This window comes from Dermacentor silvarum, chromosome 3, assembly GCF_013339745.2.
Source record: "Dermacentor silvarum isolate Dsil-2018 chromosome 3, BIME_Dsil_1.4, whole genome shotgun sequence".
NCBI classification, from domain to species: Eukaryota; Metazoa; Arthropoda; class Arachnida; order Ixodida; family Ixodidae; genus Dermacentor; species Dermacentor silvarum.
The window spans coordinates 159,209,629-159,281,717 of NC_051156.1; the positions used below are offsets into that span (position 1 = coordinate 159,209,629).

Sequence of the window (72,089 nt, forward strand, 5' to 3'; positions counted from 1 at the left end):
AACATTCTGTGACCGTGGCGCGAGCGGGAGACCAGCGGCTCGCGCCTGCAGGCCCACGGTGCTCGCACAGTAGGAGTAAATCACGCAGAACCAGCGTCTGAGGCGAAACGCCCACGCTTTTCTGGAAACACAGATGGCGAACGCTTTACAAGAAGAGCCGACTACGGCGCGAATGGAGTTGACCGGGGCTAACTCTGATACCATACCACAGTGGACATACGTCGCCAATAGCGGCAAAACGACGGGTAAAGCCCACATCGAGTGGTTACAAGTTGGTCGCAAAGGCAGATCAGCCAAAGAAGACAATGAATCCACCGAAAAAAGAGCTATCGAAGTCCTGAACCCAGACCCCAAACCTCAAGCACAACAACCACTGCCACAGCGTCAACGCATACTGAGGATGCGACCCTTTCCTACTGACGACTTCAAAATCGTCTTCCGCCCTCAAGCAGGACTTGACCTCTCGAAACATACACTCATCGCAGTGACACATGCCATCGGAAGATCCAGTGGTTTGGTCCATCAAGACTTCCACGATAATGTCCGTATACAAGTGCAAACACTAGAGAATGTGATCATCGCGAGCACGGCAAGTACGGAACGAGCTTCCAAACTGCAGCATATCAACGCCATACAACTCGGCGGAACCGTCTATCAAGTAAATCCCCACATTCGACACCCAGACGATGTGCGCCGTGGAGTGATATACGGCCTTGAACCGGGTACAAGTCCCGCGGAGATTGTTACCGGCCTTCGAGTGGACTCAAGATACACGGTTCTCGGCGCACGCATGCTAGGATCTTCAACAGCCGCGGTTATCACCTTCGACGGACAGCACGTCCCTTATTACGTAACGTACCAGAGCGGTGACTACAGATGCAAGCCCTACCGAAAATCCGTCCAATACTGCAGAACCTGTGGCACCATCGGACACCGACAGGATATCTGTCCTCAGCCAAGGGCCAAGTTCTGCTACACATGCGGGCGCGATGGGGTCACGGAAGAACATGACTGTCACCCGAAGTGCAAGATTTGCGGCGGAGACCATGAAACGGCAGGCAAGGAATGCAAGAAGAAACTCCGTAACAACCCGCCCCCCTACCAAGTAAGAAGACAGCAGCTTGATAACGCTCGCGCCCGAGAGAATCACTGGAGCTCAAGCACCGAAGACTTCCCCGCGCTGGTTACCACCTCGGACAGCTCACAGGGGCCCTCGCCTCAACAAAGACCTGGCCGTAGACGCTCTCCATCCTAAGATCGCGCTCTACATCCCGCTCTTGGTCACGGTCTCGCTCCGTTAGGCGAATCACTTACGTCGCCGCGGCGAACGGAAGCAGTGCCTCGAATTCCTCACGCAACACTAGCAGTTCGGACGAGACAGCGACTATACGGACCCTCGAACATAAAGTACAGGATCTACAGAGGACGATACAACAACAACCGGTAGCCGAGTGCAACACGCCAGAACTCGAGGACAGAGTAGCGAAGAGAGTAGATGAAAGCATACTAAAACAGGTGGAAACCAGAATAATGAAGCGGGTAGACGAACGGCTGCAAGCATATGAAGCGAAGATTCTCGACCTTGTTGAACGACGCCTTCAAGTCTTCGAGGAAACCCTCACTACGAAGCTTCTCGCATCAGCAGACAGAACCATACAGACAGTGATAACTAAAATCATGGAAAAGGTAGAGCCACTAACCCGTACGGTCACCACACTCGACGCCAAACTGGATGACTTCATGGCACAACAACACAACTTCATGACCTATGCTTACAAGAATTTCGAGACTCATGAACAGCTGGCGGAGCAGTTCGGAACCAAACGCAAAGGACGGAAGACAGTGCGAGTGGAATCCGCAGAGGATTCTAGCTCGACACCACCAAACCACCTACTCCAGGTGGAGGACAACCACCAACATGGCGGCTCTCAAACGTAGACACACCGAGTCGCTTCCCACCCTCCGCATTTGGCACTGGAATTGCAGATCCTATAGACCCCGCTCGGCCAACCTGCAAGAATATCTCAAAACAAACAATCCTGATATAATCGCGTTACAGGAAACCAACACCAAGAAAATAAAGCTCCCCGGCTACACCACTATGGCACATACTTCCCGCACCACAATTCTTGTCAAGAAGACACTAACCGCACAGCCGCACGAAATTGAAGACACTGAAATCGAACACCATAGTGGAGGTGTTGCCGACAAGCAAGAATCAACAGAGCCTATACCTGGTCAACCTCTACAGCCCACCGCGAGAGCAGCTACTCCACTACGACCACTTCGTCCGGGAGCTTCGCAAGAGCGTTAACGGTAACCGGCTTGTTGTAGTAGGGGACTTTAACGCCCTACACGCGGCCTGGGGCTACCCCAATACCACCAAGAAAGGGGCACGGGTTCCACGGGTTCACGACACCGCACAACAGCACGGCCTTACGCTATGGAATGACCTGCTCCAACCAACACGAGTGGACAACAGCGTGTCGAGGGACACCAATCCTGATCTCACGTTCACCCGAGACGTGCGAAAGGCCACGTGTACCCGACTCCCAGACACGCTAGGGAGCGATCACCACATAATTCAAATCGAGGTTGAACATTCTCACCGCGCGCCCAAGACAGGAAAGGCGCGACTCACTGACTGGAACGCGTATAGGAATGAGCTTGACGACGTTTCGGGCATTGAAGACATTGAAGCTTGGCTAAACGGTATCATGGGTGCGGCTGACGGCCACACTAGGACGATTCATCTAGATGAGGACAATCCAGCGCTCGATAATAACCTACTGCACTTATGGGAGGCTCGGCGATCGCTTCTCAAACGATGGCGACGGCAAAAGCTCAACCGCAAGCTCCAGCGCCGAATTGCCCTACTAAGCACGCAGGCACAGGAGTACGCTGAACAGCTAGCGAGCCAGAACTGGCGATCCTTCTGCGACCAACTTCAAGGGACGCTCAGCACAAAGAAAACTTGGCATATACTTCGAGCCCTGGTCGACGACACCCACACCAAAACCCAACAAAGACGTACAATTCACCGGCTAATCCACAACTATGGCGGCACAGAGGATCAGCTTCTCCAAGAACTTTAGACGAAGCTACACGGCACAGCTAACCCGCACACCACTGCCACCAACCTTTCCACCACCAGGGAGTACGAAGGAGCGTCGAACGAAGAGCTAGATCGGCCTTTCACACAGGCAGAGTTACAGGCGGCCCTCTCTAGATTAACACGCAATACGAGCCCGGGCAAAGACAGAGTCACCAACAAGCACCTTCAACAGCTACCCCCTCAGGCGTTGGCGGCTCTCCTTCAGTACTATAACGACTGCTGGATTAAGGGCGAGCTACCAACAGCCTGGAAACACTCGGAGGTAACCATGGTACCCAAGCCGAACAAACCCATCTCCATCGCAAATATCCGCCCCATCTCCCTTACGCCCTGCGCCGGGAAACTATTTGAACACATGGTCAACGAGCGGCTCACCACACATCTCGAGGACAACGATCGCTATCCACACACCATGTTCGGCTTCCGCCAGATGCTCTCCACGCAGGACGTCCTCTTCCAGCTAAAGGAAGTTACTGTTGACCATTTGAGCAAACACAGCAAGTCATCCATTCTAGCTCTAGACGTAAAGGGCGCCTTCGATAACGTGAGCCATGAAGCCATTCTCCGTAACCTAGAAGATATCGGCTGCGGTGCCAAAACATACGCCTACATACGCGCTTTCCTCACCAACCGTACGGCCACGGTGGGAATTGCCAATCTCCGGAGCAAGACATTTCACCTACCTAACAGGGGTACGCCGCAGGGTTCGGTAATCTCGCCACTCCTCTTCAACGTGGCACTCCTCAAGCTTCCCCGCCTCCTAGATACCGTCCCAGGGATATTTCATGCTCTATATGCAGATGATATAACACTGTGGATGAGAGGCGCGAGCACGGGTGAACAGGAGGACCGTCTTCAGGAGGCGGTCAACATCATCGAACGGTACCTGAACACCTGCGGCCTCCCCTGTGCCCCGGATAAATCCGAGCTATTAGTACTCGCGGCACGCACCCGGGGCCGGCCCCCAAGCCACGACGCACCGGACCCACAAGTCCTTCTTCAGGGAGTCCCGATACCGATGGTCGACTGACTTCGAATCCTCGGACTCCATATACACAAGGACGGGTCCGGCTCCGCCACACTCCCTAGACTACAGAACACTGTCGCACAGCTGACTCATCTGATACGACGGGTGGCAAATCGCCGCAATGGCCTCAAAGAGCACGACACCTTGCGAATGGTACAAGCGCTCCTTTACAGCCGCATTACATACGGAACTCCTTACCTCAACCTGAAGACAGCCGAGAAACAAAAGCTAAACCTCCTAATACGCTCATCGAGGCCACGAAGCTCGCCCTCGGACTGCCAACAACCGCCTCCACTGACCGATTGCTTCGCATGGGAGTTCACAACTCCTGGGAAGAACTCGCGGAAGCGCACCTCATCAACCAGATCGAGAGACTCAAGCTCACAACCACAGGCCTAGCAGTCCTCCGACGCACAGGATACGCAAACAACCTAGAACTTGATGGCGAACGTAAGGAAAAGATCATGTCGAAGCTCCGAGATTGTCTACAAGTTCATCAGATCCCTCGGAACATGCATCCAGAACACCATCGAGGCAGACGGCTCGCCAGGCTAAACGCCATCAGACACAAGCACCGCAACGACCCGCAGGCGCGCTACGTGGACGCAGCCAAGTATCCGGGTCGAAACGCCTTCGCCATCAGCGTCACAGACTACAGGGGAACGACACTGGCGTTGGCGACAATTCTCGCCAAACGCGCGGACACAGCAGAGGAGGCCGCTATAGCACTCGCCACCCATACAAGCAAGGATGCCATAGCGGTCTTCACCGACTCTCAAACAGCGGCACGCAACTACATGAAGGGCAGGATCTCCGTCAAAGCGATAAACATACTGAAACGTGGCGACACTCCTCCCACCTACACCTGCATCATGTGGGTTCCGGGACATGAGGGACTCGAGGGGAATGAAGCGGCACACACCGCGGCCCACGCAAGCGTCAACCGGGCCTCCCCGCACGAGATTTTCGACATGTCCCACCCACCCAAATCAGCGGAGGAAACGGAAACAATACCGCTAACTTATCAAGCACTACTGCAGCACTATCGGCTTGGACGCAGGGTATACCCCCCACCACATTCAAAACTAACGAGAAACGAAGGCACCGACTACAGGCGACTCCAGAGCAATACCTTCACCCACGGAAGCTTACTGCATCATTTCCACCCGACGCTATACAGCTACACCTGTCCACACTGCAACGTGCCAGACAGTTCGCGCTGGTCGACCAGCGCGAATTCGTCGCCCGGGCCCGGAGGGCGACCCAAGCCAGAGGGTTCTTGGAATAAGTGACCCTCCCACCTCGACTGCCAACTAACTCACTGTTTCAAATAAAGGTTTATTCATTCATTCATTCATTCATTGATTCATTCATTCATTCATTCATTCATTCATTCATTCATTCATTCATTCATTCATTCACGTTCCCTGAGCCTTTCTTCAAAAAATAATCTTGCTCACCGCTTCTCTCACTTGAAAAGAGGCCCAACCCACGTCACCCTGCAATGCCTCATTTATGGTTTTACCGTGGGCCCCCAAAGCCAGCCGGCCTGGTTAACTTCCAACCCCTCCTACTTAAACCGGCGCCTCTGGTGCCACCTTGTGTCCCTACATGAAACGTTCGGAATTCTTCAGCTCTTGTAGGGGGCAGCCATCTTGTTCTGGGGACTGCGGGAACACGCAAACGCGCGAGAAAGATACCAACAGCGCATGCGTCAAGGGCATACAGAGTGGTATCCTTATCACTGGTTTGCCTGTAAACTGCAGTCCCCAGAACAAGATGGCTGTCCCCTATAAGAGCTGCAAAAATCTGGTCTATAGAAGGGCGCTGATATGTTTTAAAGAGAGAGGAACGATTATTTTTTGTTTTTGACTTTGCGTTTCATTTGCATGTCACACTTGCGTGTTTGCTTGTTAGGCGTAGGAATGGCTATACATGCCGTGTAGTCTAGATTTCCGATGTTTTGCGTTCTGGCCTGTGTAAAGGAACATTTCTGATGGCTCTTTCCGGTGTTGTGCACACCACCGCGAGACTATAGGTTGTTTACGGCAATAATTCCCAATACTTTGATATCTGATGCATTAGCAAAGTTAGTCATTTATTAACGTATTTGAAAACAAACCACCGTATACCTTGACTGTTAAAATGGATGTCAACATTTCTAGTGATGCATACATCATCGCTATATGCCGAACACACGAGGAACAGTCCCCACTCAAACAAGCTCAGACCCGCAAGAGCAGCGACGGCTCTCTCTCTTGCTTCAATTATGTAGCAACAGGACCAGCTTTCGACGTTTGCGGAATAGATCGTCGTTGCAGCTGAGCGCTGTCGAAATGTGAAAGCAAGCTGAAAGTCGGGCAGAGGACGCTCGCGAGATAAAGTGTCATACAAAGCTACCGCAGAGCTGAGGAACACGAGCAAATGAACGCGTTCAACTAGTACGGTGACCGCAGTCAGCCAAGCAGTTAAGCAGAAAACACGGAGGGGCTCTTGGCTCGGAAATGTTATTGCAGGTTCCACGTGCTACGTGTCCGGCGTCGTGTTACACGCAAAAAAAAACTGTATACGAGAAGTCAGAGCAAGACCGCTGAATTAATGCCGTGGAGAGGTACGATTGAATAAAGCACTACCAGTTGACTAGCTTTCCATCTCCTAGCGTTCCTGTTATTATGGCACGTATACGATTGTATACGTATACAATTTACGTATACAATTAGACGTATACGTAACCTCCTTGTATACGTATACGTATACAAGGAGGTTTAGAAGAATCCTTGGGCACGTATTACGATTTCCAATGGCGTGCCTACAGTCTTTGTACGTTCATATCGAGCAATGCGACAGCTTTGCATTTCGTGTTCAGCGCCACAGACGGTTGTCCTCGGAGATGGTGAAACACCAGCGCGTGAAATACACTGGACACAAAACGCTAGACAAGGGCGTTTAAAAATGAAAGCTCGTCCGTTTCGCATCCTTCCCACCCGGCGTCTTTCACGCAATGCTGCTTCGAAGCATCGAGCCAATCATCCCGTAATCTCGCGAGCGTACAGTGCAGATAGCGCACAGGTGATGCATCGAATGAAAATAGGGAGAGAAATGCTTGTACTCAAACGTTCTCTGACAAAATTATTGCTTTCATTACTAACGATTATCAATAATAATATACATAGCTAAACGCACTGTAAAGCGTCCGCGTCGCGGGCGTCTCATAATCGAAGACCATTGCGCAACAAATGGGCGCGTTCTCGCAGTCAGGGTTCCTCGATGCCTTCGGGACGCCCGGAAGTCTTGCGTCTCTCACGCGGCGACACACTAGATTGTGACGATCTCACGGGCGTCCTTCGACTTCCTGCGACCATGCCTGTCATGTGAGGGGGGAGTCATCGGCGCCATGGGTGACAGGGACGCCTGGATGACCGCCTTGCGTTCAGTCTCGCTCATCGATGCCCTCGGCTGCTGCTGTTTGCTCTTCTCCACGAAGGACTCCGGCAACGACTGAATGGCCATCACGCTCAGCAGCACGAAGAGCATCATTATGAGGCTGATGGCGGCGTCGCCTTCGCTGCCGGCCACTTGCGAGAGAGTGACGACCGCCAGCACTCCGAGGCGCCCGAACGCGTACGCGATGCACAGGCCCAGGCTCCGGCTGATTGTGGGAAACACGTCGGCCGTGTAGCCGTAGTTGAGGCTGAGTGCCGCCGAAGAGACGCTCTCCACGACCGCCTCCATCAAGGTGCCCTAGCGAGTCGGCGTCGAGCAGCAGCAGCACGCTAGCCTTGAGCGCCGTGAGGAGACAGAGTACGGCGAGCAAAACGGTGAGCGTCTCGCGCTGGCCGTGACTGTGCAGAATGCGCCACACAACGTAGTAGAGCCCGGCTTGCGTGGCGGCTTGCACGCAGTGCCACAGGTTGTTGCTGCTGACGGCGCGGAGTACGTGTCCGTAGTAAGTGAAGTTGACGCTGAACCACGACAGGAGCACGGCCACCATGCGCCGCCGAAACAGGACCGACTGGATGTAACCTTCGGCCATGGTCGTCATGGTGGTGGCGGCCGTCCGTTCGCTTTTCGATATCTGCTTCCTGAGGGCATTCAACGTGGCGCTCGCCTTGTCTAAGTCTACGCCGTTGACAGTGGCAGCCAGCAAGATTATCTGATCGGCGTACCGTGCCTTCCACGTCGCCAGGAGCCAGCTGGGCGACTCATCGATCAAGTAGCACCAGAAGGCCAACATGGCCGTGGGCAGGATCAGGATGGCGTGTGCTTGGTACCACTGCGGCTCCAGGGCGGACAGCAGGTGGATCGAAAGCCCGAGCAGCGTGGTTCCCACGGCCGTGTCCAACAGTCCGTAGAGGGCGCGCCGCTCGTTGCCGGTCACCTCGTAGAGCAGGATGAACACCAGCACCTGCACCGAGCAGCTGCAGGCCGACACGAAGAACCGACTGACGATGAAGATGACGAACCTCTCCGATATGAAGGCCCCCACGCTGAACACCAGGGCACCCACGGCGTTTCCCACGATGGCGGGCCGGCGTCCGAATCTGTCCGCGAGGAGTCCGGCCGCTGGCACGAACAGCACGGCGCCCACCACGTACACGGTCTTGGAGAGCTTAAGCAGCCACTCCCTGTCGCAGACCAAGTCCCACCGGCTCACGATGCTGTCGTCTGTGTCACTGGTGTCGTACGTCCATTTCTCACAACGGACCACGTGCCGTTGTTGGTCGGCGCCCTTCTGCGGTATTCAAAAAATGACTTCTTTAGCCGTATGGAACTTTTCTTAATGCAGTTTGGAAGGGGGGGGGGGGGGCATATTTGACAGTCACCGGTTTTCGTTCTTAGTACCATCGCAAAAGAAAGGCGACCGACCTCGAGGGCACTGCAATCAAAGGTGTCGGACGGAAGATCCTGATAGTGCTTACCGGATTACAATTGCTCAATGCAGCATGAGGCCATGCAAGTTTCTGTGTGTTTGTCTTCAACGCTCCAACAGCGCACGAGATCCTTTACTAATTCATACGAAAAAAGTGGTCGGTCAGAGAAATGACAAAGGAATAAGATTATTGCGACTCGTTATCTTATCGAAGTTTAGTTTAGCGAGTGAAGTTACATAAAACTGATTGCCTTGAGATTGAGTAAATATCCTGGAGCACTTCTAAAACCAAGAGCGCGGAAAAATATACAGGGTGTTTCCTTTTAGCTGCACCAAATTTTTAATGATTGCCTGTGGCAGATACCACAATTATAATCCTTGATCTAAACTACTGGATAAAGCGGCCATTACTTCCACGAGAAATTAAAACGCCTAATTGAATAATTAACATAATTACGCTAATGAACTTTTAAATTAATTATTGTACGGCACATCTTTCAATCTACGAATTATAGCCGCTGAGTTCGCCAAGCGTATCCACTTGGAACTAATTCTCAGGACTAGAATAGTTTCAAGATATGAATTTTCAAGGTGTCCGACAAAATGCATGGGCGTTCCAGCTAACTTTTTGAGGGAAACGCTGTTTTATCCATTGAAGCACAAAGTTAACTGTAACGCCCATGCATTTCGCCGGACACCTTGAAAATTAATATCTCGAAACTGGTTCAGTCCTGCGAATTCGTTCTAAGTGGATACGCCTTGCGAACTCAGCGGCTATAATTCGTAGATTGAAAGATGTGCCGTAAAATAATTAGTTAAAAAGTTAATTACCGTAATTATGTTAACTATTCAATTAGGCGTTTTGATTTCTCGGGGAGGTAATGGCCGCCTCATCGAGTAGTTTGGATCAACGATTATAATTGTGCTATCTGCCGCAGGCAATTTTTAAAATTTTGGTGCAGCTAAAATGAAACACCCTGTACATCGAGAAAGACCACAGCTCTGTCTGTTTTTTTTTTTTTTTTTTTTTTCGCGCTCCTTGTTTGAGCGATGCAATACCATCAGGCATCCACACTTGTGATCCTGGAACGTCTTTTCACTAAGTGCATGACGCGTATACAGGACTCAAACTTTCATCTGGTGACAAAATTTAAAAAGCTTCTACTGGAGTCATTCGAAAGCGCAGAAAGTAAGCTTTCTAATACAAATGGGCTCACATCTCCATAGTGCGTGCAGAAAGCACAGTCCACTTGCGAACATTGTCTACAATGAGGAGAGCACGCCATCGGAGTGGAACCGCCACCTTATATGTGAAACTGTAAACAATGGAACAATGCAGTAGAAGCTCCACAGAGTTCCATAACATTTAATGTAATTCATACTTACTTTGGAACTCTGATATTTTTGTACCTGCGGCAAACTGTGTTAATAAGGCGTGGTTCCATTGCGCTTTTTTAACGAATTCCTGCAAGAACATTACGCGGCGGTGTGCTCGAGCCGTGACGAAAAGAACTGAGTGGGGCAAAACAGTCGTCACAAAGTCTGACCCCCCCCCCCCCCCCCATGCTTTTTATGCATGTTGTCAGGTGTGAATCATTTCCGAACTCAGCTGCATGGCTGTGGTTTAACGTGCCCTTGCATCGCATTTAGGACTTGGCCAAAAATAATTAAATAATCTAATGGGTTTATGCTATTTATGTGTGGAAGTGAATCTCTCTTCATTCGGATTATCAATGAAAAATTCGATTCGGGAGGTTTACGAGTTGCTGGGTAGCCGGAACCGTCAACAGCTCTACCAAAGGGGATGGTGACGTCCTGGGGCGCTTTGCCCAACAATGCATTTGTTTCTGGTTATTGAAAGATACACACTGCCGACAATTTATAAGGCACTGAAAAAGCTATATTGACATTGTGTCGATCTGCGACCTTTTTCAAATTATGTGGAACGTTATGGAGGTATGAGATTACATGCGCAGGTCTTCTGTCGCAATGTTTGTTTGAGCACTTCCTTACCCCGCTTTAATTTTTTGAGTGACGTTTCACAGATATGTGAAAGGATATGTGAGGTTAGATACACTGGGAACTTATTGATTTGTACAATCTTTTGCATGATAATGCGTGCATGATGTACCTGATGTGCAGAGCATAAAGAGAGGTGACCGTTTGAAATAAACGCCAGTTGGAAGTTCAGCGCCCGTCCTGTCGTATGTGTTCCTTTCGTCTTCGTCTTTAGCGCGTTTTATGAAAACTGTCAAGATGAACCAACTCACCTAAACCAAGGTATATTGTACCACTTGGTACATTGTAATGCAATGCGATGGTGTCCACCTAACCAGACTTCCGAAGCGAGCCAGACTTCCACCAAGCGCTTAGGTATACAAAAGCTTTCGGGGGCGTCAACTGGTGAAAAGTGCATGAGATCACCAGGAAACGATTGAAATCGGTGAAAAAAAAAAAAAAAATACGGCCAAAAGGTGCAGAGGGGGTCGTCGCAGGCTTACGTAGCCTTAAACAATAATGCAAATTGCAATAGGTACAGTTAAAACCAATTAGCTCGTGCAGGTTAGATTACTGTCGCTAACCACATTCAAAAGGTGTGTGGGGGGGGGGGGGGTGCCATTAGCAAGCATCACTTATCATCCCCTAATTATCGACGTCGCGTCGACCACGTGTCCCCTCTTATACATCCTCGCTCGCACACCGCCATTTGTGGACGATTACCAAACTGTACAGAAGAAAATCCCAAATTCCTAACCAAATCCGCTGCGATGTGGTTCGCAGCCATAAATGACTCGATACTCACCGCGAATGGCGGGTCGTAGACGTCGCACTGGCTGGGCTCGCCGTCGGGACCTAGCGGGATGGCCGCGTTCTTCCAGGCATCCGCGGGCAGGTCGTGCTGCTCGTAAGGCGGAGCGCACCAGTGGCGGGATTCGCGCGCGACGAGCTGGTCGGCCAGCGCGTGCAGCAGTAGCACCACCGCGGACAGCATGCCGGTGAAGAGGACGCGACGCTGGAAGGCACCGTGACCCAGGATGACGTAGATGTTCTCCTGGATCGCCTTGTGCGTTTCGGCAGTCCCGAAGCCCGTCAGGAGGCTCCCTCCTTCGTGACGAGAAGTGTACACCTCGCGCTGGGGTCCCGAGGGCGCGATCTCGCTCATGTCGGAACACTGCGTCCACCAGACGCGAAGTAGAGAGCCTGCAAAGCTGAAGCATACGCTGCCTGCTGCCTCTTGTGCGGCGTCCCTGTGCTTCTCGGAGATCGGAAGCGATGAGCGCGAACCCTCATGGGATTGTGGAGCTCTTCTTCTTCTACTGCTCGAGGCGGCTTAATGCACGGGGACCCCCATCGTCACCTCCCACTTCTTCCCCGAAAGGCCTGTACTTCATGCGCACGAAAACGTAGACCAGAAATATACACACTGAAGAACAGGGCGCTACAAGCAACTGTTAATTTCTATTTCGTTATATGCCTGCTCACATCAGTTTCCTATTCTGCTGCGGATAATGTAACCGTGCACGCGACGATGCGCCGAGACCTTTTTCAGTACCCGCTTGTCGTAAGGAATGCTTTGGGATCGCCTTGTCGCTTTTAATTTGCGGGTAATCTTCGTCCTCAGACAAAAAGAAATTGCGTTGACGGTGCCACAAACAATAAATGCCGGAAAAAAATGACCGCTGAAACCTCAAAAACGGGGGCATTATAATTGGCCCCCTCCATTGCGGCTCCCTCCCGTGTTTCCCCTTGTTCCCCTCACGTATACCAGTCTGGCGGAGATGCTTTCGTGCTTGTGGATCCCTTTGTTTAAGTGTTAGTGGCCAAGCACCCATGGTCGGGGACAATGTTGCACTTGTAGATTCACCGGGCACAGGTTCATGGTACTACTCCGGACAATGCCAAATTCCTCCCCGCTTCGTGTTGCGCCAATCACGGAAGGCGCGTAGACGACCTCCGACATGCGTTTTATGCCGCAGAACTTCCCTATAGTAGCCCATGAAGACACGTTATTGCAACCGGGTTTTAATGGTATAACAAAACGCATTAGGTCCAGCGGTCACGGCAGCCCTGCGCTTTAGGTACGTGCAATGTCGAATTCAGCCCCTTGCTCCAACTACGGTCTCCGCATGTTGGTGCCTCATGCGTGTGACAGCGCAACCCCCTGTACTTGTTACACTAACAAAAACTGTCTGTAATAATCGAGTGTTTCTATTGGCTACAATGTAGCCGCTATGCAGCATCAACTCATTTTTAAAAATTCGGCTCCAATATCCAACAATTAATACTGTGACCCTCTCGTGATGACACGCCGCCCTGCGCAGCTCCCACCTCGACGACCAACTCTGGGGCTGTATTCTGAAACGTTCCCCTCCCAGGTAGCACACAGAGTCTTGAAAACGTCGTATTAATGGATTCAACGTCGAAAACATATTTTTGACCAAAATCGACGCTTTAAATACGTCGCAGGCACGACTGCTTAAAAACGAGGGGTCAAACGTCTTGAAAACGCTTTCATAAGATTAGCCGTATCTGTTCAATTACCTAGCGTACCGGGTTTTCGACCGCGCCGTTTTTGGAGGGAGAATTCGTCATATGTCCAACTTTACGCAAGGTGGCGATACCGTCGTCACATCGGTCACATGACCACGGTATACATGTCGAAGCTTGTGGCCGCGGCTGCCGCGTGAAACTGGCCTGTGCATAGTTCCGTAATTGCGCTTGGTTTGGGCTGTCGTGTGTTCTGCCTGTTTTCGGTTGTGCTGTCCTTTGTCATTGTGATGAGTGAAAGGAAGCGATGGGACGACGAAGTGCGCGCGGGTTCTTTCGCGATTTGACCACGCATGTGAGTGATCTCGCCAAATCAGCGATGGCCCAGTGGTATTGGGCCACGTATGGCGAGCACGTGGCGAAATGCTTCGTGGCGAGACACGCGGCTAGTCAGCGAGAGACGGAAGACAGCAGGCCGACGTGTCGGACGCCGACAATCAAGGCTCCAAGGAACGCGGCCGTCCATGCAGCTGCCGCCCGACCGTTGCCCTTCGCCAAGGCGTTCCCGCCAGCGCTAGTATACGGCAGCTCGGAGCGGGGCTTGGCCTGTTGTGCTACCACTTGCCGCGAGCATTGCGGATCGCGGGCAAGGAGTCTCCTTGGACAATTTTTCGGCGGAGCACCGTTCGTGGCCTAGCTAATGGCCGCATATGCACCGAGCACTGCGGCTCGCGCGCAAGCTGTCCGCTGGGCAGGCTGACCATTTCTGCAACGTGCACTGCGACTCGGATGCAGGCTTAAGGCGGCGGTCCCACTCCGGCGGCACGAGCCCCTCGTTTTCAGTACTTTTGGAGCAACCGTGGCGGCTCTTCTACTTAAGATATGAAGTTGTCGTATAAACCATCAAAAGCTTAATTCTTGTAGATTCCAACTATATATAATATAAAGAAATTTATTGGTGTGATTTAGAAGTAAATGTTCAAGAACAAGCATGAGATACATGGTTTTTGCGAACTGTGTCTCATTTGTGACCATATTTAGAAGAAACTACCGCACTTACTGCATTGCGGCTTGCTCTGTAGCTTTAGGACATATTTATCTAGTTCCTAGACGTAGCAAATTAATTTTTAATTTTTACTTTTTGGATAATTTGCTTTTGAAAATTGCCAAATATTGCAATCTTCTGTTGTAAACAGCCCGGCAACTACATGCTCAAGGAAGTTAAATTTTGGATAAAGTAGAGATCAAGGTATTTCCATTTAGGAGGCAAAATTTCATTCGTGTAACTTTATTATTTTTCCTAATAATGCGGCCGAAAATCAGCAATATTTAGAATTCTGGTTTTATTTTTGCCCAGTTTTGCGGGAAGGTAATAAAGCTGCGCTTTAAAACTAATAAAGTTACATGAATGAAATTTTGTGTCCTAAATGGAAATTACTTGAACTCTACTTTATCCAAAATTTAGCTTCCTTGAGCATGTAGTTGCCGGGCTGTTTACAACAGAAGATTGCAATATTTGGCAATTTTCAAGAGCAAATTATCCAAAAATTAAAAATTAATTTGCTACGTCTAGGAACTAGATAAATATGTCCTAAAGGTACAGAGCAAGCTGCAATGCAGTAAGTGCGGTAGTTTCTTCTAAATATGGTCACAACTGAGACACAGTTCGCAAAAACCATGTATCTCATGCTTGTTCTTGAACATTTATTTCTAAATCACATTAATCAATTTCCTTACATTATACATAGTTGGAATCTGCAAGAATTAAGCTTTTTATGGTATATACGACAACTTTATATCCTAAGTAAAAGAGCCGCCACGGTTACTCCAAAAGTACTGAAAACGGGGGGCTCGTGCCGCCGGAGTGGGACCTGCAGGCTGACCGATGAGCGCCATTGAGCGGTCCAGTTCGGTCGTCTCCGGCTCGGTCCGGTTCGGGCGCTCCGCATCGTCTCCAACATCGAAGCGTGTCCGACGTCGTCACGTCATCACCCCTCACTTCGGCAAGCCCTCGTCTCATGTACACCGTACCGTGAGCTTTCTTGACTGTTTCTTTGTCGGACTCCTATGAACCCTAGCTGTTCTAGCCTTGTATGTATGTCGTGTCATCTGGCGTAAGGTTCTGTGTGGTTGTAGTTTGATTTTATAGTTTGCGTAAGTGTAGTTTGGTTTTAGTTTTCATAAAGGTAGTTTGGATTTTCCCATCACGAGTTCGACTGCTTTTCTTGCGTCCTTTTCCTCATCGCGCGGCACGACAAACAAATGTGACGGATGTCCTCGTGATTTCCTTTACACTCTTGCAAATATTGCAGTGTTGTGCTGTCTTACTCGACACTGCGTGTGCAGTGATTTGTTTGTATGGTTTTAATTTGTTGAGCAGTTTAGTTTTGCATTAAAGAGCGCCGAGTGGAGGACACTTAATTTGCTCTTCAATTTCATTATCGTGTCGCTGTGTGAGGAGCCTTTTCAGTGATGTTGTATTTAAGGCGTTAAGCTCAGTATGAGGATAAAGGTCAGAAGAAATGTTGCTTTTGTGTGCCTGGCATCGGGATCCGCCGTCAGGAGTGAAACTATAAAGTTTGGCAGGATGCGAAGAAAGGCGGGAATTGCTGTCTCTGCGCACTTTGTCTATATCCTCTAGACAGCTGTGATCGCAGTATTTCAGTTTCCCGTTTCGCAACAATGTTGCAGACAAGAGAACTGACATACAGGCTCTTTGTTAATTATTCATTACGGGTATGGTAGCGCGAGAGATGAGGTCAACTGCCCGTCCTATTCTCTTGCCTTGTGATACAGCGCACCCATAGAATATTGCGTACCACACCGTGCTGTTATCGCTTGTGATTCAGGTTCTCTCGATTGTGTTTTGGCCCGTTTTGTCTTACGTTATTGGTATTTCATGGTCTTTAGAGGAACTTCGTTTTCAATGTGACACGGGCAAATTCAATTTTCTTTGGCACCTCGGTATGATTGCGATATATCGCGCTGCTTATTGGGCAGACTGACTTCCCGATAGTAGCCCATGAAGACACGTTATTGCAACCGGGTTTTAATGGTGTAACAAAACGCATTAGTCCAGCGGTCACGGCAGCCCTGTGCTTTAGGTACGTCCAATATCGGATCCAGCCACTTGCTCCAACTACAGTCTCTGCATGTTGGTGCCTCATGCGTGTGAAAGCGCAATCCCCTGTACTTGTTACACTAACAAAAACTGTCTGTAATAATCGAGTGTTTCTATTGGCTACAATGTAGCTGCTATGCAGCATCGACTCATTTTTAAAAATTCGGCTCCAATATCCAACAATTAATACTGTGACCCTCTCGTCGAGATGGCATGCCGCCCTGCGCAGCTCCCACCTCGACGACCAACTCTGGGGCTGTATTCTGAAATGTAGCTAGGCAAAATTGGTCAGCTTTGTGTACTAGTATAATGCTAGGTTCTGGCCGATAGCGTCCGCGGACAAAACGACGTGCTCAAAAACAAAGTGGGTCGATCCTTGCACGGTGATAGCGCTGAAAGGGTCCACACTCAATGGCACATACCCCTGTGCGCTCGGGGACCTGTAACGAGCCATTGAACTACCCTTGTCACACGTGGGACCCAAAGAGACAAAAACAATGCGCCGGGGCGATGAACGCTGTTGCCCAAACGCCAGTCTATGACGACGCATGTCGAAACGTCAGTGATAAAACGTAATAGTCTACCAACCAAGCACTGTGTCTCATTTTCTCTTGACATAGCCCTAGCAACGTCATCAGTTGCCCCTTGGACTCGGTATGGGTTTGGTGGTTATAGTAAACCACTCGCCATATACCGTAGTGATGGTAAGGCGATGGTTACCATGGTTACAAAATAACACCAGTATATTTGAGTGTATGTCTCTTAATTCGCTCAATATAGTCAATAATGATTATATATAAATTCACTATGGCAATATTCTCTATAGCAGACCTACCATAGTCACAGCTGCGTTGGCTTCCATCTTCACAGTAGTGGAAGGGCTCTGAAATTTTCTTTTATGATGTGTGGTGCTTTATGGCGCAAGGGCATGGTATGGCCAAAGAGCGCCATGACAAATGGTAATGCTATCGATGAATTGTGGATGGCGTGGACAATAAACGCCTCATGGTAGATGTGGCATGGCTGTAGAAGGGCCTAAAAAATGACGCTGTATATGGCGTAAAACATGTAGGTGGTCAAATAATGACACAAACTAGTTAGTTATGTGGGCTATGGCAAATGGGTTTCGCTAAAAACGTATGATGTAAGACATAACAGTGATACTAGGGCATGAAGAGAGCCCTTGGATACAAGGGCTGTTCATCACATGCTAAAATTTACCTGGCCAAATGATTTTCAGGGTGTTTACTTCATTTAAGAATTCTAAAACTGTTTTCAGGTTAAAAATCGGTTCATAACTAAGAAAATATGATGGGTGAAGAGGAATGCTTTCGCGATATGCAGAAGGGAAATACCTTTTCCTCTCTGTTTCTATTGCAGGGCACTGAATAAGAACATGGACAACAGTGAGAATATTGCCGCACTTACTACAAGTCGGAGGATCACTCCCAGTCAAGAGGTAAGAGTGAGTACTGTAAGTGTGTCCTATTCTTAATCGACAAACAAGTACATCCTTATATCGTGCCGTTTTCCCAGTTATCCAGTTCCCTAGTTTTGGTTTTATCATATGTGTAGTTTATTTAGTACCTGGGTATCCCACTCTCCTTGCCAATGCTTCCTCAGCTTACGGCGTAGAAAAGACTTTAGGTCTGTGACAGGGGATGGGGATATTTGCGTCTGTATCGCTAAAGGTTACGGACGTAGCATTTTCTTCAGCAGCTTCATTGCCTTTTATACCTTTGTGGCCAGGTACCCAGCATACGACAATCATTTGGTTGCACATATATGCGGAGCACAACAAGCTGTACAGTTCGTTAAAAACAGAGTTATTGTGCTTCCGTAGACTACTTAGGGCTCTGACTACACTTAGTGAGTCTGTGAAGACAATAGCCCTAGCGACATTGGTGAGCCTTATGTGTTGAATAGCCGAGAGTATAGCGTATGCTTCCACTGTAAAGATAGATGTGTGCGGGTTTAGTGCCCCAGATGTAGAAAATAAGTCTCCGAGAGCTGCGTAAGAAACGCCAGCAGAGGATTTCGGAGCATCTGTATGGTATTCTGCGCAGGAGTACTTCTCCTGGAGTTCAAGAAAATGGGAATATATATGTGCCTCCGGTGCTTGTTTGGATATTTCTATAAAAGACATGTCACATTGAATAGTCTGCCATTCCCAAGGCGGTGGAAGCAAAGTAGGGGCCATTATAGTCGGGTACAACTTTAGAAGACAGAAGAGGCCCCGCCCAGATGACCGAAGCGCAGCAGCCGATTTCCTCCGCGACTAAAGAAATAGTCCCGCTGACGCGACTCGCCCCGGCTTGAAGCACGGGTTGCCATGTTCTCCGTCGGCGGGGACACCGGCCGTCCGGCTCATGACACAAGTCTTTAGTGCGCGCCCATTGGTGGAGCCTCGTATGCATCCGCCTTTGAGGGGCCAAATGCCGCTGCCTTCTAATGTTGTACCCGACTATAGTATATTCTCTAGAGGAGGGACCTCTGTTTTTTCTGACAGTGCTTGCAACCGGAGAGACAGAGGAGGCCGGTTGGCTGGGTGGTTACGGAACAGCCTGACAGTGGACATGTCGTGAATAGTAGAATGACATGGATGCTGGATGTCTGATTTAACTTTCAGGGCGTAGGAGAGACTTAAATATGTCCTTTGGAGATCTAGAGACCACTCGTTGGACTCAACGTACAGGCTTTCAACAGGACTAGTCCTGAAGGCACCTGTAGCAAGATGAATACCCAAGTGGTGAACAGAATTTGGCATCTTCAAAGCACTAGGCGTAGCAGAGTTATAGACTATGGCTGCATAGTCAAGGCGCGACCGTATGAGACTTTTGTACAAGCTTAAGAGGCACCTCCTGTCACTTCCCCAAGATGTCCGGGACAAGATCTTCAGTAAATTCATTGTCTTCAGGCACTTCGCTTTCAGATATTTCAGGTGGGGGATAAATGTTAATCTATAGTCTAAAATGAGGCCCAAAAATTTATGTTCATGGCTCACAGGTAGCTGGTGTCGACTAAGATAAATAGTGGGGTCAGGTAATATACCTCGCTTCTTCGAGAAGAGAACACACGTGCTTTTTAGTGGGTTTAGTTTAAATCCATTCTCGTCAGCCCACTTAGATAATTTGTTTAGCCCAAGCTGTACATGTCGCTCGCAAGTAGAAATACTACATGATTTAAAACCTATTTGTACGTCATCCACATATACAGAATAAAACATTGTACGTGGTATGACAGTTTTGAGCGAGTTCATTTTGACAATAAATAATGTACAGCTCAACACACCACCTTGTGGTACACCAGCTTCCTGTGTGAATTGTCGAGAGAGGACGTTACCAACTCTGACACGGAACGTGCAATCAGAGAGGTAGCTCCCAATCACATTTAATAAGTTGCCTCGGACTCCCATTCCAGCCAGGTCACGGAGAATTCCAAAACGCCAAGTTGTGTCGTATGCCTTCTCCAAGTCTAAAAATACTGATAAGAAAAACTGTTTGTGTACAAAGGCATCACGGATATTTGTCTCGATGCGGACAAGGTGATCTGTTGTTGGCTCAAAACTGTCATACCACGTACAATGTTTTATTCTGTATATTTGGATGACGTACAAATAGGTTTTAAATCATGTAGTATTTCTATCTGCGAGCGACATGTACAGCTTGGGCTAAACAAATTATCTAAGTGGGCTGACGAGAATGGATTTAAACTAAACCCACTAAAAAGCATGTGTGTTCTCTTCCCTGAAACCGCACTGTAGGGGATCAAGTATTTTGTTGCTTTCAAGAAAATGGATGAGGCGCCAGTTAATCATTTTCTCAGAGAGTTTGCATATACAACTTGTCAGAGCTATAGGCCTATAGCTACCGTCTGAGGAAGGGTCCTTGTCTTCTTTGAGAATAGGAATGACGATTTCTTCTTTCCAGGTGGATGGAATGTAGCCGGCAGAGAATGCAGAAGAGTGATAGTAGTGTTTTGTGGGTTTCGGGGTTTAGGTGTTTGATCATCTCGACTGCCACTGTCACTTCCTGGAGCGGACTTGTTGCAACTATTGAAACTCATGAGAGTGGACAAGGCGAGAAAGAAGAAGACGGCGGGCTCCAAAGGCGCGCGCGCTAAGAAAAGCAATAAAGAAAAGAAAAAGAAGAATCTTGATTTCGTTCGCATCGAACGCAGCTGTCTCGTCTCGTTTCTGCGACATGGTGCCGTGACCAGGATTTAGCGGCTACTCCTCTTCCGACTGGCCACGGACTACCAGAACGACGGACTGGCCACAGAAGACGGACGAAGAGGAGGCCCGAGAGCGAACCAACGGCAGCGAGACGAGACATCGATGGCAAGGAGCGGCACGGACACAGAGGGCGACCAAGATTCGGATGACGTCTCGCCGCTAGAATCTGTAAGCGACCAGCAGTTACCTCAGTTATTCAAGATGAACAGAGAAGTGATTTTGAAGAAGCGAAAAACGCTGAGGACGCAAATAACAAATCTAGTGAGCGATGCTGAAAAGAAACTGGAGGAGAATCAAGATCCTACAGCGATGTCGCTGATAGCCAGCCAGATTAAAGGTATTGCAGACTCGCTAAAGAAAGCGGACGAGCAGATGGAGCAGTTCATAACGCCCGAAACAGCTGACTCGGAGTTTGCGAAAACAAATGAGTACGAGCTAAAGATAATAAGTGCTCTGCACAACATCAACGCGTACCTTTCTCGGCAAGAAGTACGGCAAACCAATTTCAATGGCGAAACTAGACAATCTCAGCAAGCAACAACAGTGAAGCTACCGAAGCTAGAACTAATGAAGTTTGACGGCGACAAAATGAAATGGCAGAGATTTTGGCGGCAATTTGAAACAGCTGTACACGAAAGAAACGACTTGAACGAAAATCAGAAATTTACATACCTTCTGTCATCACTAACCGGAGAAGCGGCAGCTGCCGTGGAGGGACTACAGTTTTGTGACAGTAACTATGGGAAAGCCATTGATCTACTCAAGCAGAAGTACGGAAGAGAGGACGTGCTGGTAGAAATGCATATGAAAGAACTAAATAACTTGAATACAGTAGCGAGCTGCAACGACCATGACGGTTTAAGAAAGCTGTCACAAAAGGTGCAAGTGCACATACGTGGACTGGAATCCTTAGGATTGAAAAGCGAGTCCTATGCATCGATGTTGCTTCCAATCCTGAAAAGAGCTTTGCCAGTGGATATGTACATTGGATTCCAGTTAAAACAAAGAGAAGCGATCAGTGGATCTTCATCACGAGATCACAATGTGGCTTTACGTCAAGAAGATATTCTTAGGCGCTTGATGAAATACATAGAAGATCAAGTAGAGTGCAGAGAGGAATTGTCAACAGAAAGGAGAGAAAGCTACAGCCACAGGACTGAGAGTAAGCAGCATACAAGGACTGTTAATTTTCAAAGTACAGCTACAAAGTTTTGCATATTTTGCGAGAATACCACTCATTACACTGATGATTGTAGGAAAACAATGCCTTATGAAGACAGGAAAATGAAGCTCAGAGAGGCAAACAGATGTTTCCGCTGTACCAGGCCTCGCCATACTGCTAAAATATGTAAGGCAAACATTAGGTGCAAGATATGTCGAAAATGGCATGCGACGTCTATGTGCCGAAGCAAAGAACTGACAGCACAGTGTACAACATCTACTCTTGGTGAAAGTGAAAATCAAGAAGAGAAAACATCTACATGCCAGTTTATGAACAACTCATCAAGTGTATTTTTGCAGACTGCAGTTGCATTAGCAGAAGGTAAAAGGCGGTCATGCTATTGTCGTGTTCTACTGGATACTGGCAGCCAAAGATCATTCATACTGAAAAGCCTATCTCAGAAACTTGGCTGTAAGGTTAAAGGAAAAGAAAGACTCACGATAGGCTCATTCGGAGGAGGTCAAAATGAAAGAGTCATGAATTCAGTTGAAGTTAAACTGAAAAGTATCTCCAGTAGTGGAGAAGTGGTACTGGACGCACTGGAGGTAGACATAATTTCAAAAGAAAGATTACCGTTCCTGCCTATTTCACTGCAAAAGAAGTATGAAGAGGACGGATTCAAGCTGGCTGACGGTTCATATAAAGGCACAACATGCATGGAAATCGGAATACTTATTGGATCAGACCAGTATTGGCAAGTAATGACAGGTGGGATCCGAAGACTAGAAGAAAGCTTGACAGCAGCAGAAACCATATTCGGCTGGACAATACAGGGTCACGCTAGGATATCAGCAACAATAATGGAGAAGTCAACCGTTATGGTACTTAACGTCAACGTGGATAACTCTGAGATACAGACAGAGCTCAGCCATTTCAAGGGTATTGAAACTCTAGACATAAAGTGCCCTGAGAAAGAAACCAAGACAGAGACACAAGAGGAAGTGATTCAAGAATTCAAGGGGCACCAGTGTCAACGATTTGACGTCAGACCGCTGCACCAAGAAACAGCTCCACTTACTGCTGACAGAGTCAACGAGCGAAAACCATTTGAAGAGATCGGTGTGGAATTCGCGGGTCCATTACTTATAAAGGACGCTATGAAAGGTACTACAACACAGTATGTTGCAATATTTGTATGTGCTACCACACGAGCTGTACATCTCGAAGTTGTGGACAACACGACAACAGAAGCATTCTTACATGCATTCCGAAGATTTACTGCGAGAAGAGGGCTATGTTGCATCAGTTATAGTGACAACACAAGGACGTTCAAGAAGGCCAACAGAGACATCAATCGTATGATAAAGGAACTACAGAAAGAAGTCTCCAAAAGAGCAAGCCAAGGGGATCAAATCAAATGGAAGTACATCGCAGAACAAGCGCCTTGGTGGGGAGGCTTTTATGAAAGAATGGTACGAAGCATGAAATCAACAATTAGGAAAGTTATTGGGAAAAGACTGTTATCAAGAGAAGAGATGCAAACACTAACAACTGAAGTTGAAGCTGCCCTTAATAACAGACCGTTGACCTATGTATACAGCGAACCAGATGAACCTCTACCTATTGTGCCGGCTGATATAATAGGTGGAAAGCATAGGATCAAAGACAGTACAGAAAGTGAAAAAAAGATCAGCATAGAAGAAATGTGGAGAAATAAGCAAAAAATTACGAAAGATTGGCGGAAGAGATGGAACAAGGAATATCTGAAAGAACTGACAGAGCAGTGTAACGCAAGAAAGCAAGAAATGACAGTGAACCAAGGAGATATCGTTTTGATCGGTGCACGTGCTCCTAGATCCTTCTGGAACCTGGCTAAGGTCATTGAAGTATATTCTGGAGTCGACGGGAAACCACGCTCCTGTCTCTTAAAATCCAAAGGAAAACTCGTTCGGAGACCTGTTCAACACCTATACACACTCGAAGGTTGCTTCCACTGATGAGAAGGAAACTTTTCGCGGCCGGAAGCTATTGAAACTCATGAGAGTGGACAAGGCGAGAAAGAAGAAGACGGCGGGCTCCAAAGGCGCGCGCGCTAAGAAAAGCAATAAAGAAAAGAAAAAGAAGAATCTTGATTTCGTTCGCATCGAACGCAGCTGTCTCGTCTCGTTTCTGCGACAGCAACCATTTAGTGCAGCCCGAAATTCCGCCATATTAAATGGATGGCTGCGGGGTTCATTTCTATTTGCTTTACGATCGAGAGGCAGTCGCTCCGCTTGTTTCTGATATCTCAGAAATGTATCTGAGTAGTGGGATGAACTTGAAATCTTTTCAAAATGTGCGCCTAGAGAATCAGCTTGGTGAATAAGTGTGTCTCCTTGTGTATTTACTAATGGTAGAGGATGAGTTTCGCAGCCTTTTATTTTATTTACCCTGTTCCAGGCTTTTCTTTCATCTGTATATGAATTAATGCTGGAGATGAATCTCTGCCAGCTTTCTCTTTTAGCACGGTGGTGCGTTCTTCTACCTTCGGACTTTATTTTCTTGAAGCTGATTAAGTTCTCGGCATTTGGAGAGTCGCGAAGGTGACTCCAAGCCTTATTTTGATTTTTGCGAGCTTCCTTACACTCCTCATTCCACCAGGGAATACGTCGTTTAGAAGGCGATCCGCTCGTTTGAACGCATTTTCTTTTGCATATGAAAGTGTGGTGACACTACTGCCTGCTTCGTATGCTACAGTTGCCGCTTCCCGGCAACTGCAACCTATACAACCGTAATTTTTACCAGGAAACGCTTGTGGCGAACGCAACAGGTTCCGCATAGTTCGAACGCGCCCTATCATCTATCATGTGGTTTTGACACTTGTTTTGTGCTTATCTTTATTGAAACGAATACTGGGGTATGTCTTGCATGCGTAATTCCAATGGAGATAGGCACTTTTTGCTTCACTTTGTGGAATTGTTTTCTGTCGACTGTTCTGTCAACGGAGACGAAGAATTTACCATCTTCAAAGAGGGTTACAACGTAAGGGTCACATTGATAAGTCTAGTATATACGGAAACACCAAGCAAACAGTTGCAACCCTCACTGCATAATGGTGAGTACAAGTGTATTTTTGTACACGTTTCCATGGACCTCTCCAGAAATGCGCGCGCACCGTCAGTGGCGGCCGCAAGCGCTCTTTTAGCTGCTGGTTAGGCACAGAGCATTGTAGCAGAAGAGAGTGGAGGTGGCTCTCCAAAAGTGAAGCCAGTTGCCGCCATCTTGCTACAGGCAAGAAGCCCGAACCGCCGTAGCGGCCGTTTCAGAGCGCACAGTATGTCCGTCCTGTTTATTGATTGTGCGCTGTTGGAGCAGTGTTTAACTGATTGTGGTGTGATTTCCGAGGGCATAACAATTAACACCTCAATAGGTCATAGCTACGCCTGTCATGTAAAGAAGACGCCAGGTATAACGTTTCACTTGTAACATAAGCTCTCGTCGTTTGCTCACGACCGTCTGTACGTTTCCTTCACTTGGGAACGGTTGGGAAGTTGCTCATAAGTACGTATATGTCAATATTAAATTTACTTCCTAAAGGGACAGACAACCGCTCGGAACATGAATTGAGATAACCCCGCTGATAGAAAGATCGTCTATCGTATTGGCTAGAACGGGCCCCGTTTTTCTCATTAAACGTGGATTTATATTTTTAATTCTTCACTAAAAATCGCGAAAAAATTATCTTTGGCGCCCCACGCGGCAAAAACATGAACCTACTTATGAGGTCTACCACGTGACCTTCTATTAAAGTACGCAGTCCCTGGTCTTTTTATTAATATTGAAATGCAGTAACATTCTTTCTATATTAAGTTTTTGCTAACTTACAACAATGCACGTGCAGATAATCCTTGTTTGTAGTGAGCAGAATAGTGGCGCTGCCTTCGCCTTTGTTTTCGATGAGTTGGCTTGGCTTGTCTATTGACAGAATAACGACGCCGGGGGCCAGCCAGCCATGACGTAGACGTGTACTTGGGGAAAAAACGCGGCACAACTATAGGAAAGGTCTGTACAACAACGCAAACTTATTGTATCAGTCTATTTACTTTTAAAAGTGGTTGGAAAGGTGACAATATAGGTGGTTGACCACAGTTGCACTCGCTCCAGTGAAAGCAGGACGATGGGCAGCTTGCACAATTTGCGAGGCGGGCTATCGGCATCGCTATCACTTCTCAGTGTTGCTGGAGGAGGGACTCTTATTTTTGTTGAGGCTGCTCAGATCGAAAAATTCTGCTTACAACATATCCACGCGCTTTTGGTGTAAACACTGCCGAGGTTGAGCTTTTCGTTGCGCCAAAAACTGGGTCCATAAAAATCTGTTGTCAATCCCTTTAAATACTCGGCACTGGGGGCGCCCTATATAAGTTAGGAGAGGACGGGATTTCGCCGCTGGCTTGCAGTGGTCTCGGGTTAATTGTGCTTGAATATACATATACATATGAAGTATGCTTGTACGACGACATACTCCGTTTGGTTTGTACCACGTGGTTTAATTGCACTGTGTACTTCACCGCAGGGGCGTCTGCGTCAGCAGGCATTTGGTGTGTTGCGACACCACGAACCCGAGCACATGGGGGTTGGTTCCTCCCGCGTTTAACCGTGCATGGCTTAGTGTAACTGCGGTTGGCCGTAACTGAGGTGCGTCTTAACTGCGGTTAGCACGCCGTGTAACTAGGGTATTAGTCGTGTCCGGGAAAAAGAGGATCCTGGGGATTGATCCCATGCCGAGTGTTTTGACCTTGAAGGACCCTCGGCGGAAGCAACATTCTCCGTTAGCCTCAGCTTCACGTAGACGGCACCCCCTGACTGACCCTCCTGAGGGAAATCGGTAGTTCCCTTTCTTATCCTAACTAATCTTCCGTATTTCGCTCTCGCTTTAAAGCTTTCCTGTTTACTATACTCTCTTATTCCGATCATTGAGGCAGCGAGGGTTAACCCTGCGTAAGTAGCCAACCTAGGTTATGTCATATTCGGTTTAGTGGTAACCTACGTACAGCTGGCATTTGCGGGGCCTATTACAGATTCTGCAATATCTCCTTGTAGAGCTCCACGGTGGGTGGCTGGCGTTACTGCCGAAAAGCACACGCTCACTTAGGGCTAAGTCCTTCCCCCCACTCCCTGATCGCCCCCAGAAAACGGGGCGCACCGAAGTTTTCAAATTTTTGATAACCAAACAGTTTTCCCCGCTATCATCTAATTAACAGTGAAAAACCTGAAGAAAAAAAACTGTGAGAGCCATCTCACCGTTTCTTGTGGCGAAATGTCTGACAGAAGCTAAAGACCAACAGACAGACAGACAAAGAACTTTAATGAAGGTCCTGAGAAGCTCCGTTGCCCCCTCTCAGGGAGGCGACGAAGCCAGCGGCGACCTCCTTTTGGAACACGCCTTCGTGTCCATTCACGCTGTTGCTCACGCCGGCGCTCTTTCCATGCACGTTCTTCTTTTTCAGTACGGAGTACCGCGCAGCGTTAGTGTTTTAGTAGAGAAGCCAGTGTGACAGATGGGTATAACTAGAGAAGACGTGGACAGGACGATTGCTAGAGTTACAAGGGAAGAGTTGCAACGCTCGTCCTGTCCATTACTAATGCGTACTCTACTCAACGGTTCATAGGTTTTCTGTTGATTCATTTGTACCAATTCATCTAGTGAGAAATTCAATTGTAAAAGTTGGGCTTGAACACAAAAGCATGAGCCCACTACTATATATACAGGAAGATTGCAGAGTACTAAGGTTCTGGGTACAGCACATTGCTATGAAGAAAAAATTCAGAGCCCCTCCACGATGAGATGGAAGACCAGCGAAGCTGTACTTGTTGATAACTATAGTGAGTTATATATGGTTAATTGCTATATTGATTTAATAAAGACACATACACAGAACTTCGTTGTTGTTATAGTCTTTTATTTTCTCTTTACTTTGTCACCATGGTAACCATTGCTTTATGGTCACTGTGATGTACTCGCGCTCACTCCCGCTTCTGTTCGCGAAGGTGATCCTCACGGGCAAGCTGGTGTTCGTCGGTCACAGAGCGGCTATCCGACGTTACGCCTTCGGACGACACACGTTTGTCTTCGTGCCCATTCACGCTGTTGCTCACGCCGGCGCTCTTTCCATGCACGTTTTTCTGCTTCAGTACGGAGTACGCGCGTCCTGGCCATAGCAAAACCAAACATCGCCTCCTTTAGTAGAGGAGGCGCTGGACCAAAGTACAACAGCTGATAACGTCGCTAGAGAGAAAACGAGGCACAGACATTGGTGGGTACACAATGACGTTTTATTATTCCGCCATCCACTCCGGAGCCACGGAGCACCGCCGGCGCGTAGCAGGCTACTGTGGATTCAATTGTCGAGGCGACTTTTCTACACACCCAGTCGACGCACATGTTTTTGGCCATAACCTAGCCAAATACAGCTTCGCTGTAAAAAGCATAAGCACTGATTTCAACATCTGTAATAGTTCAAAATTCATGAAAGCGGAACCTGGGTTCGAAACTCGGGCTCTGTACTGAATATTTTTGTTTTGTTTTTTCAACAGCTAGCTGTCTCTTAGAAGTGTTTCCTGCTGTTTCTATGTTAGCTTAGAAGACGTACGCGACAACTAAAACATATCAGCCCATTGCTACACATACAATTTCTTTTGTGCGCATATAAATATAAAAGAACATTCACAGTGAAGTTACATGACACAACCTGTAGCTTCAGTGTATGAATATAAAGTCTTTCAGAATGTACTTAAAGACACAGCTTACGGCGCCTTTACTTGTGTAAACACTGTTTTGTACTTTAATAAAGATGAGTTCGTATAGTACTGCTATTTAAATAAGGCCTCCAGTGACGTGAATGTATTTTTATAACTATCTGCAGCAGATAAAAAATATTCAGTAGTTTATCCACGTGTCCAAGCCATATGATAGCGGTGGTCGCGTTAAAAGCTGGTGTGCAGGAAGTGTATTCGGTCTTTATACAAGGTGGCTGAAAATATTTCACGTCAGTTGGTGCGTAAACAGTGGTCACATCACACGAATCTATAGTTTATACGGTGAGACCGTTCATAATTTAACCATAATTTAACCAAGCGAGGAAGTACTATTTGCGAAGCATACCACCGGCAGCTTTTTTCGAATCCTGCGGCAACGAATTGACGCAAGAAAGAATCGAATACTTTTATCGACAACAGCGACCCACGACTGTGGACCAATGTACTTCTTAAAGGTGTGTCTTCTTGATTTTTTCTCCACAGAACCGCAAACGCAGTGGAACGCCACGCGTATTCTGCGGCTGCCTATGCTGGAGCCACGCTCTTATTCCTATGGCAGTATGGCCGCCGCCGGCTTCACCAACACCACCTAGGTGGTGTTGGCTTAATCACTCAGCGGTGACGATTGGGGCCGATCCAGCGACTCTGTTGCTGGATCGATAAATCCAATAAACGCGCGCAGTAATGGACATCCTACTTAGTGGAGTATTATAGAATACCCCCGAGATTTACCCCCAAAACACTTATGTGACTAATCATAGATGGCCTCACTAATAAAGGACGTCGTCTCGCGAATCCCATGCCGCAAGTTTTTCGAATCCTTCAACTACTCGGTCCTATATCCGGCTTTCGCTTTCCGTCTCCGTTAACGCGCTGGAAGCTACACAGTGGAGAAGCCAAGGTAGCAAAGCCCTGGCCAATAGTCGAGTGTTGCGGCGGCAAAAAAAAGAAAAAGTGCTCGTCACAGCACCACGTGGCGGCCGCGGTAGACTATGCTAGCGCAGTGCAAAGATTTTCCCGTCAGATTGAGATAGCAGAGATACGCATTTTTCATTTAACTCAACATTGGCAATAATATTACTGAGAATGCTCTCGTAATACCGATATCAGTTCGTGTGTCCAGCTGCTTTCGATGACTCGGCCTATTGCGGAAACGAGCAAGCAATTTACCGCTGCATTTTGACAGGAAATTCTCAATTTCCTGCTGTATGCAGTACACTAATATTTGGCTCGCATGTTGACAGCAGCCTCTACGACAGACAAGCAACGTTTTCTTACTATGTTCAGAAGCGTTTCAGGGCCCCTTTAAAGAAAATTTGAATGTTCTTACAATATTCTTTCACAGTTTTTTTGGATGACAAAAGCAGTAAGCTTTGAATCGTACTGTGAAAAAAGTTTGTCTACTGAAAACGGGCCTGACCCTTTCGAACCGAGATTCTGGCGGGTTGACGTAAAACCACAGCACTAATTGTTCCCTGCCCCCAAATGAGAATTCTGATGGCTTGCAACAGCCAACAAAGAGCACAAAAAGCCAAACGGCATACTTTGATGGAAACTTTATTGTGAATTTACATTTGCCATCATCATGAATGAATAGAAAAAACAAACAATGAAATGATGAAAGACCAAATGATTGGAAACGTGTACAACTACAAAAACGCATGGCTGTTAGAAAAGGAGTGAAAGGATGAAAACGGCCACTTTCGTAAAGCACTCAGACAGGAGGATGCAAGGAGAACAAGGACCATATTATTGACAGCAATGTTCAAGGGTATGTGCAAAAATAGCAAGAAAACCAACTCCACGCTTGGGCCCATGCTTTAGAAACATTACGTAGGTTTGCAGCTTTCAAGACGGACAAAACACTAAAGAGAGAGCTTAGGTTCAGCACACTAAGCTTTCACGAAAACAAAATCCAGTGCCTCAACTGCCTTTTCCAGCCTAATCTAAACACAATCTTTCGAGACGGTTTCCTACAGTTCTGCAAAGCGTGAGGTCACCGAGTTTGCAGTGGTTTACCCGCCAAGAACCAATAAAGATCCTACAAAGTGAAAATGTAATTTATATAGTGATTGCTTACTCAGCTCAGTTGTGAAACTACCTTATAGACTCAGTCATGGTAGCAGGGACCGAATGCTGACAAGCAAGTCAATACAAAGGGTTTGTAGCAAAACAAGCTTCTTCGAGATCCATCCGAACCAGTCCGACTACATGCCACTGCATTTGCAATGACAATTGGCACATGTGAGCTCGCAGCACGGAGTAGAAAACACACCGGCCAACACCATACCACACATGCAAGTGCTTGCTTACGCATTATTTCTGTTTGGGATCACCCCTCCATCCCACAAGCCCCACAACACAACCATGAGCAAGCAGAAGCGGCAGTGGATGTAGGTTCCACAACACACCAAGGCTTGCTCCTGTACATTGTTTCACAGAGGTGACGCTAAATCCTTAAAAAGGACAGGCTGCCACCGCTAAAAGAACGGGAGGGGGGGGAAAGGGGGAACCTTTCACAGAACCCACACAGCCAGACTAACACCAGACGACCAAAGAGCATTCTCACTTCACTTGATGAGGCTTCCAGGACTTGAGCTCTGCGCAAAAGCAGCAGCTTGGACAGCCAGAGCTTTACGCGCAAGAATGCACCAGCCACCCACACTTTCAAACGCACACACACACACGCATTGTCCCTGCCTCTCATCAACCAGCGCACAAAACAAACAAAAAAATATTTAAATGGCGGCACGCAATGGGTGCGCCCGAAAAAGCATGAAGAATAGTACATCTGAAATGAGCCAAAATGAGCAAGTTCACGAGCCAATCTGAATTAAATTGACAAAGGTGCTGAGGAAGCAAATGCATGTATTTACAGTGCACCACCACACATTTTGTTCGGAGTGGTGGCTTTCTGAAAGGGTCCAGTGAAAAAAAAAAGAGGCTGCAGCTAATGAAAGATAGTAAACACCTGCCCTGTCTTTATGTCATAGAGGCTACACCAGGCCGAATTGCAAACTAAGCATAACACTCTTCAGACACATTAAGTTTGAAGCCAAAAAAATAAAACACTAGCGTCCTTCCCAATTTCCATAAACCACTGATGTGCATAGGCCTCACTTCTCGGCAAAGTGGCATGCCAAATAAGCAGCAGGAGCTTGCAGCTATGCTACTACCATTTGAATGGGCAATGCAAATCTACAACGCGAAAATCCTCCATCAACTTTTTGCCAACTACAATCATGATTAAATGAAAGAGAAAATGAACACAGATGCCCTTTCTTGCTCTCCGCCCAAGGGGCACACAAGTTTTAAACGCAGGTATAAAAAAAAGGAAGATTGGACAACTATGATGGTCTTTCAGAAGGTAGCCCTTAGTGTTGGCGGCTGCGGAGCACAAGTCCCACTGCTCTCGGTGTGACACCCTTCCCTGAAGTACAAGAATTGAGGCCAAGACTGGCCACTGCATCCTGATCCCTTTCAGAATAGAAGCTTGGCCTTGTGCACAGCAGCCAGCAGTAAGGAAGAACATCCAAAAGAGCTACAAATTGTGAAGCATCGTATTAAAACAATTTTGCTTTTTAAAAAAACTTGGGAGGGAGGAATTCACACGCTTTGCCAATCACACCTCCTGCTGCATAAGCCATACTGCAGGACCAAACAAAAAAGAAAATGAACACGACTCGTGGATGAACAATGGAAACAAGCGTAATAAAAGCAGCTAAAGAAATACACTACAAGTTCAACCCGTGCCAAACAACAAGTCGCACCAGATGGTACGATGAGGACCCCACTTGCTGTTGACAGTGCTGGCAGACAAACACCGTGTTCTCCAACGGCTACTCAAACTGCAGGCAAGCTGCGGACTTCATTGTAAACGATTATTCCATCGCGAGTGTGGCTATCCAGCAGCCAATGACAGAATGAAAGTTTTCGGGGAAGAGAAGGGAAAAAAAAAAGAATGACTGGGTCATCAAATGATAACAAAAGTGCCATGGCTCTCTTGCCGTTTTGTTCAATGTAATCCCAATGTGGATCCTGTTTGCTGCTAAAGGCGTGCTTGTCGACTACACGATTGACATTCAAAGTCAAGCAAGCTGACAGTCAACAAAAGTGGCATCTACGATTGAACAATCAGAACCAACTCATTTAAGTTATGCCGTATTCACTATTTGCAAGGCATACAATAAAACAGTGCCAGCCAGAACATGCAAGTAGCAACTGTTGCCAACATACCAAGATAAATGGCTCCCCACCAATGCAGCACTGTAGGTGCATTTGATGGCGCCAAGTCGCACCCAAGCACATAGGACTTCAAACCAATGCTTTGCCTTATCTACCAAGCAAGCACTCTGCACCCATCACACAGGGCCCTGTCGCAAGTGAACAGCAGAAATGGCAAGCAGCTCGCACACTCATCTGCCTTGCACGGCACTTTATGACGGGAGAAGTTGACTAAATATGCAACAGGACAAATAAATACAGATGTTGGTTCAGACCCCCCCCCAAAAAAAAAAGAAGACTGGTGAGGACAGGGCACAAGCAGGAAGTGCAAACAATTTAAACCCATTCCACGCATCGCCAAGGTGGACCTAGCTCAAACACTGTTATCAAGAAAAGAGAAGAACCCAAGGAGAACCGGTGCAGCACCAATGCCCACCAGAAGCTCTCAAAGCCTGCAACAAACAGGCTTCACATTGGGATGATGTGAAGAGGTGTGTGATCCAAGAGAGTGTGCACAGCCGTCAACGACAACCATGCACACTAGGCAGCCACTTCCTCCAGTGGCTTGGTGGCCGGTGGCTTTGCAGCCGGCGGCGTGGCCACACTGTCCCCTGCGATCGCATTCTCCTTGGCAATCGGTGGCTCGGCGTCCGCTTTTCCGTCGGTTGTCGTTGTGGCCGCCTTGCTGCTGCTGCTGTCCGTGGTCGTCTTCTCTTCCTTGTTGTTGACCTCTGGCTCCTCCTTGTGGTCGGCGTCGTCGTCCTCGGAGTCTGCTTGCCGGGCCTTGCCCACATCCTCGTCATTGTTCACTTCGTCTTTCTTCTCGTCCTTCTTGTCTTTGCTGTCGGCCAACTCGTCCTCATTGGTGGCCGCTGTCGAGGCCTCCTCAGCAGAGGCTGCCTCCTCCTCTTCCTCATCTTCGTCCTCGTCCTTCTTGCTGCGCTTGGAGGCAGCGGCCTTCTTGGAAGCACCGCGGGCCGGCTTAGTAGGGGTCTTCCGTGCAGGCTCCTGCGGCATACGTAAACAACCATCAGGTCCATAATCAATCTGTGCCTTTCACTTTTGCGCAAGTGATTACAAAACTGCACATGGCTACAAGCTAACACAAATGAGGGCTCAATGCTGCATGTACAAAGGACACGAGGAAGCCTTTGGCCTTGAGATTAAATGAAACCCCAACAAAAAGTGTGGGCCACAAAAATGCTTCACTCTCACGTCAAACAAGGACACGTGCAAATGCGCACGGATATAGTGTGCTGCCCCTAACATTCCCCAAAAGACTCATCAACTAACACAGCAGTGCCCATTAAACAGTGGCTCTCACCTGGCACCAAATCTGACCCGATTTTCTAGTAACATTGTAATGTTTACATAAAATGAATGCTGTAGGAAGCTATCGGTTTTCCTCACGTCACATAAATGACAAATTTTAAAGGGCCCCTAAACCACCTTAGATATTTTTTGAACATTTCAAGTAAACACGTGCATCAAGTTCAGAATGCCGTCACGATCAACGATGCCAAACGCTGCAGCGCTACGCGCCGCGGGCACACCACAAAATCAAAAAAACAATGCCGTCCTCCTCTCCTGGCCTCTCCGTTATCTCCAGCGTTCGTCACTGTGTCAGCAGGGTTAATCTGGTGATGTTAGCGTTGGGGACAATGCCCATTGGCAGAACAAGAACCTACGACTTTCGGTTTGTCTGCTAGCAGGTACGCGCGCTAACTTTTCTTCCTTGTCGTGTTGCTCGCTGGTGCGCCCTTGCGAATCGGTAATTACAGCCCGCAACGCAAGTGCCAAATCGCTCACGTTCCAACACAGTCGTGCTTAGCGGTCTGATTAGCTGCGCGAACAGAGTGCGACAGTGTTGGGCCTTTCTAGACGAGCGCGCAACACAGGGTCTATAGCGGCACGCTTCGCTTGAACACGGGCCGGCACCACAGCAACAGCGGGTAGCCGAGAAGCGCTGAATCCACGTCCCCGTTACCATCACGGTAACTCGCCGTTTGCCATTCGCGGGCGGTTTTACTCGTGAACGGCGCGATTTCCTTGCCGGAAATGAATGATATTGGGACCCATTTATGCGGTAGCCTCACCGCCACCACCGCAGATCGCTCTACGGCGCCGATATCGTCGCTAGGCCTTTTCCGGCTCACTTCAAAGCTAAAACAGACGGTGCTTCGGAATGAATTACCGACGCTCACAAGCTGCAATATTTTCTTACCGTTATTATCGCTCTTCGCAATAATTGTACTCGAAGAAGAAAGCATGCTTATATTAACGGCGCCGTTGGCTGTGATGCGAGCACAGCCGAGCCGATCATCTCCCGTCGGTAGCCGTGCACGGCAGCTGAGCTCGACAAGTATCGGAGCTCTCGAGTTCATGTTTAACGTTTGACAGTGGATATCGTATTTTCATAAAATGTACAATTTACGCATTACTTTATCTAGGAAAAATTATTCTGCTTGGAACAGAAGCTGCAGCCAATGTTTTCGTCGCCGGTGGCGGAGGCACACAGCTTCGCAGTCGTCAATTGGCCCGTTGATCGTGCTGCGGGCGGTGCGCCGGCCAAACTACCGTCTACTTTGGACACCTCTCACATGGCAGACGTTCTAGGGCACAGGAGGCCAATTGGCCGTCGGTATGTACGTTAAAAATGAACTCGAGAGCTCCGATACTTGTCGAGCTCAGCTGTGCTCGCATCGCAACCGACGGCGCCACTAATATAAGCGTGCTTTCTTCTTCGTGTACAATTATTGCGAAGAGCGATAACAACGGTGAGAAAATATTGCGGCTTGCGAGCGTCGGTAATTCATTTCGAAGCGCTGCCCGTTTTAGCTTTGAAGTGAGCTGGAAAAGGCCTAGCGACGACATCGACGCCGTCAAGTGATCGGCGGCGGTGAGGAGCCACTAGCATGGATGTGCCCTATTATAAGAACGCCTATTCTCTGCTGAATGTATCGGATTCAGCAGAGAATGAGTGACATACCGCAAGTGGCCAAAAAAGGGGTGGCATATTCTGGGATGATTATCACTTTTGTGAATAACTTCTCTTTCGCAAGAGTTTATGTGGCTAGCTCCAGGCACATCGGCATCTACAAGCACTGCCGATATCCCACCCCGGCTATAAGTTTGGGAAAGGCAAACGAATGCGTCCTCCTGAGACTTCTTACTAACACGATGCTCTGCCCCGCAATCGTGAAACATTTTGACCCTATGGTCAATGGCAGGTACCAGCTCTGTGGGGATGTAGCCGATACTTATCACATGGTCTGGTCCTGTCAATGTAATCCAGCCCTAACCCCCAAGAGGTCTGGGACATGACCCTGCTCGGTTGCTCAGACCTACAGGCCCAGAAGGCTTTGGTCCAGAGAGCCAGGCTTCGACCAATGGTGTCCCAGACAAGGGACTCCCCCTTGTATGTAGAACCCCACTATGGGGCTCACACCTCTCATTACTGTAATAAAGGCTTTTCACCACCACAACCCACGAGCAACAGCATTCTTGACACAGTGCCAAGCACGCTATCATATCATAGTGCCAGTATCATTGTCGCCTGCCGACGCTTCATGTGCCACAAAACTGAAAGTGGTATCTTCGAAAGTGATTGTCCTAAGTGTGCCTCAAGTTTGTCAACGCGTTGTGCATAGTTTCATACCATAATTACTAAAGCGAACTGTAGCGCTAGCATCTACTGAAGCTGTAAGCAGGGCACATGCTTCAGCCAGTGTAGGAATGATAGTTAGTACAGTACACTTGATTTAATTCAACTCCAGTTAATTCAATACTAACCGAAGGTCCCAGCCAGTGCCCATGCATTACTGTGGACCCAAAGTTTGGTTATTTTGAACCTAAAATTAGCCTTTACCAAATAATTCGCACTTGACCAGTCAGCACACACATGACCGTTATGGTGACCCCAATAGCAAACCCTTTAGTGACCGCATCTGTCTTGGCGGAGCTTGGGAGACTGACAGTGAATGCATTCACCACACACACAAAAAAATCTCCCATCAAAAACACCTATTTCAGGCCTGCCCTGGAAGATTTTCAAGCGATAACTGTAGCTCACAATGACTGATTACGGTATTTACCAAATTCTAAAGCGGGCCTTTTTTTTTAAAGAAAATCAGGCGGAAATTGCGCACAATATGCAATCGGATACGAAACCAAAACTGCCTTTGCGGCATTCATATGCTTTACTGCATAACACCATACCTGCCAACCACAAGACTTTCAAATTCGTAAACTCGCGAAAACAACTTCACACACACTTGGAAGTACTGGTAGAGTCTAGTGCTGACGAGGCTTCGAGCTTCGCAGCCGCTACGGCCATGAAACACCGGAGTGCCGGAGTCGCACTGCGCCCGATGCAGCAGCACGTCGCACAAAACAAAAGCGAGGCCCACAAAACAGGTCATACTCGCAAAAAAAGCCTAGCGAAGGCGACAGGCGAGACAAGCCACAGCCTCCAATACAGAAACTGTGCCTGCTGCATCGACCCGAAAACGTCGTCGACCCGAAAACGCCATACAGGTGGGTCTCTATGTTGAGAGTAACAACAACCAGTGACGTCCGGCCGTCGTCAGGTCGTATAATGACCCGATGACGAAGGCAACGTCAGAGTGAAAAATGTCCTTACTCTGCAGATAATAATGGTTAAGGCGCACACCCCCATCTCTATGCACCCCTATGTAAGTGGCGCCCTCGCCCACCAGCAACGGTGTGACTTTATTAGAAATTTTAAAAAATAATTTTTTAAATATAACCACTTTTCCGTAAAAATTGAGCCGAGATTCGTAACATCATAAGACGGGTCCAAATTCGTAAATTGTACGGAAAATTCGGAAGAGTTGGCAGGTAAGTAACATGGATTGCGGCAAAGCTGAGTTTAATAACTGTTTGGCAAAGCTGATTTTAGGAAGCCGGCTGCCATTTGGCAATGCATGTTAGATTAAACCCTTGCCGATTTTTCTTGCTAACTAATCAAGTTCGCAATATATTTCAACTTTGTTTAGGAGCTTTAATGTCATTTTTATGTTAGTTTTCTAATTTGGACACACGGAAAGTGGGCACGTGTTTGATTCGGGGGTTTCTTATAATCAGGCAAGTACCACCACATGAATCAGCAGTGTGTTCTGGTGTTCTTTCTGCATCTTGTTTAATTCAAATCACATAATTCAATTAATTTCATCAGTACCGTCAGGGTCAGACTAGCCCTTTAAGGGTCAATGCCCTAAATGTACAGCGCCCTGAAAAAGTCTCAAGTGTTCGATGCCGTATATTTACAGCACCATCCATGTTTGAAGATGTGCTAATTTTTCATCTTATTGTTGACCAGCAAATGCTGCCACCCTGTGCGGATACAAGGCAGTGTCTTCTTACTCTGCAGTCCCTTGGTTTTCATTCTACAGTATCTTTATGCTGGCGTTTTAGCAACCGCTTACACATCCGTGCGCGAGAGGGCGCACGCAGTGTTGCCAGTTCCGACAAGGCAGCGTAGCCAAAAGCTCAAAGTTGTAGCTCAAATGTAGCCAAACACAAAAAAGTGCAAAAAATTTCATAGCCAAATATAGCCATTTTTATGTGCCGTTTTATTTTTGTATACATTTTCACATTCCACTACGGCTATCCTTGTTTTGCACAACCCGTCATAACAAAATGTCCGTGCCACTGTGACGGTCGACCCTTATCATCAACAGGGACATAATGCTTGCACAGAACAATTTTTGGTTGGGCCCGGAAGCTCTCAAGTTCCAGCAAATCACTGCAGAGGACGAAATCAGTGCTTTTATTTTATGACAAATAGTACTAAGTTATTATTATAGATATTGACAGTAATATTAACTACGAACTCTGCTTTTTAGCTGTTGTGAACGCTAAATAATGTTTAGCATCATCGATCTCCCACGTCATCTCTGCCTACGGCGTAGAACATGGGTTCTCAAAGTGGGTTCCGCGGAACCTACGGGTTCCGCAGGCCCCTGCTCGGGGTTCCACGAGCCACTGATAAATTTTCCCTGGTCCCGCTTTCGACAAGTGTCTAAAACGGCGAACATGAGGTGCGCTTGATCCAAAGAACCTCCATTACTCATGCCCGAATTACGGTGCCCGAGTGTCAAAAAGCACATCACAGTGCGTAACAGCAATGCGTGAACTGCGCAATAAATACGCAAGCAGCTCGTAGCCACCCAACCTCTGAGAACGGGCAGCGCGCCTAAGCTTTCGCACTTGAATCTCGGAGGCCGTAACTTACCACCATGTGCCTTTCTCCTATTTGTAGATAGGGTAGGTGCCAATAGCGTGCGCACTGACCTATACGTTGGAGGAAAAAAAAAAAAAAAAAACGCGGAGCACCGCAAATGCGCGCCACAGAAGAGCAAGAACGGCGTAGCGTCCAACCGAAACGAAGCAGCGCAGTCCGCATCGCCGTGGTCCTCAGCTTGCACCGTGGTCCGTAGTGGCAATCGTACGCGGCACGTGACTGACAGCAACGCCTAAGCGCTTCTTGCCTAATTGTGCCTTTAAAGCCTCTATTCTTGCGTTTATTGCCACGCGTAACACCGCGTTCGCGGCTAGTCGCGTGCCTCCGTAAGTGCGTAGTCGCTATCTCTGATCGCGTCGATAACCACCGCAGTTTCGTCCGCAGCGGTTGCGGCAAATAGTTTCATTTTCACTCGATGCGCACGTCGGCTGCGTGCCTTCACAACTGCGTAGTCGCCTCCCATGGCAGCGTCGATAGCGACCGCAGTTTCGTCCGCACTTCTTGCAGCGAAAGGTAGCTTCGTTTTGACTTGGTGCGTCTGTCAGCCGCCTGCCTTCTGAACCGCAAGGTCGCCGTCCATGATCGCGTCGATAGCGGCCGCGGTTTCGTCGACAGCGGTTGCGGCAAGCAGTAGTTTCGCTTTTACTCAGTGCAAAGCTGTTGAAGATAAAAAGCACCGGTTACATCGCGATGGACGGACAATTTGTTGGCGAGCAACTGAGTAGCAAAAAAATAATCGGGATGTGCGCCCGTTGGTGCAAAGCGCGTCTCAGATGAAAACGCGCGCCGCGAAGGATGTCGCCGCTGCTAGCGCTAATCAGTCATGAGATGAAGAGAATTTCAGCTTCCGCACTGGTCTTGTGCTAAATAGAAACAAGATTTTACGATTGATTGAGTAAATAAAGGCGTGTTGACGTAGTGCAGCATTTGTTTGTTTTCTTGATACCCTCGATAATTCGGTTAAATCGGGGGGGGGGGGGGGGGGGGGGGGTTTCCTTGGCACTTTATGGAGCTTAGCAGGGTTCCCTGGGATGAACGTACCTGAGAACCCCTGGCGTAGAGTTCAGCTGTCCAGCGATCTGCGACATGCTCACGGCTTTTTTTTTTTTTTTTTATGAGCTAAAACAAGTCTTTCACGCTATGATATCTCTGTTATTTGTCTCGTCCTATCTTGTTTTCTCTTTTTTTTTTAATTAGCTTGGCCCGAGTTAGCTGGTGCCTGCTCTATATACTGTCCATTCTATATACTGGCTCTATATACTGTCAACCTGGCCGCCAACTTAGGTCTCTAGCACGGCAAGAGCACGCGTTAAAATAAAGTGTCAGACAACAAATGTCACTCACTGTCTGAATCGGCGTAAGCAAAGCTTTAAAAGATTACTGCGCAAAATGGCACACCAGTGTTTTTTAAAAAGCGCGCAGTTATTTTCAGCGACGAGCACGTCCTGAACTTAACAGCGCCACCTCGGGGCTGGAGCCATGCAGCAGTCACATGAGTGACACTAGCCTAAGTGCGGCAGTACATTCGTGTGTAAAGCTGCACAGTCTATTCGTAAACACTGGAGGAAGTAACCTGTGTCATGCATGTTACGTTTCCATTCACATTTGGTTCTTAGCTCCTGTTACAGCAAAGCAAACGACCTTGGCCTATGTCACTTGAGCTACTTCGGTGACTTGCCGTGATGGCACAGTAGCTGGCCACATCAGATGCTTACCGTTTGGAGCATACAGTAATACCCCGTTAACACGAAGTAGTAAAAACGAACAAATTTCGTGATAAGCGGAGTTTCGAGATAGGTGAATTCACGAAAATATAAGTATAACCATTCAGGTCATTCATGTACGATTTCCGCTGATTACTATGGTGATGTGGACTCCACCGCTTCGTTTCGGTTGGACGCTAGCGCCGTTTTTGCTCTTTTGCGTTGCTCCTAGCTTGCCGAGCTCCGAAAGTTGTCCTACGGCCAAAAACGTCCGAATTAACTAGTTTGACTGCACTGAATAATGCATATGCCGGCCAGGCCAAAAAGGAGAGTCCGAATGACTCGATTTTCCAAATTAACGAGGGTCGATTTAACGAGGTTTTACTTTAGTTACAGAGGTTTTACTTTAATTAACGAGGTTGTACCACCGCCCGCCTGTAAACAGATGTAAGCGCAACTCTGTGAGCAACCAAGTGAGCATCTGGCAATAACGCTTCGGGAGATTAGAAAGCAGATAGTCATTCGTTTTTACGAGTGCAACAAACGGAAACAGCCAGTGAAACGGAAGCCAAAACTAACCACTGTGCGCCCAGTGTTACCAGGTTTGTCTATATATAGCCAAATTGGGCTACAGGAAAAAAATTTTGGCGTCGACTTCGACGAGTTGGCTATGTGGCTATATTTGGGCTACTGAAAATCTGCGACTTGGCTTTGTTTGGGCTATGGTGGTGCCCTAATCCCCGCTCCAGAGATGGCTCTGATCGGGTAAAAGCAAGTCTCGAAGGCTATGTTTTCGCTGGCTGAGCCGGCCGCGTGGCTCGGCGTGTGTGCGTGCGCGAAAGGACTCCCCTTCCCTCTCTGCGCTGCTATCTGAACCAGTGTCTGATCTTTGATGCACTTAAGCTTACGCCCTGCTTGACCGTTATGCACCCGATCCCTGGGTATCGGGATGAACCTGGGAGTAGTGGGTTTTTCACAGTACACTGTACTAACATGGCTATGCTCAGGAAGGGAGAGCAATAACATAGAGTCCGGGCTGTCGGGCGATTGTGGCACCAGTACGGGTGGGTGACACGCTCCAGTGTGTTCATGGCCATGTCTTTGGGTGAAGTATCGCGCTGGGCACAGCTTGCGACCTACTCCGCCTTTCTCGCGCGAAGCTTTACTGCCATTTTCCTTCTCCTGCTAGATGAATTTTTGTTCGTGCTTACAGTTCTAAATTGTAATTAAACGCAAAAACATGAAAATCTTAATTACTCTTCTTATCATAAACGGGTATATTTTATTTTAATATTTATAACAGCTTTTCTTTGACGCCGTAGTGACGCTGCAAGTGCAACACACTATCCGCAAACGCAAAACACTTATTCTAAACCTCTTCACCCCTGCATGCCCCAACCCTAAAACACCCGCAAAGCTCTTTTGGGTCCCAAACTTTGGGGGGGCCCCTATTCTAAAACTGTATTAGCAAATCAACATGGTTTGCTTTTTGACAGTACCCGGTTTTCACAGCATAACCACTGTTATCAATTTGTTGTTTACCTTTGCTCTTTGTGTGCTGTCGCGGCTTTTACCATTTCGAGCGAGTTAAGGGGAGATGCGGGTCTTGAAATGGCAAAAAATCGCAAAAAAAAGTACATTTTTGAAAAAGTGCATTTTCGCTACGTTTATACATTCAAGAATGCCTCCGCGAAATATAGAAGGTAAATTTAATCAGAAAATAGAAAAAAATTGCACTCATACGGGCCAGGGTGGACGCAAAATTCGCGAAAATTGGCCAAAAATGTTCGAACTTCGCGCCGTCGCTATTTGCGAAAGCGGTGGATGGCGGCCGCCATCTTGGGCTTGTTTGGAAGCTGTTTTCTTTGTGCGCATTTTACGCCATTTCAAAATGGCGTCGGCAAGGGGAAACCCACGCTATCACGTCATTTCTGAAGGATGCATCCGTGCCGCCGATTGGCCAAAGCGCACACACCCTCCGCGCGCCTCGCTCCTAGTGGTCCAACGCCGTTTGGCGTGCCGCTTCTCGCGTGCTCGACCGATATCGCATTGCGCTGCGTTTGTTTCTATCTGTCGTTTCATCGCGCCCTGTTCACGCTTGTTCGGCCCCTCGGCAACGTTTGATAAGGTGCCGTAATCACTGCCCAAAGGCTGGAGGGGATCGTCGTCTCAAGGTTACTACGCACCAAGCGTTTGGCAAGTAAGCGGCAGTGAAATACACGACGGAAGGCGGCTAGGCCTGGCATGCTGCCGGAGTTGCCGGTCTGCCTGGACATTCTTCCGGATTGAGTTCCGAGCTGCAACCCGGCACGTCTAGCGTCAACACTTTGGCTGCCTACGGCTCGCGTCTTGGTACAGACCGCGTAGACGCTCGTTTTCTTCGCAAATGATGAAAGTGGGGAGCGCGCAGCGAGCGCCGGTAACACGAAAATTCGCCTTGGCTTCGCAGTCTGCAACGGAGCTAAAGTTCGAGCTGCTGGGCGTCGACACGAAAAAGGACATTAATGACCGCGGCACTGAATTTGCAATCGTGGATTTATCCGTCGTATCACGGGTGCGGCAAGAAAGCGGTGATGCTTTCAAGGGACGCCGCCAAGAAGTACGGGCTCTCGCGCTCTGTGCCGAGCTTGTGCTGGAGTGCTCCATCTGTGGCATGCGCGAATGGTGCATCGATGCCTTGAAAACGATCGTCGGTGGTTTCACATGTCCAACAAGGATCACAGAAGCAGAAATGCTGTGACAAGCAAGCTTGCAAAGAGGCACAAGCCAGCAACAGACTCTGCCTAGTCTTGGGCACTACTATCGTCTAGTCTGGACAGTACTATAGGTCTAGGTGCGACTTGTGCTGAATGCACAGTTGTGCGAGTGTGTAAAATATTTTTTGTTATTTGAATTCTGGGATTTTACGTGCGAAAACCACGATATGATTCAGGATTAATTTTGACCACCTGGCATGCACAACACAAGCACACGAACTTTCTTTCTTGCATTTCGCCTCCATCTAAATGTAGCCCACCACTGGGATTTGATTCTGATTTGGTGTTCTGGCCATAAACTTTGTGCAAAGGACATATTTTGTTGTGGCCATGAACTCTGCGCAAGTTTATTTGCACAGGGATGCCATTTGTGTGCTTCCTGATCAATAAGGATCTAAAAGAGAAATGTGAAGTGGCTGGTGCTAGCTTTCTAGCATTGTTTTCAATGACTGTGCATGATGTTACAGCAAGTATCTCAGTGTTATTTTTGCACAGTGGCCACATATATATCATGAAATTGTTGCTGAAGGACAGTGCTACATAGTGATGCAATTCATATTGCCATATTGCTAGGCCAATAAAAGTTACAATGAACTGAAAGTTCAGACTCGTTTTTCTCAGTTTAATTTTTTTGGCCATCGCGCACTGCCTTACGGAGAATTTTTGTATGTTGTTTTTAAGTACCAACAAAAAGTTTGGTATCAATATACTTGTATTGAATGGATCTAGTCGGTGATGCTATTTATTTATTTCTGAAGTTGTCTGCAAAATTCTAATTGCCACTAATTATAAATGAAAATGCACAAAAATATTGCGAGGAGAAGTACATCTGTTTTTTTCACACTATAAGTGCACTGACAACAATAAAAATAGCATCACCGGCTAGAGCAACTCTCTGGCATTCTTGCCATATACTTTGTTTTTATTTTTGACAAAATTAAGTTTTTTTAAAAGTCCCATAAGAAATCGACTGAATTTCTGTATTAAACATTTTGTATTATTTGTTCTAATGCAGATATACAAAATCTAATTAGATATTTCCAATCAGCAGAAAGAACTGAACAATACTGTTAAATATCATCCAATTCATACCAAAATTAACAAAACTAATTTTAGAGCCCACATCTCTTTAAGGCACAACCACAAGGAAGAAATCTTCCGACAGATTTTCGGCGTCGGCAGGCGGCATAGAGAACAATGCGCCGCCGGTTCATGCTCGCTCAGAGCCACAAGACCAAGCATGCCAGACTACAGCGCCGACGGCGGAAGTGGCGGTAGGTGCAACTTCAGGCGATCTGTACCCGCTTTGTGGGAAAGACTGAACGTCACTGCTGATATTCTTAGTTTTTCGATTATACGACGGCCGGATTATATGACGGTTTTAGGTGGTCCCCTCAAAGTCGTATAATCGGGGTTCCATTGAACTAACCATTACAGCTGTAGATATCCTATAACAAGGTGTGTTTTAAGGTGCACCGTATGTGATGCAAGAAAAGATAATGCCTCTTCTAGCCTAGTTGGCATATATGCTTGGGACCGCTCCTGTGGATCATTCACCGCATTCAATGTAAGGCACTTTGCAGTTGCTTGGATCTGCAAAGGCATTTTTTGGAAACACGTTAGCACTAATCGCCCCCAGCAGAGCCACACTCGCGCAAAAAAAAAAATCGTCCTATGTGCCACTGCCAGAGGCAAGACTTACAGCCCTGGTCTGGCGCTGCTGCCGTGCGGGTGGAGCAGCCGGGGTGCCCCGCGTCTGGGAGCGTGTGCGCCTGCGGCCACTGTCCGGGTCGCTGCTGTCCTTGTGGCCGAGTTCCTTGAGAAGGGCCTCACCCTCCTTGGCAGCCGCCTCCAGGCTGCTCACACGCCGTCCACCCGCCGACTTGCTCTCACGCTGGGGACGCGTCTGCATCGTGCACAGGTTGCAGAATTACGCAACTAGCTTGCAAGGCATGCAAGCCACACAGCTACCAAGTCATAAGTCTTGCATATTCACTCACGAGTACGGGGACTCTCACTCTATCCACGCTCATTTCACAGTTGCATTAGGGTATGATGAAGGGGTGAGCAGAGGTGAGTACGAGCATGAATGGTAAGTGTAAGTGGGTGCATGTACAGCTGCAGCGGAAAAAGATTAGCACAAGTGACCAATGACCGGAGCAGGGAAATTGCCGTAGGTGGCCCGTGCACACTGGTATCTAAAGTGCCAGATGATTCATGTTTCAAAAAGGGAGTGTCTGGCACTCTCGTTTTAGGCGTGCTAGTGAACAGCGCTGGTTGCATACTGCAACTTATCTGCTTGGGTGATTCAACACTTGTGCTAATCTTTTTCCGCTGCAGCTGTACATATGTGAGCAAGTGCCGATGAGCATTGAGTGGTGCTTGATAAGTGTCAATGTAGGCTCGAGGGTGAGTGTTGGTGAGTACATAGCCTGCAAAAATATTGGCGAATATCCACTTATTCTGCCAACCTAAGTGGATTAACGACTTCAGGCACTATGTATACCATTGTGCAAGCCAAGATAACACATCAGAGGCAAAAGCACTGTAGCAAATACAGTCGAACACACTTATAACGATATCGCTTTTAACAATATACTGGTTATACCAAAGACAAGCTGCTGCACAGTTAACTTTTGTATGTTTTCTATGGTGAAATAACACACTTACTACAATGCCGCGTTATCAGTTATAATGATGAAGTCTGGCTACTGGGTGTCCGTGCCGAAAGGTAATGGAATGCAAAATCCTTGAAAAGAAAAAAAAAAAAGAAAAAGAGAAATTTGAGCCGCTGCACGCTGCCGCGTGGTGTTTTCCAGCCTTCTTCACATCGCCAGCCTCGCGCGCCTCTCCAGTCACCCTTCCATGCCTCCGCAACACGAATCGACCGCGCCAACTACGCAGGGCACTGCTCCCAGACTGCTCGCTGGCCCCTCATTCTGTGCAGTTCTGCTAACGGATAAAGTCGCTGGTGCCCGTCTTTGTAGGTTGCTTCGACGTCATTCCTGGCCACCTGGTTTTTCAGCCACGTTTTACTCGCCGCCGAAATGGAAGATGGCTGATCCACCCGCTGATCATCGGCAATGCACGACGTAGCCGATGAAAAGAAAACGCACTGCTATAGATTTGGAATCGAAGTGCTTCTAACCGATGAGTCGATCATCGCAAATATGCTTGCATCAGAAAGCGACGACGGCAGTGATGACGGGGTAGGGCAGGCTGCCACAGCATTGTCCTCACAGGAGGCCCTGCAGATTATTCAGTCCCTCCAGGGCTTCGTTTTTGCAAGGCACCTTCTGTTGCACCACATGGAGCACCTGGATGCCTTGGAGAAGGATGTCGGCAAGCTTCACATAAAGCAAGCTAAGCTGACAGACATGGGTTTTCTCGTGCAAGCAAGTGAGGATTACGTGGTGTGCTGCTTGTGGCGATCTCGCCCCAGCATTTTTTCTGGATTTCTCAACCTGAGAGGTTGCCGCGGCAGCCTTCTCGCATTTTTTAAAAGGCCCCTTTCAAGGCCTCCAAAGTGATGCCTCAGCAGAACTCGCATGGCACTTGCTGCCCGTGTCCTCGCTTCACAGTTGTTATAGCAGTGCCATTCTTGAACGCCAACAACCGCACCTTGTTACAAGCGACTAGAGTGCGCAAGAAGCAGAGTGAAACAGTTAAAAACGAGTGAACACTATCAGCAGCACTGGCCTCCCCACCATTATAGTTTTCTCTCAACAGCTCTGCCATCCCCCATTTTGATTTTTTGTGCAAGCTGGTTATAACAATTATCAGTTATAACAATGAAATTTTCGTGGCATTTGAATATTTTTATAAGTGGGTTCGACTGTAATTAGGTTTACAATGTATCGCATACATTCTGAGACACTTCTTATTGAACCTTTGCTGCAATACTGGGTATCACATGCTAAATGTTTTTGTGAAAGGAGTTGGGAGATAAAAGTAGTAGCCCGAAAAACCAAACACTGCTTTACACGCGCGGCTGTCAGTTCAGCCTATGCGCATTATCGCATGCCCAATCTCTACGTAATCATATATGGGTACAAATATATTAAAGGCAAGGTTTCCTCAGCGGTATGCCACCCGTCACCCCCGCCAGCTAGGCCTAGTCAGCACCAGGAGCCAGCAACCAAACGTGCAATTTGGTGCCAAGTCAACAAAACGCGTCGCAATGGCTGTACAGCGCTTGAAGCACCTCAATAACGAAGGTGAAGGCATGGGCAACACTCGAATAATGGCAACTTGGTCCGCAGTTGTCATGTTTTAACCATCTTAACCCATTCCATTCGGTAAGCACACAGATGAACTTAGTAGGCACGCTTGCCGCTTTTGCGGTCTTCAGTCTAGCCAACACGCATGATCTGTGGCACGATCACAGCTGAGCCGCAGACTCCCCGCGTAGGTTTTCCGCCCACTGCCCACTGCTATGACTGTTAGGCCTAACCAGCACTGTTTCAACTGGTGTCTGCCACCAAAGATATGGTTTAGTGCCACGTCGATGCATCTATTCACAGGTTAGTTGCAAGCTTAGAATCTATAAAATAAGGCGTCATCGTGGCAGATTGGCGCCACCATCTTTGTCACCCTCCTTTCCTCATGCCATCAAAGCTTTCAAAACATGATTCTCAGCATCAACGGTTCTAACAGTGGAAGTGCAGCGATGTTGGTTGGAGCAAGTTAGATGCATGGGAAAGCCTGCTTACAAAATTTCGCATATCGCCCATAGTTACTTATTTGTAAATACTGTGCAACCTCAATCAAGGGATCATAGTAGGGCGATGCACGACTTGGTGCATATAACAAAACGAAAAGAAAGTCATGCGCGAGGAGCAAGCTGGTTAGCAAACAATAGTACATGTCATCATCGTAAGTGGGCCACAAAACAGCATGTTGATGTGTCCTCGCTCACAACTTCATCTGCAATTTCATTTTATCGGTAATAGCCCATGGGAAATGAGAGAACTTAAACCCCTTGTCACCTTGGGTTAAAGGGTCCTTGAAACGGTTCGGACAAATTTTGGTGATGGCGACCACAAACTGGATACTGACAGCCCGATGCGCTGCAGCCACTCCGCTCGCCTGTTGCCTTGCAGATGGGGACACGATGTCGCAGCTTGACATAATGCCAACAGGGGTGGGACTGCCCAAAGTCATTTCAGAGCAATTTTTGGAGCAGTTTGGAGCCGACAAAATTGCATTTTGGAGCAACTTGGAGCAGAGTAAATTTCATTTTGGAGCAGGCCATTCTGAATTTCGGTGGAATAATGGAATATGACAGCACACTTCGAAATCACGACGAAACAGAGAATCAACCAACACAAAGTGCGTAGTAGAAGCACGCTTTGTAGCCATAGTGTACTAGAATATGGAAGAGTGGGTCGAGCGGCGGCACGGCGTTTGTTTTTCTGTAAAGCCGAAAACATCGGTGGAACTGCAATCAAACTATATATTCCTGCGCTGACGCTCATGATGATAGCGGAAAATGTACTCAAATTATGCGGTCCAATTGACGCGCCAACATAACTTCTGCATCACCATATGTGACCGAAGACCCAGAGAGCCGCAATCAACCCTGGGTTGGTACAACGTAAAACTATTCCAATTTGTCTTTATTGTGATATCAATTATATGGACACTCCAGGCACATTTCTGCCGTCGTTGTCGGCGTGATGTTCCGTATAAAGTCCAGAGGCAATAACATCATCGCCGCGCGCCGTATGCTGTATATGCGAGTGAAAGCGTGCAAGGGTGAGCCGCCCATGGCGGCGTCCCACGCGCGCAAGGCACTGGGGGGGGGGGGCTGCTGTGTATGGCGCGGCAGCGCGGGCCCTATCTTGGAAGCGATCTGCGATTGGGATAGAGTGCGAGTGCTCATAGCTTAGTGCGCGCTGTTTTTTTGCCGCTTAGCTCGAGTTGAAGCGAGAGGCAGCATGAAAGTCAATTCGCTCGCTCCTGCTGCCGCGCTTCCTCACTCCAGTGTTTATTAGACAGCCAGTTTCTGCAGTCATCGAGTGAGACGTGTTCATGCATGTATGCTTGTGTTTGCGTGACACCATGCTTGTTAATTCAGTTAGTAAGCGAATGTTTACAAGTTTACACGGCCGATAAAACTACTACCCTTACTTCGTATAGATAGATGTTTACTAATTTGCTATCGCAATCGATGCTTCGCCTTACAGGCAAAACTGCGACTTCTTGTTCCAAATCCGCAATTAGCCCTTCGCGATATGTCAAAATGTGTCAGGCCTCGCCAATGTGGGCATAAAAACAGATGGGAATATTTTTACAGTATAGTGGCCCTGGGGACAGAGACCGCCGCCCGCTGAACCCGCGCCTCCCTAATATCTATATAGTTCACTCGCAGTGCCCTAAGCCTGCTTTTCGTTATCTTGCACCTCAGCTAGGGAGCGCCGCGCCACACGGCTCACTCAACCGTATTCTAGTACACTCTAAATACAGCCGCCCTGGCCGTTCCAACAGTGACAACAGCCGAGAGTGGCCGGAGCGCCGGAAGTGCCGAAGAGTCCAGCGTTAAAAGCATGAAAATCACGAGAAACTGTGCGGGAAGCACCGTCGTGCGGTCTGCGGAATGTGAATGGCCGCACTCTTTTTCGGAGAACGAATCGGCTCACTGTTCACGACTACTGCCAGAGCATACATGTGGAAGCCGTTCTGGCGCAGCGTGGCACAATTTCGGTAAATTTTCTGTGTTTGGAGCAGGAATCAGGGTTTGTATCAAAATGGTGCAATTGGCGCACGAGTCCCACCCCTGTGCCAATAAAAGATTTGGAGCCCACAACATAACAAGGGTGATTCATGGCCCCCGCAAAAAGAAACCTCGAGACCAACACTGATTGTATAGCTCGGATCAACACGTTGCAACACCAGCAGACGACACTTGCTGTGTCGGAAGTGCTTGAGTGTACACTTAAATCCCGTTATAGCGCAACAGTTTATAACAAAATAACTAATATAATGAAAGAATCTTAATTCCCCTTGAAAGTGCCCATAGAAACACAAAAATTTTATACTGATCAAGGGATATAACGAAAACTTATCGTTCCAAAATGACAATTAACCACCCGCTTCGCACTCAAAATACTGATTCGTTAAAATACGCGGCGCTTTGCGGGCTTCCTAATGTACCAGTTTAAATCTCCCGCGGCTGCGCTGCACCGGCAACACCCCAAGCCAAGACAAGCTGACCAAGCTAGCTAAGCCAAGCTGGCCAAGCCTAACTTCTGTTAGCGTGCTGTGCGCACTACTCCAGAGAAAAGCCAGATACTTTGGCGGGTACGGAGACGGAGAAGGTGGTCTCGAGATAACAGCAGCTGCTGAGAAGACCGTCCTTTGCTTGAGGAAGATGCAGCAGCGAAACATCACAGACTTTTTCGCGCCATCTACTGAAAGGCCACGTAGCTAGCGTCGATCGCAATAAAATCAGTTCTTGTGTTTTTGTGTTTGATCTCAGTTTTCCGCCGTTTTTCGATTAGCACTTTACTTTAGACACAGCCACTCGGCTGCGACGGGAGCTAATACCTCAGCGATGACTTACCTGTAGTGAGTACGTATACCCTCGCATGCAATAATTAGCCGTATAATAATTAGTCAGTGGCTATAACAAACTAATCGTTATAACGAAAAAATCGGCGCCCGTTCGACTTCGTTATATCGAGATTTAAGTGTAGTGATGAATTGGCCCTTTCCATTATTGGTATGCTTCACCACAATACAGTGGGTATGTTTGACCATGTAATACTGCTGCTATGGCGGTGAAGCTGATATTTAAAAACTGGAATTATGCAATGCTTGACCCATGCTGTGCTTTTCACGCTTCGAAGCCATTGGCAAGGAGGATGACAAAGGCTGCATTGCTGACAGTGGCAAATATTTTCGACGAAAAACACAGCACCAAACTTTGTAATGAACTTTGAACCAACTAGGCCTAGCATTGCCGCAGTGGCTACGACTGCCAGCGGATCGGTGTGCAAGAGTTGATTCGAGGCTGCAAGATAATTAACACGGTGCCGGTGGTGGCTTCGATTAACGCCGTTTTGGACATGCAGTCACAGCAAGAAGTCAAGAAAATAAGACGACGGGTTTCAGCATTCAAAATTTCATATGTCATTACACATTTACTGCGTGGGTGCCGTTAAGACGTTCAAGTTATCCGGCATGTCTGAACGAAAAATTGGTCGTTGACTGTACTCACGTTAACCGGCACTCACTCCCTGCTCATGCGCACATCGCATCAAATTTACCGGCACTCGCTCACACCCTTTCTCAGTCACTAACGCTCTACCTCGAGCCTTGCAAATGCGTATGGAGCGAGTATGAATCCGTGTCCTCATTAGTGAGTATGCCAACCTATGTAAGTGGTTAGCCAACACTGTGACTAAGTGATGGGAGCCAACACTGTGACTAAGTGATGGGAATCGACTTTTCTTGAGTACTGAGAAGACGTTCGACCACACGTGTAAATCATGCTGCCTTTTCTCGCATCATTCTCGCAGTTTATTAATTTGTCGCAAGGGAGAAACTGTCCACTCACCCTGGCTGGTTCAGCCTTGGCCTTCTTGGCTGGCGGGGCAGCATCCCCGTTGGTCTCTTCCTCTTCCTTGGCATCTGTGGCTGGTTTCTCCACCTCGGCCTTCTGCAGCAGAGAGAGAGAACAGCAATGGTTGCAGCAGGCAGCCATCTCTTCTTGCGAATAAAGCAACTGTCTTACTTAAAGGGACATTGAAGAAAAACACTGACTGTTTAAACTCGTGAAGTAAACTTCCAACACTTATTTTCATCATATTGGCAGTAATATGCATATTATTTGAACAGTAAATGGAGGGCAAAGTCTCATTTCTTAAGATTTCATGGCATAACTCCAGCGTCGGTGCATCAGCATGACAGCATGGATTTCAATGTATTTTCTCGTTCTTGAGCCTTCGTGACACCCATTAAACACTCTCAAAACTTATCAAGTTCAACCTCTGGCTCCTTTAGAATGCAATGCAGTCCACCTTTCAAAACTAGGCGTGAGCAGATGCCGGAAAATATCTATGACACCATGGCGAGCTGGTGCTGGAACTTCAAGGCCACACCTGTTTTGTTTGTGCATCTTTTCTTGCTTACCATGCCTTTTCTTATGGTAATAGTGTTCTTCTTTCTGGGGTTTTACGTGCCAAAACCAGTTCTGATTATGAGGCACGCATTATGGTAAGAGTGACTCTTTTGGTAATACAGAAGGGAAATTTAATAATACAGCTGAAATAGTTTTTCTTTTCAGTATCCTTTCAAGGCAGACAACTAATCAACTCTCAGCAGACAGGAGAGCCAGGAGTCCACCTCTGAAATATTTACTAAGCACTATGTCGCACAAGTTTAGCAATCGCACAAGAGAGAGCCATGTCCAGTAGGATGCAACCAACAGCCACTTCAACAGGCAACTAAGCAGAATAATATGCAGTATAACCCTACCAACATATTTCTAGGTGGCGACAAAAACTGAGCGCACTAATTGGGAAAGCTTAACATCCAATAATACTTATGACAGCACTACACGAGGCAGAAAGCTACTCTAATACAAAAATTTATTACAACTTGAAACAGAAAGCGCAACAAAAAGGAATGAGATCCTTATTAAATAAAGTTTGCATCACTGCCTGGCAGTAAAATTCCACATGAAACATTTTTTAGGAGACCCTTACTAAATAAAGTTCGCATCACTGCCTGGCAGTAAGATTCCACATGAAACATTTTTTTAGGACAGTCGTAGCCATGAATCACTAAATGAAGCTTGTGATTTCTATCCGGTTGCTGGGCAAAATGTTTGACAATAAGAGCCTCTTTTCGAGCATTTCGGGAGTTTTTCACAGTTTGAGTGCAGCTGTGCATATATCTAAGTAATAGCGCAAGTTATCAAAGGTCATGACAATCGTGAATGTCAGTGTGGGGCATTAGCTTGCGTCTTCGTCTGCCTTCTCTTCACTTTTAACAGTGTAGGCTTTGTTGAGATCAGCTGTTCCAATGTCCTGACGCCATCATCCCAGGACATGCATTCACAGTAGGTGAATTCCCCCCCCCATGCCATAACATCCTCAAGCTCCCGCACTTCTGCAGACTCGTCAGCGTTGTCGATGCCCTGTACAATCTCAGCGTTTCAGTCAGCATAGCACCCTGAAAGTGCTTGCTTTTTTTGGTGCTCCTTGTATAGTGCTGCGCCAACCAGGCGCTGCAAAGTGACCATCTGCCACAGTGGTCAACGCAGGCACCACTGATGTACAATTCCGCATTTGTGGTGCACTGTCGCAGTTTTTGGACACAACAACCAGAAAAAAAAAACTAACAAACAGTAAGCTAATACACATGACCCTATGAAAACTAAACGGGACTGCCATTTTTAGACCGTAAGAGCCGGGCAGACGCAATGAACCGCAACATATCAACGAAGTTCTCAACGAGAAAAATTTGCAAAAAGTCCAATGCCAAAGCAGAAAGTGCACTAGTAGCGACAAATCGGCACTAACCAACAAGCAGTTTAAGAAGCATGCACTCAAGCGACTTGCAGAAAACCAGGTGAAATTTACGCGTTGCTGGAGGCTCGTAGAGACCTCACCATTGACTTCTCAAAGACAACTGGAGATTGTGGCAATCCTCATGTCCTATGACATTCGCACACGTGGCAAACGTCGTGTCGGGCGCAAGTGAGGAGGGGGGTGGGAGGCCTTCCTTTTGCGGGCGGCGCAATGGCATCGCAAGCTCTATCAGTGCCACCGGACGAGTCAGGTGAGATCCCTCCGACACTGCCCGACTCTCTTTGGTCACCAGCAAGCAGTCAGTGCAGAAGGCTCCGCCGCCGCTCCAGTTCCCGCAATAGTCAACCACGTTTTTGCCGTGGCCGCTCGTATTCCCAGGTAAGTTGGAGGCCCCCCCCCCCCCTCTTTACCTAGCGTTTTCTCTTCGAGGAATTGCTCACTTAAGTAAACTATAACTAGCTGGCCCGCTCAAAGTGTTAATTGCAATCGTAATAAATTCCGAGAGCAACGTGTACTACACGTGGTTGTCGTCGATTGTTTCCTCGAGCTTGTACCAGACCACGATAAATGAGCAGGCGGCGATGGGCAACCGCTGTGCTCAATGTGCCGAGAATGAAAGCTGTCAGTCATGGCACTACCTCAAGAAAATGGGATGTGGTGACGTGACAAAACTCTTGTCACCGGCAATTTTTACTTGCAGTGTAAAGTAGCAGGGTAGCCAACAGGGCTAGACCAAAGAGATCATCGTTAGTGATTATGGGTGGAAAATGTGCCGACTGGTAGAGGAGGTATTGGCCAACATGCAATAGCATTGCTTATTTGTGGTGCAGAACTAGCAAGCACTTGCACACCAGTGTCTGGCGCTGGAAAGTGCCACATGAAATTTACTACCTTGAGAAGCTTTTAGCATCTTGTACTTGACAAGAAAGTCCCATTTCTTTCCTTTCATGTGTTGCCACAAGTGCGTATTGGAACACCTCACTGCATACATACACACACTCAAGTGCATCTCTGCAGAGTCAAACTGCTTGTCTGGATTGTGTGACCAACATCCATGATCAATTCACCTTCCGTCATGCCCAGCAGAACCCCAACTGAACATTTTACAATGAGTAATGTTTATTAAGCAGGTAAAATTCTTAATATGATGCCCATCTCTTCACATCAAAAGGATATTTGTCTGTTTCTTCATCATATCTGTGTCACGCTATAGCAGTATATTAAAATAATGTTGGAGCAGAGTTCTCTAGGGAAAATGATAGCAAATGACAAAAACCTAGCTTGATGCCAGTTGCTGATCTCCATTGCACAATTTCAAACGTGGTCAAAGCTTTTACTTGCACCAACCTCGAATCTTGCCCAAAAAATGTCATACAAGTTTTTAAAATTAGAATTCAATTCTGGGGTTTCACGTACCGAAACCACAATATCATTATGAGGCACGCCGTAGTGGAGGCACTCCGGAACAATTTTGACCACCTGGGTTTTTTTTCAATGAGCACCCAACGCACCGCACGCGAGCATTTTTTTTTTCTTTCTTTTCTCATTTGGCACCGTCAAAGTGCGGCCACCGCGGTCGGGATTCAATCCCACACCCTCGGGCTTAGCAGTGCAATGCCACAGCCACTACACCACCGTGGCAGGTGGCCGTAAATGTTAAGCTGCACTCCAGCTCATTATACTTGCACTGCAGAGTTCCCCCAGTCTTGGGCATTCAGGGAGATGCTACTGCTGTTGCAACTTTTGCTAAAGCTCAATGTACAAGTTCCGTAAGTGCTTATCTTGGGGGAGGGTACATGTGGCAATTTAGGGTGCTGCACAGAATCTACGTGATTCAGGGAGATGCTACTGCTGTTGCAACTTTTGCTAAAGCTCAATGTACAAGTTCCGTAAGTGCTTATCTTGGGGAGGTACATGTTGGGCAATTTAGGGTGCTGCACAGAACTCTACGTGCCGAATGATGTCATCACTGCGCTTGTTTCTTGAACTGTCAGATCAGTGAACGACACAGTATGCCAGAGAAAATGCAGCCCGATCCACAAGCACATACCGAGAGACCGGTCGACATTTTCTAAACGTGACACTATTCCCTGTAAGCCCAGCACCAACCGCGAAACTTTTAAGAGGATCAAAACAGCAAGCTGGTTGAGTTGGTAGGTTAACATCTCCAAAAACGAACAGCGTGATAAAATGACGGGCAAAGATAGTTGCGAGCTAGTGCTCGTGTTGTCTGAATAATTGTCCCCAATCTGTTTGCTTTCGAAGATTTTAACAGGTTATCTAGAAGTAGCTGCACCATACATGACAACAGGCCTACTGGAGCAGCAAATAACAGCCGGCATTGAAATTGATTATTTCAACTGGCATCCCCTTTAAAACGGAGTGGAGACGAATAGTCACCTAGCCTGCTTGAACTAATGAGTTTTAATACATCTATTGCAGCTTAGCATATTGCATATCGCCATATTATCTCTATGTTAAAACTTCTATCTATTGTAGAGTCTATTGGAGGTACCGCAGCGCCACATAACGGCCTAGATCGAATGCGTGTTCATTCGGCCGTTTACACCTTTAACGACCGCGAAAAACTCGAGTATGTGATTTTAGCGGCACTTTACCGTGTCGCATTGCATGTGTCGCTTTATAATTTTTTTTTTTTTTAGTGTAAGTCGTTATCGTTCGAGGAGTAGCTGCACTAGAGGCCGTCGCCTGCAAAGCACAGAATCGGAAGTTGCCCACCGCGCCTAGCGCAGCTAACGGATAGCCGAAGGGACAACGCTTCACTCTACTACTTTCTACTCTCGCAAGCCAGGACGACGACCTCGACAGCAGAAACGATCCTTTTTTTTTCTCTCTCTCTCTCTTCGGTTTAAGCGATCAGATTACCGTTTCCTTTTTTTGCTGTCTTTTTCAATCTCTTATGCATCGCCTACGGCGCTTAGTACGCCGTCACTACCATTTTCGAACGCCCTGCACGCGGACACCCCTCCACACCTTTCCCCGCTGTTTTCCTCGACAGCCAGCACCGCCAAGCACGAAGCGAACGGACATTACAAACGCGGTTCGACTGGAACGAACACCCCCGCGCGCAGCAAAGATGTCGGGCAATACAGATCGCTTACCTCTTGAAATCTATACGCTCCAAACAATCCTGAGAATTTAACCTACACGTGCAATCTTCTCGGGCGTTTACATCGTCTTCGGTGGCAAAAAACGCAGCGACGGAAACGAAGTGATGGAACAACCGCACGCACTTCCCATGAAGCCTGCGCGAGGCGAATGCGCTGCGTGCCCAGCGGAGACTCTGGTTACAAGAAGGAAACAATTAAAACTTACCGGAACCTTTCTCACCCTCATGATTCCACTCTAACACTTGCACGCGGGAATATACCGCTGCACTGCAACGCCGATTCCTTCCTGAATGCCGGTTCGAAGATATACTACAAGTTGATCTCTGCGTTACGGCCGAAGAGCAATGGCACCGAGAGTTCGCCTGGCCGGCCGCGCGAGCGACGAAAAAGAGAGAGAGATGGGCGCCTCGCGAAGCGTAGTCATGACAACGACGCGCGCGCTTTCTATCGGTCGCGAAAGATGGCGCTAGGGTCGCATCAAACTCCCGCTCCACGAATCGCCCGCCATTATGGACGTTGTCTGAAAGACGGATTCAATTTGAAATATTTCGCCGGCCGCACGGTGCAGGAAGCCGCTCGATAGCGCAGCCGGAACGCGAGACGACGGCCTCCGGACCCGCAGACTCGCGCGACGGGCGCGGGGCTCAACACGTGCCCCCGGCGTGACCACGACGGCGGGGACGTTCGAGAAAACGGTCGCCTGTTGTTGGCACGCAGTGTTAGTGGCGGCCCCGTCCAAGCGCCGCCGGCTGGCGTAGATCCATGATCGGCACAAGCTGCCGGCGTTGCTCACCTTGGTCTCGTCTTCTGTGCGATCCTCCATCTCACTGTCCGGTTTGTTTTCAGACATGTTTTCGCGAACGTGTGCCACTGCGTCCACGGCACTCTGGCTTGCCCCACCAACACACGAACCACTCACGACGAGTTTGAAGGACGGCGTGGGTCACGTGACGCGGCAGGTCGCGACACCAGTGGTGCATAGAAGAACCACGTGTCAATGGCGCGCTTTTTTGAAAATCTCCTAGAACTTCGCAATGTGTTTCCTGAATGGCCCGTAGGTGTTCTGTGTTGCCGGTAAGCCCTGCCGCAGCGTACAATGGGTGAACCGGCTTTTACCGCGTACGGTACGGAGGCGCAGTGCATGTAGCGCGTCCATCATGCACCTGCCTCGGATGCTGACGCCGGAAACAACCAAATGTGGCAGCGAGATCAAACAGGCCGTGGGCCGAGGTTTGGCAGCTGTGCGTCGGCAGCCGCGTGTAACCTAGCAGCGCTTGTCGCGCTCTCGCGTTCGCAAGTGCGACCCCGAAGCAAAAATGAAACCTGGTTGCTTTATCGAGGCAGCCCACGGAGAGTTCGAAAAGTTGTGCGGTCCCCAGCTGCGTGAGCACTTGCACAAAAACGTGAGGAGGGTTGAGGTGGGCACATAATATAAATCATAAACGTTATAGTACAAGAAAAACAATTTTTTTTTTTTGTGTGTGTAGAAAACACCACACATGGTCGAGCATTGTATTCACGCTGTTCTTCTGGTGTCTTTAATTTCCGTGGTCTACCCATGGCAGCTAGACGGGCGGGTCTGGGCGGGTCTAGCTGCCATGGGTTATATATATATATATAGCATCACACGCGTAGTGCGAAGACATGGGATCGTTCCCCACCTGCGGACAGTTGTTTTTTTTTTTTATTCATTTATCATTTATTTAATTCAATTAGTTAGTACAAGTAATTTCCCCTATGTTGTCCTTCGGGTCATTGTTTGTTGGCTTCTTATGATATGATTAATAATAATCGGGCCCCTCGGTTCCCCTTTCTTCTCGTTCATATATATCGTTCACACACACACACACACACACACACACATATATATATATATATATATATATATATATATATATATATTATGTTTTTACAACTATAACTAACCCAGGAAGTGTTAGCCAGCGCCACCACTCACAAACCTAGGCGGCGGATGTGGAACATCCTTTCTGCTGCAGGCGTCCAGAGTACGTGATGTTTTTGGATGAAGGCAACGGGCCAATAAACCCACATATGCTACCTGAAGGCATCAATGTTGCCGGATTCGAGCCCTCTTTATGTAATGAACGAAAAGAAAGGGAACCGAGGGGCCCGATTTTATTAATCATATCATAGGAAGCCGACAAAGATAGACACCAAGCAGAACATAGGGAAATTGCTTGTACTCACTAATTGAATTAAAGAAATGGTAAATGAATGGAAATTAAAGTGGATGAAAAAGCAACTTGCCGCAGGTGGGGAATGATCCCACGTCTTCGCATTAGGCGTGCGATGCTCTTAATTACCATTGAGCTAACGCGGCGCCGTTTTCCCATTCACTTTCTTGGGTATTTATGTTTTTACAACTATAACTAAACCAGGAAGCGTTAGCCAGTGCCACCACTCAAACCCAGGCGGCGGATGGGGAACTTTAATTTCCATTAATTCATCATTTCTTTAATGCAATTAGTGAGTACAATTTCCCTAAGTTGTGCTTGGTGTCTATCTTTGTGGGCTTCCTATGATATATATATATATATATATATATATATATATATATATATATATGTGTGTGTGTGTGTGTGTGTGTGTGTGTGTGTGTGTGTGTGTGTGTGTGTGTGTGTGTGTGTGTGTGTGTGTGTGTGTGTGTGTGTGTGTGTGTGTGTGTGTAACGAACCACACAAGGACGGTACCGCGCATTAGTGGTGAAGGAGGAAGATAAAGAATTAAGGCAGTGTTCGGGCGACCATGTTGTTCTACGTCCGCAACCTCCTGCTCGCGTCACACTGCTTTATGACGCTGGCGACGAAATTTCGTTCGAGAATGAGGTTGGTAAGGTCCGAGAGATTGACACGTGCCTTGAGGAACAGTTGCTGAAGGAGCCTCCTGATGCCATGGAAGTCCGAGTCGTCCGGAGTGCGCGCCTCGAAGTCCACGTTCACCTCAGTGTCGACTAGCTCGTCTTGCTCGGAGTCACTGTCTTCGTTTTGGGACTCATTCGAGCCGTCACTCTCTTCGTCTTCGCCGAGTCTTTTCTGTCGCTTTGACATCGCCATGTTCCTTCCGCACATTGGCAAATTGAATGGTCACAGTGTTTCTGGCATAGATATCAGCTTCAGGAATATTGCGCCAGAGGCAGCTCCGGGTCAAATCGACGAGAAGTACCCGCCGCACTTCTTATCTCCTCCAACCTATAACAATAACCAATACCATTTTATTAATAAGTGATACGCTGACTGGCGTTTCCGTACCCTGAATACGCACTCAAATGGTGCTCTGTGCTAAATCAGCGCTGGCTAAATACGCTCATGTTTATGTTGTACGCCAGTTGACAGGATAAATACCTGGCAGCCACCGCATCGAGCACACATCAACATGCAAGTCTTCCATGCCACGCTGTGAATCCCGAACGCACAGCTCCCCCACCAACACCGACCAGCATCATGACCACATCACCGCAACCCTTAGACATACCCAAGTACACCGGATCAGTGGATGATGGGCCCGTGGAAGATTGGTTCCACCTCTTCGAGCTCCACGCATCCGCTGCATCATGGTCGGAACGGGATATGGTCGCAAACTTCAACGATTACGTCACTGGTGAGGCATTTCACTTCTACCTTATGCACATATTTGAAAATAACGAAACATGGAAGAAAATCAAAGAAGAGATGATGAGTCGATTTCAAGTATATGTCACAGATCCCTCCATTATCCACCAGCTGGACACATTTCAATTGGGTCGCCGCAGTCACGCACAGACTCTACGTAACTATCATCATCAGTGCCAACCAAAGCCACGCTTGACTCGATCATCGACAATTTCTTCAAGTAGTGGTCCTCCCGAAAAGACGAAAGAAAATCGCAAGCTTACTATGATTTCACCACTCACAATGGACATAGTAAAGCCTCCTTTCGCTGAGCGATATCCAAGTCGCTTCGCTTCAAGACCGAACCTTCCACCAGGTTTCATTGCCGTGCAGGAGTCGCGAATATGTGCGTCTTCATCATGCTATCGTACTCCTGACATCGCGAATTCATCAGATGCGTTCACTGCGTCTTATACGTGCGACCCGCCGCCTGGTTTCCAGTCACGCCAGTCTTCTTATGACGCTCATTCCGCAGCCCGTGCTTCCCAGAATTGCTTCGTTGGCGCATGGTACCTCGAATTTTCCAGAGTCAGACCAATCACTGGAAGCGCACGGTGAAGTCACGTCTACAGCGACATCATCCATTGAAAGAGCATCCTGCAGGATTCCAAGCTGCATTTACTCAGACGACGGTACCGTTCACACCAGTCAAGCAAAGAGCGCTGCCATTACTTCCAGCGGTGACGTGAAAAAGACTGCCTTCCCGCCAAGAGTACAGAAGGAAACCACCACGAGCGTGTCCCCTTTTCATGGAGAAGACAATACTCTTTCAGCAACAGTGGATAATCCACGTTCGTTAGGAGACCAAGCCACTTCGCAACACATATTTCTTCCACGCACAACACCTCATCAAGCTGTCACCACTTCAGAAGCTTCGCAGGCGCCAAGCAGCATCGCGCACTGCCAGATTACAGAAGCGTCCATTCTGAATGAAGTCCCAGCAGCCTCAGAAGAGTCTTCGGAGAATCCTAACAAACAGCCCTCACCACCAGACAAGTCTCACAAAAAGGAGCAGTGTATGAGCTACCAATTGATCCCCACTTTAATTTGTGACAGAAATCAAAGGCGTATTTCTATAGAAGTGCTACCTCAGCAAATTTCGCAACAACATCATCATGAACTCCAAGAAAAACGGCAGCAACCACGACTTCGAAACAGAAGGCGACGAAGACCGTCACCGAAATTTCCACAGAAGCAACAAGAAAGACATCAACGCTCAAGCCTACTCAATCCAAGGCGAAATCAACGAATACGGTGTTTTGCAAGCAAGGAACGTCGCCAAACGCATGTTCAGCACCATCTATCAGTATTGCCCCCACTCCAAGGATTCCTGCGACAATGCTGTGCACGACGACGGAAAAGAAGCGGGCACTTCCTGGGCAAACCAGACCAACAGAGACGTCGCCGCAACGACCCAGTCCACCGCACGTTCGAGCAGGGTACACCGTGTGTCTGGAAGTCGCAACAACATCCGAGTTCCCCCGGCTGCTGTGTGTCCAAACCTTTCTTCATCGGAGCATGGATATGTCGTCCGGAGTGCAACAGCCAGCCTCGGCCACCTGAGCTCTTCTGGACGTCACCGAACTGCCACACTGAAATCGCTCATGTGAGGAGATTAAGAGGGTATCATGCGCCCCTGTACCTACGACTCTCTCTGGGGGAGGGGGAAGTGTGTAACGAACCACACAAGGACGGTACCGTGCATTAGTGGGGAAGGAGGAAGATGAAGAATAAAGGCAGTGTTCGGGCGACCATGTTGTTCTACGTCCGCAACCTCGTGCTCGCGTCACACACACACACACACACACACACACACACACACACACACACACATATATATATATATATATATATATATATATATATATATATATATATATAACCTATCAATCATTTTTTAACGTCATTGTATGCCCGCGCAGGCTTGGAGTCACATTATAGCGCCACTGTATATGAGCCCGAAGTTTTTAGTCACGGTGATGTCTCTCTCTCCCTCCTATTTCCGTTAAGTTTGACATGAGTCAATGTACGTGTTGGTATGCATGACGTCACTAATTGTACACGTGCTTGTGGTCATAAATCAGGTGCCGACTCTCTCAGTTTTCTTTTTTTATTATTATTTGTTCCCGACACTGTATGTACGCGCAAGTTTGTAGTCACGTTGATGTCTCTCGCTATCTCCTGTTTCCGTTGAGCTTGAAATGAGTCAATGTCCGTGTTGGTGTGCACGACGTCACTAAATGTACACAAGCCTGTGGTCATAGACCAGGTACCTTTCTTCCTCTTTCTTTTTTAAATGCGAAGCATTTCTTGCCGGCGGCTCTGTCGTCCCGCGTCCCCCACAGCGCATGCGCGTCCCCTCCCCCTCTCTCTCCTCTCCTACGCTCCCCCATTTCTCTCCTCTAGGAATACTCTACGGAGCGGCGCCCGCGTGCCACACCCCCACAGCGCATGTGCGTCCCCTCCCCCTCTCTCTCTTCGACGCTCCCACTTTTCCTCTAGGAATCCGGAGCGGCGCGCTCGACAGGTGGTGCGACAGCGGCAAACTCCGCTGGGGGTGCCACGGTAGTTCCGCGGTATGAAAATGACAGAGCGCGCGCGCCTCATTCTCTCTCCTGTGCAGCGCCGCGATGAACGCTCTGGCCGCTGCCGCTGCCCACAAGGTGGGCTCCACGATTCTTGGAGCACACTACATGTCAAAGTATTTTCATGTCCGAGCACCCCTCGCAACACTCAAGCTCCCCTATTTGAGCAGTTCATTTCCCCCTTTCGCTCATCCAGGGATCGAAGTCGATGTCCTTCTTCTCGGCCCAATTGGAACTGTCGCACAGTCTGCAAAATCCAACCCTCAGTGTCGCACCGCCCCGCCGGACTCCGCCTCTGGTGTCCAACCTTCGACCCACCCCCGACACAATGAAGACGCAATTTCTTCTGAAACTGGGGTCGATCCTGTTCCCACGAAGTCTTCAGTGTAGGCTCTTTGGAGCAATTAGTAGGTTGCACATTCCATAGTTGCACGCTCGCCGTTGTGCGTCCTTTGTCCAGAAGGACTGCCCACAACAGCGTCTATTTTGAGACTTCACCTATAGGTGCACTAGGCCCACATTCGAAAAAAAAAAGTTTACACCCTTTGGGTCGTATCTTGTCCCCAAACAATAATTGCCATCTGCGTTGCTTGTGCTTCCTTTCTTGAAAACTCGGCGCTCGCTATACTTTCCTGCCGAGAATGCTGTGTCACGCTGATAACGCGCAAGCCTTTCGTTACTAGGAAGTACCGGGCTCGCAGCGTTAAAGAAAGGAAATGCGGAGAAGACAAATGACGATTATTGTTTGCGGACAAGATGCGACCCAAAGGGTGTAAGCTTTTGTTAGAGTGCAGCGAGCTTTCGGCCAGCTTTCCGCCCGCGAAACTACATCACTGTAAAGGGCCCCACACCGGGTCTAGACATTATGAAGTGACGAGCGCAGTGCATACAATGCACGCTATAAAGATCGTGCCTGCAAACTATTACACCGCTACGCGCCGCGTAAAGAGCTGTAACTTCAAACCAAACGCGCCCTGCTCCATTCTCGCGGGCGCCGCGGTCCCAGCAGAATAGTGGACGTCGATCGCGCAAGTGCGCCTACGTACATGCATGGTAGTGCTCTGACGTCACTCATAGTGACACGTGACTTCGAGAATTATGCGAGGCAACATCAGTTATTTGTTTAAACTTTAGGTCGTCTATTGAACAAGCTTGCCCAAGCCACAGTTCACCCAAATAGTGATGACAAGGCATCAAGCCCCCTTCGTATACGTCTTGGCAACAGGACGCAATTCTCACACGTTCAAGTATAAGTCGAAGCCGGATTATATCGAACTCGAAGGGAATCGCGAAATATTTTGACATATCGGTAATTCGATATATAAAGTAATAAGTAAATAATATCAATTTTAAAGGGATCTTACAGTTGTTCGATATACACAATAATTCGTTGTATGTGAGTTTGATATATCCGGGTTCGATTATAGTACATTCTGTTTACTGCCCAGTAAAGCATTCTTGCTGTCGTTACATACGCCCCCTTTTGTACATATCTTGTAATATTGCATATATGCGAATATGCTAATATAAATGTAGGAATATTTTTTTCCTTCATTAATTTTTGGGTGAGAATTCTACTCTACGTGTATATGTATTAGCGTGAATACCACTTTGGTATGTTTTATTAGTATAAGTTGGGCAATTTGTGTCCATTCTGAATTGTGGCTAATCTGATGGCACAGTACTGCAGGTAGTGCAAGTTGTTGTCTGCGTCCACAGCCGTTCTTATATAGTCAAAAATTTCTTCGTAATTATGTGAAATTTTTGTCAAACTCACGCATGTTGTGCGTCGCGCATGGTTTCTCTACTGTCGCACGTTGTCATTGCCGTAAATGTCATTTCAACTCATGTCCTGTTCTCTGTAAACGTCATGACATTACTATACACGCGCTACGAAACCTTTAATTATGATCGATGTGTTCTGTGTCACAACTATATGACGCGGTTATTGTGCATATATATACCTCATAAATCACGTGTAACCACCTGTCTCAGATTGTTTCTTCGTTTTTTTTTTCGAACTCAACTTGTAAACCTACAACGAAGCTAGGCTTACTTCTTAGTGCTTGACAGTTTTGTCATTGAATTATTGAGTAACTTATAAGCGGCTCAGTCACGGTTAATTTTTTAATTCACGTTAATCGATTCAATTGCGCAAGAAAATTAGCTTAGAGTGCCATCCGAAAACGCTTGTGCGCACTTGGAGTAACTCATCTTCTTGTCTTCTTCTTTCTGGGGTTTTACGTGCCAAAACCAGTTCTGATTATGAGGCACGCCGTAGTGGAGGGCTCCGGGTTAATTTTGACCACCTGGGGTTCTTTAACGTGCGCTACAACGCAAGCACACGGGCGTTTTTGCATTTCGCCTCCATCGAGATGCGGCCGCCGCGGCCGGGATTCGATCCCGCGACCTCGTGCTCAGCAGCGCAACGCCTTAGCTGACTGAGCCACCCCGGCGGGTAACTCATCTTCTTGAGGAGTGAGATATGCAGTATACGGCAATTATTATTATTCATAATTAGTGTACCGCATAATATTTAGCCATTCAGGCTGCGTGCGGCTGCGATCACAGAAAGAAAAAGATGGGGCGGCTTTTCAAACGCGTATAGTCGCGCAACATTTCTAAGTCTAATTTTAATTAAATAAGCCTATGTACTACAACCTACACGGGCCCTCTTTTCTGGCAACTCTTAAAACGAAAAACATTGTCGAGGATAAAATGGCGCAATGCCCAGGACAGAAAGGAAGATGAAAAACTCAAGCGCTGCTATACCAAGCGGCCTGAGCTTCCACACGCCGTAAGCACTAGACATATACACGGATTCAATATGGATTCGTGGAAATATCGACGTTACGGTAACAACAAATATAAGGGCCATTCGAAGAGAATGGTGACGTGTCCCAGACCACGTAAATGTCCTGCAGATATTTGTTTGATGCATATATGTATGTATGTATGTATGTATGTATGTATGTATGTATGTATGTATGTATGTATTGTATGTATGTATGTATGTATGTATGTATGTATGTATGTATGTATGTATGTATGTATGTATGTATGTATGTATGTATGTATGTATGTACGTATGTATGTATGTAGAATCAATGTGAACAATGAAGTACAAAAAATGCGTGCAACCAGGAAATGTGAACAAGCTTGTTTGCCACCACGTATGAATGCTTAGTAATAATTCACATCGATATGCCCACTGAGGCTTGGCAGTAAAAACGAAATCCTGATTAAAAAAAAGTTATTTCGCTCCTTTTCTGAACGTTGTTCCAGAAGGTCAACGCAATGATTAAAACAGAAAATTATTACAGGAATAATGCTTTTAAGTCTACCACCAATACCGTTACTTATTTTACGATTTATTTTCACTTAGAAGTCGTAGTTTCGCTCGAAAATAGCGAAGCATCGATAGACGAATACACGAAGTAACTTTTGTAGTTTTATCGTCACACAGATTGCAGCAAATATTCGCTTACTAATGAAATTACCCAGCATGACGTCGCGCACGCACAGGCAAACGGGAACAGATCTCGCTCAATGACTACCAACACTCGCTGTAACAATGGCGCCGTGACAAAGAGCACCGGCCGCGGTGAGAGAACGCTTCGTGCTGTCTCTCGCTTCAACGCATCTCCGAAGCTGGAGATTACGCGAGCGCCAACGCTACGCGCCAGTGAAAACAACTCCCTTGAAGCCACCAGAAATCTCGACTCGCCCAAGCCTTGCATCAGCCGCATCGCATTCAGCCACGCGATGCGCAGTCACGACGGGACTAGAGCAGGAGACGCGCGCTCGTCTGGCTCCCCTAGAGCGCACCTTATCACGCTTTGCCTTCTCTCTCTCCAGCGCGCCGCCAACACTGAACGCGCAGAAAGACGGCGCTCATCAAGCCGCCATCATTATTGCCTCACTCTCGCAACCTTTCCCTAGCACCCGCAGAACACGGCTCACAGGACGCGATAAGATCCTATTGCTTTTGGACTTTACACGGAACATCACGGCGACGCCGAAGGCAGCGGCGAAAACTCACGTGGAGTGCCAATACAATTGCTATCGCAATATTGAATATATTATTGCGAATAGCATCCTTTGCCTACACCAGCCGTTTTGAGCTAATTAAGTTTCAGTCGTTTTCATCTATCTGTCTAGTCTCTTACGCCAACCCAGTGGCCCACGTTGTGTGCTTCCATGGGCCGCTATAGGTAAGTGCTCCTGGCCGCGATGCGGTCTTGGTCGTTCCATTGTCGCCATTCCAGTCTCGCGATCTTACTCTCGTCATGCCGTCTTCGTAACGCCACCTACCCCGACGCTACCCCCAAAGTTGTCTGATAGCTTAGGCCAGTAGGTATGGACTGGGGATGCCGTCGTGTCGTTCAATCGTTGTCATTCCAGACGTTCGATCTGACTCTCGTAATGCTGTCGCCGTCACGCCTTCTACACCGACCCAGTGGTCCAAATAGCTTGCGTCACTATATATGTGTGTGCGAGGTCGTGCATGATGCCGTCGTGGTCATTGGCATGGTCGTCATTCCAGCTTTGTCATCCAACTCTCGTCATGCCGTCGTCATCACCCCATCGTCGTCCCACAGTCGTTGTCATGTCGTCGTCACGCTGTCGTTTTATCGTAGTCATCATTTCAGTAACGCCATCCCATCGTTGTCATACCGCCTTCGTCGTTCCATCGACGTCAATCTTTCTTTGTCATTGTATCGCAGTCATATACTATCGTCATTCAATCGTGATTACAGCGCCTTGTCATGCCATCATCGTCTGTCGCTGTCGTGCCTCCATTGTCAGACCGCCGTCATGATGACGCGTCGTGGTCGTGCCGTCATTGTCACTCCAGCTACGCCATTCGACTCTCGTCATGCCATCGTCGTCAACCCATAGTCATCATACTGGTTTCGTGATAGTCTTCCGTCACGCCATTGTCATCCTACACTCGTCGTCATCCAATTATCATCATGAGCCGTTGTAATTGCCATCGTCGTCACGTGGTCGTCGTTATACTATATCCTCGCAATTTAAGAATTGAAATAGTCATTGTTGTCATGCCGTCGTCGTTGTATACGCCTTTGTCGTTCCATCGATGGCATTCCTTCTTCCTCGTTCCATCTTCGCGGCGTCAGCGTCATACAGACATCGTCATGCCTCTATACGCTCATGGTCGACCTGGGCAAGCGAGTGCGATATAGCAAAGTGGGACGATATCGGAGTTCGTGGCATCTAGCCGAATTAACGAGTCTCAGAATTACAACTACATGTACTGTGTAATTGGAGTTAAGGTATACGGTCTGTCGCTACTTTGCTCGATTGGTATTCGCATTACCGTCGACAGACATCGTGAGATGAGTTCATCTGTAATTATTTTAATGCGTACGCATTTCTATGCCTACCCAACGAGAAAACCAGTCCGTACGTCCTTTCGTCCATCCGTCACGTAAGACGATCGCTTCAAGACAGGACCCGCAGTAACGAGCGAATTGACCTTCGTGCTGCTTCTCGCGTCGACTAAGCGGCGAGAACACAGCGCACACGAAAGTATACCAGCACTCGGCGCGGAGTAAAACGCGCCCTCCCTCCCTCCGGAGCGGTGCGCGCGACTGGAAAACGTGGCGCTTCCTTCCCGCTTCCCGCCCTTGCGTGCGCGAGATTGAGCCGCGATCGCCGGATCACCCTCGCATGCTTTCACTCGCACATAGGGCATACGGCGCGCAGCAACGATTTCATCACCCGTGGACTTTATACAGAACCTCACGGCGACGCCGACGGCAGAAATGCGCCTGAGTGTTCATATAATTACTATCACAATAATAAAAAAACATTCATATCCGCTCCGTTAAGGCTGGCCACTTCTATGCTTGATTCATTTTACCAGCACGAAAGCGAAACAAGAAAAGAGACGAAGATAACACAGTGTGGTGTTGTCTGCGTCTGTTCTTTGTGTCCCGTTTCTTTCGCCCTGGTATGATGAATTGAAAATCTCGCAACGAGCCACAGCACTGCCGCTTGTAATCGAATGGATTCCTGTGTATATCACATAAGCAACTGCAGACTACAGCTTGAATTTGGAACGTTACACACGGCCATTCGATGGATCGAGCGGCCGTGCTATATATACCCTTGTTTCCATCGAGCGGCCGTGCCCGGGGCTTCGCGGAAATTCAGCTTTTCTCCGCAAATCATGTGTGACTTATATATTTGACCTTTAGAGTACGTATACTCGCGTAAACCAATCTCGCGACGAGTTTCACCACGTTATACTACCGCCGCAAACCAAGTGGAGTATTTATTAGTGGGCTGAAGGACAACTAGGTCAGGATTGCGTGTTGTGTCTGTACCGCGACAAACCGAAAGACAGGCCGTTGAGAATAAGGAGATTCTACGATAGGAGCGGGGTTGAGGAGACGCACCGTCCTCATACCATATTTGTCGATCGATTGACGTCATTTCTTGTTCATCGTTCTGTCGTAATCATGGAATCATCATTCACTTGTAGGGGTATGCGAATATTCGAAACTTCCGAATAACGAATCGAATAGTGTCCTATTCGATTCTGTCTTAGAATCGAATAATCACTATTCGTAAGTGCGAATATCTTTCGAATATTTGTCGAATAAATCGAAATGTCCACTGCGGCCAAATAAACAAAAATTGAGCAGAAGTACACTAAGTTATGTTATACCGCGTGGCAAACCAAGCGATAAAAAAAAAGTAAACTAAGTTCTCACCCCCGCGGGCATATAGTAACGACATGAAACATGAGAACCAGCGTAGTGGAGCAGGCTACGCCACTTAGGCAGCTAGATTTCACAGGCTGTATATATAGCAACCATCTCGCGCTCTCTGAAGAGTCCTGTGCATGCGAAGAGACTACTTGCTTGCTCCTAATGCTTTACTTGTGCTTTTAATAAGCAACGCTTCATAACGTATACAACGTAATGACAGAAACTTGCTAATTTTAAGATTACTGGGATGTGAAGCATCGTCTTATAATAATTGTGATACGGGCTTTTCATTACTCGAAAAGTATTCGATATTTGATTCGATTCGATTCGCTTTGGCACTATTCGATTCGTATTCGACTCGGTCTTCAGAATCACTATATTCGCACACCCCTATTCACTTGTGTTTCTGCCGCCGTTGTCGTCGTCGGCACACATGACGCTATCATGAATCCGTCGTCAAACCGTATTCGCCATGCCGTCTTGGTCGTATACAGTCGTCATTCCCGCTTCTTTATCGTCGTCGTAACACCGTCGTCGTCATCTATAATTGTCCTCATGTCGTGGAAGCAACGTTGTAGTCGTCATATACCATCGTCATAATTTATCGGCATCTCATTGTCGTCGTCGTTATACGCCTTCGACATCGTTCCATCGACGTCATTCCTTCTTCCTCATTCCATCTTCACGGCGTCAGCGTCATACAGTCGTCGTCGTGCCTTCATGCGCATGCGCGACGTTGACAAAACAGTGCCAAAACAGGCCAAAGAAATGCCTGTAGTGTGCACTCCACCGCATATTTTTTTTCTACAATAAATATATTTCGCTCTCTCTCTCTCCTGGAACCACTTTTAAGAGGCCTTCATAGGCGTTAAGAGCTGCTGCTCAATTCTTCATCGCTTAGTCCACTTTACTTCGCTGACAGACAGAAGATTTTGGCCGTTGAGCGTTAATTTTTCTATATCTTTCTGTTATAATACGTGACTCATTTATATCTATTTTAATATTGTAATACACGAAGAGTATTTTTAGGGCTTAATAATATGCAGCTTTATATCAAATTACATTACAGATTTGGCCTCCTTTTCAAGGAGCGTGAACGTTTGCTGACGTCCCTTTCGTTGTTGCCACTTGGGGTCGAAGGGACGGGACACTTAGATCAGGCGATGAAACGAAGAGGACATAATACACGATTTCCAGGATAAAGCGGGGAAATAGCATTCACAGCAGAAAATACAGCTCCTAATAGCGGCGAAATAGCCTTGGGAGCCCACCAGATCGACCACGTCGACTGGTGATGACTTGCTCTTCTAAGAATGGATCCATCGTCGTACGGAACAAGGCAGGGCAGGTGGTGACATCACCTGCGTCACATTCCTCGAAGGCTGATGCCCCTTCACCGTTTCAAGTGGAGCAAGGCACCTTCACCTCGGAGAAACGCGGGGACGCTCAAGTGACCGCGATGAAGACTCGAAGGTGTGTGGCACCACATCATCTATAAGTCTAAATGACTAACGAATGAAAGGCGCTGGGATCAGGTCCACCAAACGTTGGCCGACAAATTTAAACAGCGCTTATATGAGTCGATATAGCGATGGCCACTTCAGACATTTATGTCAGGTAACCACCGATTTTTCAGTATTTCACTGGTTCTGTCAAGAAAGTCTTCC

The 72,089-nt window shown here is 47.7% G+C and overlaps 2 protein-coding genes across 3 annotated transcripts; both read right to left on the minus strand.

Moving 5' to 3' along the window:
* Nucleotides 1-7,253: 7,253 nt before the first annotated feature.
* On the minus strand, nucleotides 7,254-12,175 carry LOC119445976 (solute carrier family 22 member 7). Its single transcript, XM_037710274.2, has 2 exons — nucleotides 11,816-12,175; nucleotides 7,254-8,874 (listed from the first exon to the last, which is right to left on the minus strand). The coding sequence occupies exons 1-2, from the start codon at nucleotides 12,173-12,175 to the stop codon at nucleotides 7,573-7,575; spliced, it is 1,662 nt and encodes a 553-aa protein (XP_037566202.1). The 3' UTR covers nucleotides 7,254-7,572.
* An 18,178-nt stretch (nucleotides 12,176-30,353) lies between these two features.
* On the minus strand, nucleotides 30,354-58,378 carry LOC119445977 (nucleolin). 2 transcript variants are annotated; one of them, XM_049663768.1, is made up of 4 exons: nucleotides 58,223-58,378; nucleotides 52,321-52,422; nucleotides 45,463-45,666; nucleotides 30,354-34,044 (listed from the first exon to the last, which is right to left on the minus strand). In XM_049663768.1, the coding sequence occupies exons 1-4, from the start codon at nucleotides 58,277-58,279 to the stop codon at nucleotides 33,577-33,579; spliced, it is 831 nt and encodes a 276-aa protein (XP_049519725.1). In that variant the 5' UTR covers nucleotides 58,280-58,378; the 3' UTR covers nucleotides 30,354-33,576. The 2 variants fall into 2 exon arrangements, with proteins under 2 accessions (XP_049519725.1, XP_049519726.1); XM_049663769.1 differs by lacking the exon at nucleotides 58,223-58,378 and adding an exon at nucleotides 57,635-57,807.
* Between the last annotated feature and the right edge of the window lie 13,711 nt (nucleotides 58,379-72,089).

What these genes read in the sequence shown, in the direction of transcription:
- LOC119445976 (XM_037710274.2), bottom strand. Translation starts at nt 12,175, where the DNA reads ATGAGCGAGATCGCGCCCTCGGGACCCCAGCGCGAGGTGTACACTTCT. An exon ending in TCTACGACCCGCCATTCGCG is followed by an intron (nt 8,875 to 11,815) that starts GTGAGTATCGAG and finishes TGAATACCGCAG; the next exon opens with AAGGGCGCCGACCAACAACG.
- LOC119445977 (XM_049663768.1), bottom strand. Translation starts at nt 58,279, where the DNA reads ATGTCTGAAAACAAACCGGACAGTGAGATGGAGGATCGCACAGAAGAC. An exon ending in GCACAGAAGACGAGACCAAG is followed by an intron (nt 52,423 to 58,222) that starts GTGAGCAACGCC and finishes TCTCTGCTGCAG; the next exon opens with AAGGCCGAGGTGGAGAAACC. An exon ending in AGCAGCGCCAGACCAGGGCT is followed by an intron (nt 34,045 to 45,462) that starts GTAAGTCTTGCC and finishes CGTATGCCGCAG; the next exon opens with GAGCCTGCACGGAAGACCCC.